We start from the raw sequence: 66,639 nt of genomic DNA, 5'->3' as shown, positions 1-66,639 counted from the left end.
CTGCAATTCCCCCTACACCACTTTGGGTCATTGTCTTCTTGTAATATAAAATTTCTTCTCGAAGTCCACAGGATATTGCGTTATGTTCAAGAATGTTTTTATACCCTTCAAAATTCCTTCAATTCTGACGATGTCATCTACTCCTGGAAAACAGACGCAGCCCCAGATCATGATGGAACCATCACCGCACTTCAACGTAGGCAGTAAACAATATGGCGCCATTTTTCCTTCAGTTGATCATCTTACATAAACTCTACACTTGGATCCAAAAATTTCAAATTAGGATTCATTCGTCCACAGTACGTTTTTCCACTCATCGATTGCCCAATGTTGATGGCCCTTAGCCCATGCCAACAAAGTTTCATAAGGGTTTTTGGACCTCTACACCACCAGGAGGTCCTGCTTGTTTAAGACGAAGTTTTACAGTGGATGTAGACTGGGAAGATTCTCTGTTCCTATTGAGCTCAGCTCGGATTTCAGTTGTATTAAGTCGCCAGTCATGTTATGGTCTTATTTTGTTACACGTGAATTGTCCTTATCGTAGTTTATCCTTTAAGCTGCCAGTATCCTTGAATCTTTGAATGGTAGTTTTTACTTTTTCCCAATACTTCTCATGGAATAGCTTTCTTCGACACTCAGCTCCTTATTTCTTGCCATCTTTATCAAGGAAAGCTCAAGCCTTACACCCAATGCTCTAGAATCATCTACAATCTTCTAAATTCTTCCACTTTTTGCAATATTCTAGAATAGTCTACAACATTCAGGAATCTTCTACAATGTTCTGCCACGTTGAGGAGTCTTCTGGAATATCCAAGGATATTCCAGAAGACTCCTCAATATAATAAAATCTTTGAAAATTAAGAAAAATTAAATGCGAAACAATAGACAATAATTCATTAATATATTTTGTTTTCCAGTCACTTCCTGAAAGAAGAAAGTTATGATATGCAAATAACAAAGATGGCGCCTTGGCCTGTCCCATTGGATCGTCACTTCTTGGGTTGATTGAATGCCTGAGTATGAAGTGAAGAAACGTTTATCATGCTAAACGGTAGGTGGCGTTTAAAAATAAAATTCGTACATTTTAATAAAATAATCCTCATTTAAATTAATAAAACTGAAATGTTGTAATTTTCTTTTTGTCTTTACAGATGACGTCTGTATTATCCACCTTAGCTGTCATCATGGCTATTACAAGGTTTGAGAGCATTCTTTCGAGGGCAGATCCCTGCCCTTTCAACTCCCTGTGTACCTGCATCGCTGCCCAACGTGATATCAGCTGCACTAGCGTTCCCTTCGTGACCTTACCAAGTCTGCCAATGGACGATGTGTATCAGGTGACCATAGTGAGGTCAGGATTGCAAATACTTCAGAACGACTCGCTGGAGGGCACTTTCGTCTCCTCATTACGTCTTATGCACAATAGTCTACTAGAAGTAATGCCCCAAGCATTCAGAGGGACAGAACACCTTTTAGCGTCTATAGACTTTAGTTACAATTCCCTTCGCGAGGTGCCGTTCGCTGCGCTGAAGAGGCTGGAACACCTTCAATGGCTAAATGTACATTCGAACGAGTTGGAAGAGATTTCTTCGAGGCATTGGTCCCGTCTTAGTGCCAAGTCTTCGCTACGAAGCGTATTCCTAGGAGGAAACCACATATCACGCATTCATGATGGTGCCTTCATCCATTTGGACAATTTGACTACACTGGATCTTAATGGAAATATCATTCTCGACTTGGAAGGAAGACCTTTTCCTCCTTCGTTGATCACTCTCAGTCTATCTCACAACCTGCTGGAAAAGGTGCCTTTCTTTGCCCTGTATAACCTAAAAAGGATTAGAAGGATTCAACTCTCTGGGAACCTCATCAAGGAGTTTCCAAAGAGATTTCCTTTTCCAGTGACCCATTTAGAAAAACTTGATCTCAGTCATAACTTAATGTCTACGCTACCTGTGAGTCTCCTAAATTCAACCCTATTTGTGAGAGATCTCCATTTGGAATTCAACTTTTTGAGAACATTGCCAGCAAGAGCTTTCCAGTACATGCAATTAGAGAGGTTGTCACTAGCCAACAACAGACTTTCTTCTATCACATCAGGTGCTTTCATAGGACTTCAGACGTGTCTACTGGCCATGGATCTTAGCTTCAACCTCTTTGAGATGTTCCCATTGGCTCTAAAGGAGCTGATAGCTTTGAGTCAGTTGTATCTTCGAGGGAATTTGATCGTCCAACTTGAACCATATGATCTATACAGTTTCCGGGAGTCTTTAGAGATTCTTGATCTCTCGTTGAATTGGTTTGTGAGCATTCCACATTCGGCCCTTCGACCTCTACGCAAATTATCCAGACTAAGTCTGCAGGATAACCACATCACGCAGGTGTCAAAAGCAGATTTCGAAGGATGGGGATATTCCTTATCCACACTTAGTTTGGCTAACAATAAACTGGCTTGTCTAGGGAGTGACACCTTTGAACACTCTCCAAGGTTACGCGAACTTCGCCTGTCTTTCAATCACATTGCCTTTGTCGACCCTCATGTGTTCTCCCCTGTTAAAAATTCTCTGGAGGTACTGGAAATGAGTTCCTCTTTTTCTGGCAGTCCTCATCCTCCAGATAGCTTTGTGGGCACCCTAAGGAGGATCGAATGGTTGCAGGTTGACCATAATGCAATCATCAACGTCTCTTCACCCTTCCTTCTGGACCTACCAGGGCTGTTGCACTGTGACTTAGAAGGAAACAGGCTGAGAACTATTCTACCAGGAGTATTCAACAACTCTGTTCATTCACGACTCAGGAATCTTTATCTAGCTAACAACGAGCTTGAAGAAGTGGAGACTGGAGCTTTCAGTCAGCTACCCCACGTGACCAATGTAGTACTTACAGGAAACAAACTCAAAGTGATTAGAAGCGAAGGATTTCGTGGATGTCCTTTTCTTCACACGGTGGCTCTCTCGAATAATCATCTCCAGCTAATAGAGCCAATGGCTTTCTACAATCTCAGTCGATTAACGAATGTTTTTCTGCAGGACAATCTTCTTTCTGAATTCTTTTTAGACTCTTTGCTTTTTGCCGGAAATGAAGACAGTCCCCTTTATCTAAATCTCTCAAATAATCAGATAGTTAATCTGTTTATCGCTGGTAACGAAACCATGGACGATATTTCCCTCAAAGTGAGAACCCTTGATCTTAGCCATAACCTAATAAGCGATATTCCTTTTGGCTTCCTGGATTGCATAGGTGATCATCTTCACTACCTGTTTTTATCTCATAACAACATTAGCTACCTCTCTCCTAGCATCCTAACGGAGGCTCCTTATTTGCAAGTGCTACACTTGGATAACAACTATATCTCAGACATCCCTCTCGAGGTCTTCCAGGAGTGTCCCTCTCTGCAAATCGTGGCTCTGGATCACAATAACCTTACGGTTGTTCCTGATGAAGTATTCCGCGGATTGGAAAGACTCAGAATCATGGACTTGAGCCACAACAAAATCACCTCCCTTCCAGATCACGTGTTTGTAGGGACTAAACTTGAAAGAATCAACCTCTCATTCAATAATATAATCCGTCCTCCATTCCCGCAGTTTCTACCTGTCAAAGACACTCTACGATACCTTGATCTCTCATCAAATTCCATCGAAGAGCTGCCCAATAACGAACTGGGTCATTTGGCGAACTTGCAAGCCTTAAATCTGTCTTCCAACCGAATATCTTATCTCAATGATGATACTTTTCATGGACTATTCCAGCTACTCAGCTTGGATATATCCCATAATTCTCTGTGGAGGATAGATGAATCACTCTTTCGGCCGATGATCTCACTCCAGACATTATCCATGGAGAATTCGACTCTTTCTGGACTTCCCACACTACACTTACCCAAACTGCGAAGTTTACGACTATCTAGAAACTCTCTTCATAACATTTCAGAGCAAGCATTCGTCCATTTAAACTACCTGCGCCACCTGGACTTATCAAACAACATTCTCCAAGAAGTACCAAAACATCTATGGTCCTACATGCCCGGATTGCTCAGCTTACACTTATCTCATAATCCCATCGAAGTCTTAGGTCTAACTAGTTTCTCTGGACTGCTGAAATTAAGGGAACTGGATATCAGGGGTTTGGATCTACGTCAGCTCGATTCCCGGACACTGTACAGCCTGAGGTGTGAGGCAAGATAACCCTCCCTGTAAAAGTTATTTGATAAAGCTAAGTGATGTTAAGATGCCAACCGATCGATATTTCTCTCAATATCTTTTGGTATTATTACTTAAACATAACTTTTTACAATGCAGTGTATATAATCCACCGATTATTAAGTACCCTTTACAAAAGTAAAGGGTGGTTCTTTGAAATACTTGAATTCGACGCTATCTCTTCAGATCTTTTTTTGATCAATAGATGTTCCTTTGCAACGGTATGCAAAAGAGGGGGGTGTTGTGGGGGGACGCCCGACAACCTCAGTGCAGCGAGTAAATCAATTTTTACTCGGTGCACTGAACGTGTCTCAAGTTTCACAAGCGCCGTGCCTAATGACTCATTAGACCAATAATTAAAACAGGATCACAGACAGATTAGACGACTTTTTTTAGGGTATGCGTTCAGAGCAAGTTGGCACCCCCCGTAGGGAGCAGATTATTAAGTGCATTACAGGGTCGATTAGTAGTACTTGGGAGGCACTGTTGGAGATCATTCATTTTAATTTACACGGACATTAAGTGTTGTAAATAAAATCCACTTTGTAAGATTATTCCCTCCACTTTAAACACCAAGAAAATTTTGTTCCTCAGAAGAGGAACACGCTCCACACCTTTTTTTTTTTATTTTGGCTGACTGGAAAAAAAATCTCCGACGCTAATGGCCCTTCATTTTGGATAATTTAAATGAGGTGCGCAGGAACCACGTCAAATCGAATTAGCGAAAAGTATAATGGGGGGAGTCTCAAATTAATGTTTACAAGGAACAGGAGATGTAAGTTAATAAAGATATAAGGTCGTTTTGTAGATGGTATTACCCTCTGCATACTTTCTGTAAAATGCTCATTAAAATCGGCCATTTTTAGAAATAAAATTACTAACAGCTGGATGCCCAATTTCACAATGCTCTAAAAATACATCCCCTTATGTTAAGGGGACATTTTTAATAGTGTTGTCACCCTCTAATGAAATATTTCCCTCCTCTGTAGGTTCCTCACCACCTTTAAAACAGGGACGTATTCTGGAGTCCGAGCATTTCGTCTTCACGATCTGTTATCTCGAGCAAGGGCCCTTCGCAAAGTTGTGGTAGACGTAGAGGAGCCCATACTTTCCCATCAGCTGCAGTGGGCCTTCGGAACCAAGCTGCGGGATCTTATGGTCACAGGTAGTAATCTCCGCAAGGTACTCCCGGACGCCTTCCTGGGACTTCACACCCATGAGCTGACCCTTAGGATTACAGATACTTCGGTCGAACAACTTCCTAGAGGACTTCTTCGCTACCTTGCAGATGTCCGTTACTTGACCTTGGATTTGAGGGGAAATAAGTTAACAACCCTCAACCCTGAAGTGTTGGCAGTGGTCAGTGGAGATTATGTGGATGGATACGGGACTCAGCACATCACTGGTATGCAGTATTCTGCGCAATCCGTACACACATGCAAAGCAATGTTTAATAACCCTATTTCTCTTAAGAGAAATTAAGAGACTAGACTAGCTATATATGGTTCTGTTAGATATTATTCGTTTTATTGTTCTTGAAAATGGTAATAGGGGATATCTGGTGTGCTTATTCCAATTACTATACAGTTGGTTTTGCATTAGCAACATCCCCTTGTGTAGGTATGGACAGATCTGCGATGCTGGTGAAGGCTCAAAGTCAGGAGTGGCTGATATAAGATTGCTGACTTGGCGATCAGTTTTTGAGTGCGAAGGAAAAACAGTTCGGCGTCGAGATCATTCCCGATTCGAATGTGCAATGATTGTGGGGAAAAGATTAGGGGAAATGCTGGTGCCATATCTGGACAACAGCCAACATAGCTAACTGCTGAATTCTAAGACATCATTAGTCTAGAAAAAGGTGGGCCCACGAGGTATCAGGTAGATGTTTCTAATGCAAAGCCAAGTCACTATTTTATATAAATATTTAGCTGTTTATTTAAAAAATAATTTATATTTCGAAAAATATTAATATAAATTGGAATTTAAAAAAAATAAAACTGATCAATTTTTAAACTCTGTGGCATAATAAATAATCTGCAGTCTGTGTAATTAAGAAGAAATTAATTAATTTTTTTCTCCTTTAAATAGTTCACACTGGTTTATAAAGAAAAAAATTCCATCTTCCTCCAATAGGTGGAGCAGTGATAATGCAGAAAAATCCATGGAATAAATTCTAAAGACTGGAAAAATTCATAAAACAGAAATTAATACTTTTTTTTTACCATATAGGTGATGTGATATGCTTCAAAAATTAAAATTACATTAACTTAGTTAAGATATCTTTCTCCTGTAGATGGCGTAATGATGGAACTCGCGAAAACAAGTTTAAAAGAAAATATTAGTTCTTATTTTATCCAATAGGTGGAACCTTCTAAAAAATATACTGAATTAATTTTTAAAAAAGGAAAAATTAGATCCATTTTTTCCCTTTTGGAGATATTAAATCTGAAATTAAGTGCTGAAAATTAATTTATTGTCATTTTGTCCTATAGGTGGAGTCATGCTTGACAACAACCCATGGGTCTGTAGCTGTGAAATCCTGTGGTTAGGCCAATGGCTAAGACGCTGGCTGAGAGAAACATTCAGGGTGCATTTGATGAACGTTGACACAGCTTTGCATGTGAAGACCGTAGTTCGAAGGAGTGAATGTATATTTGCTGAAACTGGTAGTCGAGTTCCTCTAATTGACTTAAAAGTGACCCATTTGGGTTGTGACAACAGTCCCAGTAGTGCCCATCAAACGATTAGTCATCCTCACCATTTAGCGAAAGTTCTGTCGGTCATAACAGTGATGATGTCTTTGGTGACGTCATAATTGATACTGTACAGTAGTTATTTGAGAAAAGGTGCCAATCCAGCAATTTAAATGACAGACTCAGTTTCAATAATATCAAAATGATGAAAAATCCCACTCAATGTGAAATATGTCCCATACAAAGTTTATTTTTGCATTTTTGTATACGATTAAAGATTATTTCGACATTAAGCTGTTTCTGTTTCATTTCTTACTTCTGTAAAGATTGATCTATCTGCTAAAGGTGTGCAATCTTAAATATCCTGAATAGTTTTTGATTATTTAAATAATAATCACATATAAAAACATGATATCCTATTAATCTATAGTGCTGCCATCTCTTGACCTTTATTAATCTATAGTGCTGCCATCTCTTGACCTTTTTTGTCAATTGTGATCCATTTGAGTTGTTAGTGGAGCACCTTATATATATATACTATATTTTATTTTATATTAATATCATTAAACTGCACAATTCTTCTTTAATATTTAACCTTTACTAAATATTTAAATTTTTAAGAATATTCTTTAAATAATAAATATCTTTGAAAATTATATAATATTACTTACTCTAGTTGTTCATAGATGGCAGCAGTATAGAATGAAAGCATATGTTTTTATATTTCTTCATATTTCTGCATTAATAATTAAATAATATAATAATTAATAATTTATTCTTTGTAGTTCTGTTTAATAATTAACCTTTAGTGAATAGTTCATTTTTTAAGAAGATTATTCTTTAAATAATAAATTATATGAAATTGCTTACTCCACTTATTCCTAGATGGCAGCACTATAGAATTACAGCATATTTTTTATATTTCTTAATATTTCCGATTCAATAATTAACCTAATTAATTAAATTAATTAATTTAATAATAATTTATTCTTCATAGTTCTGCTTTAATAATTAACCTTTACTGAATAGTTCATATTTTTAAGAATATCGTTTTTTATAATAATAAAGAACTGAAAACTTATATCAAATTACTTACTCTAGTTGTTCCTAGATGGTAGCACTATGAGCACTATAGAATGATAGCATAAGTTTTTATATTTCTTCATATTTCCGTTTTAATTATTAAATTAATTAATATAATAATTAATCATTTCTTTTTCATATTGCTGCTTTAATAATTAACCTTTGTTAAATAGTCTTTTTTGAAGAATATCATTCTTTAAATAATAAATATCTTTGAAAATTCTATAAAATTATTTACTGTAGTTGTTTCTAGATGGCAGCACTATAGAACTATAACATATGTTTTTATATTTCTTCATATTTCTCCTTCAAAAATTAACCTAACTAACTAAATTAATTAAATTAATATTTAATAATTTTTTTTCATATTTTTGCATTAAAATTAACCTAATTAATTAACTTAATTAATATAACAAGTAATTGTTTATTCTTCATTGTTTTGCTTTAATAATTAATCCTTACTGAATAATTCATTTTTAAGAATATAATTCTTTAAATAATAAATATCTTTGAAAATTATATAAAATTACTTACTCTAGTTGTTTCTAGATGGCAGCACTACAGAATTATAGTATGTTTTATATTTCTACATACTTTCACTTCAATAATTAATCTAATTAACTTAATAATTTATTAATTTTAAAATTAATGATTTATTCTTCATCGTTCTGCTTTAATAATCAATCTTTATTGAATAGTTCATTTTTGAAGAATATCATTCTTTAAATAATAAATATATTTGAAAATTATATCAAAACTCTCTATGCTTACTGTAGTTGCTTCTAGATGGCGCCACGTTATAAGGAAATGTTGGGATAAACATTGCTATTCCTGTAAGCCAGTGTTTCCCCGAAGTTGTGAAATATTTTGGGGGAAAACCTTGACTTATATAAGAAGAAATATAATATATCAGAGTGAGCAAAGACTTAAGTGATCTACACAACAATTCCTTTTAAAATATCAAAAATTCTCTGTGAAGTTCTATTTTTTTGTGGTTTAATTTTTAAAAACCAAAACAGTCACACCAAATAATGAGACATACTAACGATTAATTAGTTTATTAATTATTTGACACAGAAATATCCAAATTAATTAACAGTGTAACGATAATATATATAAATAAGTAAATAAATTAGTAGAAATGCAGTTTTATTATTTCTATGTTTTAAATCGATATTTAACAAATAATTATTTAAAATATCATAAAATGGCAAAGTTTGTGGTACTGAAAATAGATGGCAACACCAATACCCTTATTGTTATTATTCATAATAAAACAAAGAATCTTAAAATTCGAATGGTGTTTATTTAATTATTTTAGTTTTAATTAATTAATTACTTTAATTGTTTTTGTTAGTTAATTTTTTATAATAATCCTTAGTTTTGAATGTTACAAAATAGAAATTACATCTATACACTTTAAAGGTTTTGAATATGGGTTAATAATAAAGGTTTCAATAAAAATAAATAAAATAAAATAAATATAAATAAATAAAATAAAATAAAATAAAATAAATATAAAAATAAAATAAAATAAATATGAATAAATAATATAAATAAATAAAATAAAATAAAATAAATATAAAAATAAAATAAAATATATATGAATAAATAATATAAATAAATAAAATAAAATAAATATAAATAAATAAAATAAAATAAAATAAATATAAAAAATAAAATAAAATAAATATAAATTGCTTAATTAATTAAATAAATAAATAAAAATAAGTAAAAGGTTTGAAGGTTTTGAATATTTTTGATTGCGGGTTAATACATAGTTTCAACGTATTTCACAGTGATATCAGTTTTAATAAACAACTTTCATAGTTTAAATATCAGAGAAAAATTGGAATTCATCAACATTTAGGAACGTTTTTTGGGAATTCGGTTGTTTTAGTCTGAAACATGGTTTTGATGGTTTGATATTTTTAATTCTTTTAATTTGACACGTATTAATGAACCCATAATGAGAAAAATTCTCAATTATTTATCCGAAGGCTATTCAGTACTAAAAGTTTGAGTTTTTATACAGAAATAAACGAGTGAAGCATATTCGAATATTTAAATACTTTTCGGAATAGTTCCTCCAATTTTAGTTACCATGGAGCTCGCTGAAAATCGATTTTAAAAATTAAAATTAATTGAAAATTATTTAAATCTACTGCATCACAAAATGTTGAATAAATTGCCACTGCTGTTCATTTAACACCAGGAACTCTTAATAGGATCGACAGAGAGAAGTAAGAAGTATTTTTATATTCAATAATACCAAAATTTGAAAACTTGAAAATTGTTGAAAATAATACAAAATTTGAAAACTTGAAAATTGTTGAAAATTTTGAAAATAATACCAAAATTTGAAAACATGAAAATTGTTGAAAATTTTGAAAATAATACCAAATTTTGAAATTGAAAGATTTGAAAATGTCATTGTATTAGACGACAAAGATTGCATAAAATTTTAACCAGTTAAAACGCTTGTTTTTGGATGAAAAACGCTCACAACAGTCACTGGATCCAACTTGAACAACTACAGGTGATCCACTTCGGCGATCTTCGCCAGGTTGGCTGAACGCATGTTCTGAGGGTGCAGTGCACAGTATCGCGTAACATTGCAATGATGTGTATTAATTCTAGCAATGTAACTGAAGGTACGAAATCAGAACTGTATAGGGATACTGTAAAATGTTTCAACTGGTCTAGTCCAGTAAGGGCAATGGTCCCCAAGAGCCTGAATACATTGGAACAATTACAGTCAATCAGATATTATCGTTATAATCCCCCTTAGAAAAAATTTGGATGTAACCTCGACTATTGGGTTGTGTATTCTACCACAAATGTGACTTCCATTGTCGAGCAGTTGGAGTGCTTTCTTCTTATGACATTTCTCAACGCCTGTAGAGTTAGACAATATTTGCAGACATAATGGCTTCATTACATACACAACCATAATATATCTGTGAGTATCTGACTACGAGTACATCGCTCAGTCCATTGAAAGGAAGTGAATCAGACCACTTTGATCTAATTAGTCACATAACATTCTATAATTGTTCAGTCATATTTCTATGTCACATCTGCACTACATTGCAGAAATAAACGGATATCTGCGTGTTTCATCACTTGTCGGTCCACATATCAGCCGACGTGATGAAATGTGTATTTATAACCGGTTATTTTTGCAATATAGTGTAGTTTTAAATTAGAGCACTCGAGACCTTACTTTCCAAATGGTCATGGTATGTTTACAAATTAGTAACTCCAACAAATAAACAAGATCCTAAATTTAAATAAGATTAGGCCACGTTACTTCAGAAGAGTAGATAAAATTTAACTATAGGTAAGCCATTGAGTAATACGTCTATTAATATTCTTCTTCTTCTGAAATTTCTTAAATATGATTCAACTCAAGAGCTGATATATACTCCCAACCTATTTACAGTTTAAGAACAGAAAGAAAAAGATGGTAAATTATGCTTATTAAACGAACCTAATCAATAAATCATCAGGACAAACAGAACAAAACAATCATTCACCTCTGCTTGACATAATCATTCCTGGAATCGCGCACCACCTTGGATTATGCAAAATCATCAGTATTGCTGTTTCATAACACAAATTTGTCATTTTTTTTTTTAAATGAAAATCCCCGAACCGAAAGGTATTAAAACTTATAGAATTTAGAAACCGAGCATGTGATGAAGGTTGAGAAGATGGAAGATACTTGATGACACTTGAATTTCTGTAGATTGTAATTTTCTGGATATACGTATGAAGGAAGTTTGTTGCAGAAAAACGAAGTCGAAAGGGTAAATGAGGAAGAAGAAAAGTTGGCTCTGTGAGTTTTAAGTTGGGCAGTGAGAGGATTCTCATCGGTTGCAGCACGTGCTCGGACAGGTTTGGAACACAGAGGAGGAGGAGGAGGAACTACAGAAGCCAATTCGCAACAATAATGCCTATATCTATAGAAAAGGAATGCAGCAGAAACAGAACATCTATGAAACAGAGAGTGGAGAGACTTTGTTAAAGACGAGTCATTAATTAACCTAACTGTCCTCCTTTGAATGGAATCTAGAAGCCTGAGAGAGGATTTCGGGGTACCACCCCAGATGTGGGAAGAATGTTCCATGATAGGGCGGATTTGCGATTTGTACAGAGTGAAGAGCTGTTTGGATGAAAAGCAACTCCGAGAGCGGAAGAGAAAACCAAGCTTTTAGATGCAGAGGAAGAAATGTTTTGGATGTGCTTTTTCCAAGAGAGGTTAAAAGTCACGATAATCCCTAATAGAGACATGGGATGTTGTCTAGATATCTGAGTTTTGTCGAAGCATAGGAGCAGAAGAAGGATTGAAATTAACCAGGTTATCTTTGCCCCATTGGAGAATTACCAGGAGATCAGCATTTAGGGAATTAGTGCTGGATATTCATGAAGTTGAAGCTGTTTGTGGAGGACAAGGTTTCTAGACGGTGGAATGCAATGTGCTATCATCAGCATAATTATAGGTAGAATTTGCTGTCAGTGGAAGGAGGTAATCAATATACAAGGGAGAAAGAGTGGGAGAAAGAACTAAACCTTGGGGAACACTAGCATTAATGAAAAAATTAGAAGATAAAGATCCATCCACTACAGTCACTCGAACCGTTAAAGAAAAAACTCAATAGCCAATTGCAAAAAAACAGGCACTCCATAAGATGGAAAGCTTATTTAGAAGACCTTTATTCCATACACGATCAAAAGTCTTAAAAATTCCAAGAGCAATTGCTTGAACTTCATCAAACGTTTCCAATAATTTGGAAAGAGTAGAGATAAGTACAAACTGTTTTCTGGACGAAGAAACCCCAGTTTCTGGGGGGGAAACCTAAGTACAATCGGACAATAATTGGAAGGGAAGGATTTCTCCCTTTTAAGGAACTGGCCGGTCATGGGCAAATTGGCCAAAGAGAAGGAAAAATGCCATTGAAATAAAAGCTTGTAACAATGCGACAGAACAGGAGTAAGCACTGGTATCAGAACGCTTAAACCAGTAATCCAAACAAGTAAATGAAACACAGAAATGGCACCGTTCATCCCATTTCGCATTCCTGTAATGCATGGCCATTAGAGAGAAACTCCATTGGAGAAGAAACCAACACCAGTTTGTGCCCTGAAGTGCTTAGCGATCTATTGATATTGTATTCGAAGATTGCTGGCGAGGAAAAGCTCAACATTGTTCAATGTGTGGTTACGATTGTCTGCTATTCTGGCTGTGTGAGGTCATTAGTAATTGAAAACCTCGGCATCTCAGTTAGCAATAATATCACAAAGAAAAACTACCTCATTGTCAGGACAGTTAAACTTGAGAACGTCCAGTTTAAAAGAAAGTTACAATCAAAATAAAAATCCACTTTGACACTCCCAGTAATTCTCGGACTTACAAAATAGAACCGGCGTATACAGTGTCCAGAAGAATACTTCTAAGCAAATCCGTTACATAGCCGATAAAAGTCATAATTTTCTCAATAACAGTTCAGTCAATACAAGTTCAGTAAATTTTTAATCACAACTCGTATAAACTGTGCTGCCACTTTATTAGGTACATCTACCTATAGCGAGTTGAGCCTCCTTTAGCCTTAAAAACAGCCTGAATTCGTCTAGGCATGGATTGAACAAGATGCTGAAAACGTTGGCAGGAATGGAGTACCATGCAGACATGAGTGTGTCACGCAGTTACTTGAGATTCAACGAAGGTGTAGGCCTGCAGCGAACAGCCCTTTCCAGCTCATCCTAAAGATGTTCAATATTATTGAGATCCGTGAACTGAGCGGGCAACTGCAGCAAAGAAAAGTCATTGTTATGTTCCTGGAACCGTTCCACGTTGATTTAGGCTTTGTGCACCGGCGCATTATCTTGCTGGAAGAAACCATCTGACTGAGGATAAACTGTTAACATGAACGGATTCTTCATGCATTAAGAATCTGCAGATGATACAAAGATTGGCAGGGTTGTTAATGCCATTAATGGCAGTGGGCTTCTGCAACAGGATCTGGAAAAGTTCGGCAGATGAGCTGAGAAGTGCCAACTGAAGTTTAAACTTGAAAAATGCAAAGTACTCCATATGGGTAGAAATAACCCCAGAGAAACGTACCAACTGTGTGGTACTACACTTAGGGAAGTGGAAAGTGAAAAATATCTGAGTATAATTGTGCAGTTAGATATGAACTGTGCAGAAAGCTGCCAGAGTAGGTCATGGGACATTGTCAATGATATACAGGAATTTAGAAGGAGGTGATTATCTCTTTGTATAAAGTAATGGTCAGGCCACAGCTTGAGTACTTCAGACAGTTTTTAAATTCTGTATGGGATCAACTGACCATGTTACCAACAATAAATCCTAAGTGGGAAGCATTCAAGGAATTAATCGTGGATGCTACTAAAAGTTTCATACCTATTAAAAAATATTGTTCAAGGTTTAGGCCTAAATGGTTATCAAATGAACTAATGAGACTCGTGACAGAGAAGAAACACGCATGGGATGCATATAATTTATCAAGAGATTCAAAAGCCTATGGCAGATATAAGCTAGTCTGTAATCAGGTCACAAAGGAGGTTAGGCAGGCGAAGGCAGATTACGAGAAATCCTTGGCAAAAGATGCTAAGAAAAACAGCAAGGATTTCTTTACTTATATAAACTCTAAAAGGAAGGGGATGAATCAGCTTGGTCCACTTGACATCGATGGTTCGACTGTTGATGATCCTGCTCCGGTAGCTAACAAACTGAATGAATATATTGCATCGACATTCACACATGAGGAGTTATTCAGCGAGGGGAATGCCAGAGGTGTATTTAACTCTGGCAGTGAGCTGAATGATTTTGTAATAACTGAGAGCAAAGTGGAGAAGAAATTGTTGAAGTTAAACATAAGAAACGCACCTGGGGAGGATGGGTCTATCCAGTTATATTAAAGGAGGCGACAAAGCAACTAAGCAAACCCTTAGCCATAATTATGAGAGCATCCTTGGACTCAGGGGAGGTTCCCACGGACTGGAGATGTGCAAATGTATCCCCAATTCACAAAGGAGGATCAAAGGGTGACACAAGTAATTACAGACCAGTTAGTTTAACTTCTGTTCCGGGTAAAATAATGGAGTCATTTGTTAAAGATGCATTGCAGGATCATCTAGACTGCAGCAATAATTCAGACACAGCATGGGTTTGTTAAGGGAAAGTCTTGTCTGACAAATTTGATAGGATATTATGATGTGGTTACAAAGGAACAGGATGCGAAAAATAATTTTGATATCATATACTTGGATTTCAGGAAAGCTTTTGACACTGTTGCGCATGGAAGACTACTGTACAAATTGGAGCAGAATGGTATTAAGGGTAAGTTGCTACAATGGATAAAGGAATGGTTGTGTGGGAGACGACAGAGGGTGGTAATCAATGGGTGCTGCTCTTCTTGGACTAATGTCATTAGTGGACTCCCACAGGGTTCGGTGTTGGGTCCACTGTTGGTTTGTATATTTATCAAATGATATTGATGAAGGTATATCAGGATTGATGTTGAAGTTTGCAGATGATACAAAGGTTGGCAGGATTGTTAATGACAGTAATGGCAGTGTGCTACTGCAACAGGATCTAGAAAATTTGGGCAGATGGGCTAAGGAAGTGGCAACTGAAATTTAACCTTGACAAATGCAAAGTACTGCATATGGGTAGAAGTAACCCCAGAGAAACGTACCAACTCGGTCGGTACGTTCTACCAAAGGTGGTAGAAAATGAAAAAGACCTGGGAGTAATTGTGCAGTCAGATATGAAGTTTTCTGAGCAATGCAGACAGGCTGCCAGGGCAGGTCATGGGGTTTTGTCAATGATATATAGGAATTTTGCTAGCAGGGAAAAGGAGGTGATTGTCCCTCTGTATAAGGCAATGGTCAGGCCACGCCTTCAGTACTGCGTGCAGGTCTGGAGGCCTCATTTTAGGAAGGATGTAGATTTGCTTGAGCGTGTACAGAGAAGGGCAACAAGATTGGTGAGGGGAATGAAGGGATTAAGCCTCTTACCAAGAGGCTGAAGTTCCAAATTGCAGTGGCTGGAGACTAGGCACCTGAAATGTGATCTGATTGAGGTGTATAATGCTTTGAATGGGTTGAGCATGCTGAATTCTGATGGGATCCTTCCACTTGTTCAGATTACGAACCTAAGGGGGCATAAATTCAAATTGAGGAAAGACAGCTGTAGAATAGATGTGCGGAAATTTGCCTTTAGCCAGCGGGTGGTTAATTGCTGGAACAAACTCCATCTGTCGTTGTGGAAATTGACAGCTTGAATAAATTCAAGAAGGATCTGGACAAAAGTTTCCTTTTGTCCAGATCCAACCATACATAAAAGGCTAGTTAAGTTTCTAACTTAACTAGCCTTTTATGTATGGTTGATAATTTAAATGTTTTTGATTAGTAATGGTATAATTTACAGGATATACACGAATAAATTAGCTTAGTAAGAAAGTATAGTGCTGCCAAAAGATATTTAAGATATTTAAAAGCTCGCTGGAATTTTGTCATCATTAAATGGGTGCAAATCCATCAAACACCGAAATCAACCAATCGGGCCAATTGAAGCAAAGGAAGTTCGTGACATCACTGTAGACGAATCGAGTGATCAGGGCGCGTGACCGTTTCATTGTTAAAACGTACCGAGAGGGCAGCCACGATTGCGCATTGCCATCCATCTCAATTTAAGTCCCGACTGACACACTTGTGACCGGACGGCGAATGTCTACGTGCGTCTGACACCGAGCGTCTAACCCTATCCTGCCTAAATGCGAAGAATATTTTCAACCTCCGACAGGATGTTGTTGGAAAAGTGTGAGATTATCCTGTTCCAGGCCGGAAAACATCATTAAACTCAATAACTGCACTCCAATGAATAGAACTTAGTGAAATAGTTATGGAGATTTATTTATTTGATGAATGAGCATTTTTAATATTCTATTGCGCATGAGCCAGTTTAATACGTTTTTAACGACCCTCGTTTCAAAGAAATCTCTTATTTCCTTTTCAAAAAAAATGAACACTTCGGTGATTTGAATGGGAAATGAATCGAAAGTGAATACGTTAAGCCTAACGTGGCGGACGTTGGAAACAACCGTGAAATTTTTCTGCTATCTTCAAACTTCCTTTTAATCTTTTCTCTTTTTTTATACATTCTATTTTGTTGCGCGATCTAACGAGGAAACCACTACTGGAATCCACCCTGTTTCGCGTCTAATTCGAATAAATTCACCTTTCATTGACCTTCGGTATCTGAATTCGGCCTTCAGATTTCCGCGGATAAACGTTGGACCCTCCTAACTGCTTTCCGGAACATACGAGAGGTAGTGGGGGGAGGGGAAAGGGGTGTGATCAGAGAGGCACTCAGATTCAAAGGAGGATACACGTGCAAAAATACCGGATGTGAAATGATAACGCGGACTTTCAGAGAACAAAACAAAACAGCAAATCCTGAAATCGTTGAAAAGAATAAAAATTCGCGTTTCTACGCCTAAAAACAATTGTACCTGTTACTATGGTTACCACGAGCGTAGCTCGTTCACGCATTTTTTAAACTGAATCATATTAATTAATAGTTGTCGTTAGATGGCAGCAAATGTTCTTAATTAAAAGGAATTTTACATTTGTTGGTTCCCAATGGTTACCATAGGCATAGTTCGACATTAGAAATTGATTCCGTTTTAAATTATATCATTAAATTATTTATTGTCGTTAGATGGCACCAAAAGTCTGAATTACAAAAAATTTTATCTATTGCTATAGTTACCACGAGCATAGCTCGACATTAGAAAATTTACTCGTTTCTAGGAATTGTACATTTGTTGCTATGGTTACCTCGAGCTTGACGTTAGAAACTGACTCGTTTTTAGGAAATGTACATTTGTTGCTATGGTTACCACGCGCATAGCTCGATATTAGAAAACTGACTCGTTTTTAGAAATTCTACATTTGTTGCTATGGTTACTTTGAGCTTTGACATTTTAGAAATTTACTTGTACATTTGTTGCTATGGTTACCACCACTATAGCTCGACATCAGAAATTAACTCGTTTATAGGAAATGTACATGTGTTGCCATGGTTACCAAGCGCATAGCTCGATATTAGAAAATTGACTCGTTTTTAGAAATTCTACACATGTTGCTATGGTTACCAAGAGCACAGCTGGACATTAGAAATTTGCGTGTTTTTTAAATTAAATCATACAAATATTTATTGTCGTTAGATGGCACCACGAGTCATAATTAATGGGAAAGATTTGTTTTTTTTCTCTGTTTACGCGCTCTTTTCAAAGAAATATTTTGACCTATTTTTAAATCGCCAGTTTTGACCTGATTTTATATAAATCTGCGGAAGAGTTCCCGAGTCCAGAGGGGATTTTACGTTTGTGTATTTGACCCACATATAAAGTAGTTATTTTATTGTTTTCGTTTTAATGATGTATACTTACGTGTAATGTCGCCAGAGGTCACTACGTTCGTTGATGAGTTCTGAGGAAGAATCTTTCTCCATTAACGAATTCAAGCCGCTGTTCGATAGATTAATAACACTAATCGTGCGCGTCCTGTTCCCGATTTAAAAACAAAAAAGCCCCCGCAAAGGAAATCTTATTTGGAAGATAACCTCTGTTATGAAACTCGGGGTTTTGTTTTTCGGTCAATATTTGCCGAATAAACAGTGGGGTGATGAAGTAACAACAAAGCCTAATCGCTGTTCTATAACAACAACAGAGCACTTCGTATCTGCGCCCCGTGCGTACACACTACCCGAATATACCGCTATTTGCGGAGCTCTGTTACCATGGATACGAAAGAAGATTGGACGAGATTTGTTTTAATCTTAAAATCCGTAGAGAAAAAGCTGCAAACTGGTTTCAGATAAGGAAGGCAGCTCAAAGAAGGAGAAAGTTGTGGCGCAGAGGGAAGAGTTGAAAAAGGCGAATTCGCTCGGTTTCCATAAAAATGAAATGAAATGAAAACGAATTTATTCGAAATAAAATGGAAAAAAAGGAAGGTGGAATTAAGAGCGTAAAGACAAAAAAAAAAAGAATGAAAATAAATGAACATGAAATAGAGAATAAAAAGTTTTTTTTTTTTTTTTTATGGGAAGCGCAAGAGGAAAAAATGTTTCCCGGCTGGGACAGGGTCAATTAAAATGCGTGCATTATAGCTTTGCAGGGCGTTTGCGATAAACACGCGATCCATAAGCATCATTATTAGCAAAGGGGGGAAATGCGAGGTTATTAACCACCCTAAATGACGAGAGTGTCTGCTATTAGTGGCTGGGAAATGACTCGGATTCGGCCTCACCAGTGCGTTCCTGGCACTCCAAGGAAAGTCGTCCGTAGCCTACTTAAACACACCTTGTAAGAAAGCACGTGACTGGAATGGATTCTTCTCCCCTCCCCCCCGTATCCTCGCGAACTTTAGAGAAAACACTAGCGCATAATCACCCACAACACGCAGTCTGATTTCTTCATTCCCCTTCAGTCTCTCTCCTTTTCACTCTTTCTCTCTCTCTCTCTCTCTCTCTCTCTCTCTCTCTCTCTCTCTCTCTCTCTCTCTCTCTCTCTCTCTTTTGTCTTTTCTAATCTGTATCTCAATTTCCATCATCTCTTTCATTTCTCAATACCTATCTCTCTCTCTTTGTCCCTCTTTTTTTCTCCCTTTCTTCCCTCTTTCTATTAACCCTACTATTTCTCTCTCTGTGTCTTCGCCTGTCTCTTTCTATCTCTGTCGTTTTCTCTTCTTCTTCTTTCTCTCTCTCTCTTTTTGGTTTCTCCTTCCTTCCTCCCTTCTTTCTCTCATTTTCTCTGTCTTTCTGGGTGCGCAGTTTTCCGCTGCGTGTCGCTGGAATAAAGCGTTTGGGTCGATGAGGATGTGAATGAAGAGAGGAGGAAACGAAGGAGCCGAGTAAGGAGCAGGGCGACCTTGTGGTGTCTCCGAAATGCGTCCACCAACCCTCTCGTCACTGCGTCGCTCAATGAAGACCATTCCGTGGATATGACGTCACGATCCCGTGATTGAACGAAAATTAGAAGCACACACGCGAAAGGAGAGTGGCAATGACCCATTTTAATACGAAACACGAACGGCAGGGGGCAAATGAGGTCGTCACCGACAAAAAAGTCGGCATAATGGCACTCACAGTGACGAGAGGAAATGTGGAAATCGCTTTCTTTTCGTCCCAAATTGTCCCACTTCGTCGCCACCAACCTCGTCGCAGAATTCTCCGAAAAGACAATGAAATATCGACTCTCCGTTGTGATTCTCTGCCATTCTTTCCTTCTTTACAGATTCTCTCTCTCTCTCTCTCTCTCTCTCTCTCTCTCTCTCTCTCTCTCTCTCTCTCTCTCTCTCTGTTACACACACATTCTTATCATTTTGTCGATTGTTTACTCTTTCTCCTTACCCACCTTATTATTCCCACTATTCTTCATTCTCTTCTTACGTTCTGTCCATCCGTCCATCTCTCCCATTTTATTTATTTTTTCTTGTTTTTGATTTTCCTTTTCTCCTTCTGTCGGTATGCCTCGGTTGATTTCATCTCATGTTCATTCTCTCACTCTTTGTTTTTCCCTCCTTCTATCCCCTTTACTCTATGCTCTCTGCTTCTCTCTCTCTCTCTCTCTCTCTCTCTCTCTCTCTCTCTCTCTCTCTCTCTCTCTTCATCCTGTCTTTCCTTCCCCATTCATTGTTTCTCTCTTCTTCCTTTTTTTTTCTTTTCTCAATTCCTTCTCTGTTTACTGCACATTTTTCTGTATTTTATTTTATTATTTCTCTCTCTCTCTCTCTCTCTCTCTCTCTCTCTCTCTCTCTCTCTCTCTCTCTCTTACTTTTCTCTATTTATTCTCTCCTTTTCTTACTCTTCTCTCTTTTTTTATCTTTCCCTTTTCTAGTTCTCTCTCTCAATTTTCCCTTTTTTCTTTCTCTATTCCTGTCTTCTGTGTTTTCTTTCTTTCTCAATCTTTTCTCTTTTTTTATCTGTAACATTCTGTCTTTCTCTCTTTCCTTTTTCTGTCCATTGTCTTTCTCTCTCTCTCTCTCTCTCTCTCTCTCTCTCTCTCTCTCTCTTCCCCCCTGTCTTTTCTTTTTTTTCTTTCTCTTCTGTCTTTCATTTTTCTCTTTCTCTCTCTGTCTGTTTTATTTTTTCCTCTCTTCATTTTTCTCTTTGTTTTTTCTGTTTTCTCTCTCTCTCTCTCTCTCTCTCTCTCTTTTCTCTGTTTTTTTGCCATCTTCTCTTATCTCTCTTTCCCTTTTCTTTTTCTCTTTATTGTGTTTCCCCCCTCTCTCTATCTCTCACTTAATTTTCGCTTCTTAGATCTCTATTTCTATTTATTCTTTCCTCTTTCTCTTTTTCCTTTTTCTGTCCATTGTCTTTTTCTCTCTCTCTTCCCCCCCCGTCTTTTCTTTTTTTCTCTCTCTTCTGTCTTTCACTTTTCTCTTTCTCTCTCTCTGTTTTCTTTTTTCCTCTCTTCTTTTTTCTCTTTGTGTTTTCTGTTTTCTCTCTCTCTTTCTCTTTTCTCTGTTTTTTTGCCATCTTCTCTTATCTCTCTTTCTCTTTTCTTTTTCTCTTTATTGTGTTTCCCCCCCCTCTCTCTATCTCTCACTTAATTTTCGCTTCTTAGATTTCTATTTCTATTTATTCTTTCCTCTTTCTCTCTTCCCTTTTTCTCCCTATTCTGTCTTTCCTTTTTTGTTTTCTTCTTCTGTCTTTTCTCTTTTCTATCTCTGTTTTATCTTTCTCTTTTCTCTCTTCCTTTTTTCCTCTATTCTGCCTTGCCTTTTTCTATTTCTCTCTTTCTCTCATTTTTGCTTTTTTTTTATTTCCATTCTTTTTTTATTTCTACTCTTTTAATCTCTCTCTCTTTCTCTCTCTCTCTCTCTCTCTCTGTTAATATAGAATTTACTCCTATTTTTAAAATGACTCTCCCATGTTACTAGTCATTTTAAACAATAGGAAGGTGTTTAAAATGGCTTTCTGGTCATTTTAAACACCTTTTGGTCAAAGTGCATCGATAACAAACACCCCATGAACTCTTCAATGCTCAAATTAAGTAATTTTTCGCTTAATAATAGACTGAATGCGACCATTTGTTGTGGTAGAAGTGAGCTCCACAACTCCCTGGGAACATCCCCAATTAGTGCGTTGGGTAAATGACCTATTTATGACAGGTGTTTGGCGGCTTTCGTCCCATCCCAGCAACCACAACAAATGCGCAAATAATTGAGCGAGACTGCGCAGCAGCTCAACCGTCTTTCCCATTTCTTTCGTACACAAGAAATCCAATCTGGCGCTTACCACCGCGCTAATTACGAGAAGAAATGCGACACCTCCCCCCACCCCCCGTTTGTATAAACACAAACCGGTTTTATTCGGGTCTTCGGTAACGAACGCAAACTTTCGTTACTCCTTTTTGCGAAAAATGCCAAATCTTCCTACAAGAAACTGCGCAGGCGCGACAATTACGCAATTTGTGACATTTCGTTATCCATAGTTCGGCGCGAGACTCACCATGGTAACTTCACGCGAAATACCACCAGTTTCTCTGGAAACCTATCACATGGGCACGCGATTTCCATGGAAACGACTACCGATGGTATTTCGAATAGAATTTTGGTTAATTGAGGGTTAAATGAAAATTTCACACGAATTGATTTTCTAAAATAAATGCGAAAAATGTTTGAAAATAGCTCGTGATGCATTTAGAACGATTTTAAACTCTTTTTTAGATAATATCTTTGAACATATTGTCTCTTAAATTTGCATAATCCAATTCGATTAAAATATTGCATAATAAGCGATATTTTAACAGTTTTAAATTTTATTTTTGGTTTTAAATGAACGTTAATTTTTTAACATTAATTAAAAATATGACATAAAATAATAAGCAATTAACAATAGTAACTTTTAATATTTCTAAATGTTAAAATTGTAATTTTTAATTTTAAAAATATGTAAAAATTAGAATTTAACTGTTGACACGAACCAACATTGATTTAGTGACTTATAGGTCAAAATGGGTTATTATGGGTTAAATTTTATAGATAATTCACGTCATTATTATTATTTTTACCTAAATGGGTGCAGTAATATTCGCCTAAGGCCATCATGGCTACATAAACTACAGCGAGAAAACCAGTATTGTCTTGTCTGGATTTATACCAATTGCACTCTGGCCTTGGGCACTTCTTAACCACAATAAAAAACAATGTAATATGGGTGCAAGCCAGCCCCTTTTTCACACATGACCCGTCACGTCCTTCTTGGGCAACTATTTGCATACAAACTTGGCATTGACATACATAAAAATTCAAAAATATTATCCAAAATAAATAAAGATTTTTTTTAACCATAAGAACTCTCCCCCCACTCCTCTTCTCTCTCTCTCTCTCTTTTAATACCGTATTTATATCGCTCTCTCAGGTGTTTCTGTTGACCTTTGATCTCTATGTGACCTAATATCGAGCATACTACAATAACTTTCCTTTCATAACACCTTAAGGCGTTCTTTCTTCGGATTTATTATTGTCATAGTTTCTCTCAAGGTTTACTTGTTTTCTTTCTTTCTTTCTTTTCTGATAAGTCTCTTGCAGGACTTAGAAGAGGCAACTTCAAATATGGCTGAACGTGTTTTGTCAGACATGATAATTACACGTTGATACCTGGTTTGCAATTGTGGTCGAAGAAGACCAATAGATGAATCCAATTAGCTCATGTCCACTTTATTATTCTAATAAGAGACTCCAGTTATTGATATATCGGTTCATCAATGAAAAAATTAGTTTTTTAAATTTATCAACGATTTTTTATTTTAAAATTCAAATACTTTCATGAGGAAGATGCAGACAGCCAATGACCTGTCTGTGTCTGATCTCCCTTTTTGCTCCTAGACTCGTTTCGCCCTGGTATGCAAAACGTATTGCCAATACAAAATCAAAATGGAGTAACTCTAACCAAAATATAAAACCAGATCAGAAGTGCTTTCGGATTAAACTAGTCTGTGAAATTATGCATCCAGGAAAAATTAAAGACTCCTTTTACTACAATAGGAGACAAATTATGAACACACATCACGTTTTTGAAGGAAGTTAAGGTGGCATTGATCTACGTGAATGAATCAGTGCGCGTCTAATAGTTCCCAATAAAGTGAACACTCTTAGGACGTATATTATCCAGTAGACCAATGACAAATGGAAAAAATAAAACTAAGTAACTCCAAATAAAACAATACAAGGACATTATAAAATAGATATTAATATTCATAGAGTAATAAACCATGTAAAAAAAACTTGTATGGTTGCCAAGATACAGTTTGTAGTCATGGCAACGACTGACTTTCGTTGGCTTTTTGAAAGTGGCTGAGTTATTGAGGGTTTTTAAGAATTTTTATCCAGGAAACTCGAGCTTTTCATCCCGAAAACGCACAAGCTGACTGTTAATGGGTTGATTATTTAAAATAAGTAATTAGAGAAAGATATTGAGCAACCCAGGCCGTGAGGCACTACACTGAATCTGTACTGATTGAATTGAATTGATTTGAATAGATGTATAGATCGAATCTGAATTGAATTGAAAACCGAGTAAATTGGATTTTTTACCGATGAAACTCGAGCTTTTTATCCCGAAAACATATAAACTGACTGTTGGTGGTTTTATTATTTAAAATAAGTACTTAGGGAAATATTGTGAGTAATTCAGGCCGTGAGGTACTACACTGAATCTTTAAATTGCGTTTGTTAGGCTTTTTTTTTTCAGGGTTCAGTGGTTAATGGTCATAATATATTAAGCTGCATTTTCGCTGAAAGATTCTTAGAGCGTGTCTGTCAGTCATTGACCAAGGGTATCGACAAAAATCATCAGGAACTTGGAAGTGCAAGTCTGTTTAAAGAAGAAATCAATATCTGACTTGATTGAGGTAAAATTAATGAGGTCAACGAAAGGGATATTTGTCAAAGATATAGTTAAAGACAGCTGGACTATTTTTATCTTTCTAAACAACAAGTTTTCCTTTCTCAATCTCTCACACACCCACACACCACGCTATCGGGTGCTCTGTGAATTTTCCTGGAGCCAAAGAGATTATGCAAAATATGATTTCCTTCAGTTAACCCTCTTAGAATGTTTTCAGTGATCCTTCAGTGATGTGTGGCTACAGGGGGAAACATTGTCCAAAAATCCCATTTGGTTATTGTCAGTCAGAAGGAAATCTTTGCCCAATGACGAGAGTAAACCCAAAAAAAAATCTTTCAGAGTAAAATCATAAAGTGGTTGGACTTTATTTCTGTTCGGTAACTCATTCGTGGACTGTCATGGGTTTGGTCCATGCCCAAATTATTTATTTTTGTTTTTCGGTCAAATAGAAAAATGAGGAAACAAGTGGGGTCTTCATGTTCTGCTTCAGGTAATGTAAACAGTAGAAAATTGTTTTCCAACATGGATGACAAGTTGTTGACAATCTATCAATCTTCTTTGTCGTGGTAAAAACAAAGTGAAGTAAGTCTGCTTCCTTCATCCGCAAGGAAGACGTCCAACGAAAGTTGCCAGGTGAGGATGTAAACTTGAGAAAAATAAGTTCAGTACACAAAGGATGTTTGAGAAGAGAACTCGGTTCTCATTTGGGGAAGAGCAAAGTTGTGAGGTGGAAGTACCGTACTATGGTGCTGTATTTCAAGTAAGTTACTTTTAAGTTAGTAACAATTTTGTACAATTTTTCGTCGCTTAGCAACACTACCGAAGGACGGTAGCCAATCGTTGCGCATTTCTCGTAACTTAGCAACTCTCTTAAAAGGAAGCTGGCCAATAGAAAATGGCTGTTTTTCCACGCGCTCGATTGTCACTTTATAACAACAAAGAGGTCACCGCGAGGTGACCGATTTCTACCCATTTTTGCGCGTGGACCGCACCAGCGCGTGCAAAATGATCGCGACATTAATGAAAGAGGGCGGTTGTGTAAAGAGGTTGCAACAGGACTTGAAAAAGTGGCCTTCTTTTTCACTACCGAAACGTACCTTGTTAAAAGATTCAGTTAGCCTTGAATTAGGGCTTTTTATTATCCTGTGAGATACATCTGCAACTGGTTCCTCTTCTGCGAAGAATTGCCAGGTTTAAAGAGGGATGAAACGAAGAAAGAAATCATATTAATCACGCGCTGAATGCTTCCAAAGCGTCTCTCTCTGAGCGAGCCGGTGTTTGGAGCCAGATAGATCCATTAGTTTTGATCCGTTCATTTAATTGACCTTGACTTTAGCAACTATCACGAGACTGACGTGTGACAGGGTAAAGAGTGACGCGTTTCACTTTGAAAGTCCTTCGCCGGTGATGGAACACGAAACAGTTAATGAATAATGGCAGATGGAGCGCGAATCCCAAATCTTTCCCTCTACTTCCTAGTCCTGTTTGGCCCATTCCTGCCCAAGGTCCACACAAATGCCAAGTCTTTATCTCATTATCTCTCGCTCTCAACTCTCTTTTTTCTCCTTTCTCTTCTCCTCTCTCTCTCTCTCTCTCTCTCTCTCTCTCTCTCTCTCTCTCTCTCTCTCTCTCTCTCCTCTTTTCTTTCTTTTTTTTACTCCTTTTTTTTTTACTTAATTTCTCTTCTCTCTCTTTCCCCCTTTCTTTCCCTTTTTCTTTCTTTATTTTTCTGTTTCATTTCCTTTTTTCTTTCCCCTTTTCTATTTCTATCTCTCTCTTTTATCTCTATTTCTCTCTCTCTCTCTCTAGTCCTTCCTTTTTCCTCTTTCCCATTTTCTCTCTCTTTTTCTTCTCTTTTTCTCTTCTCGCTCCTTTCTCTCTTGTCTATCTCTCTTTTTTCTCATTCCAGTTTTCATTTCCAGTGTTCCTTATTTCCTTTTTTCTTTCCCCTTTTCTCTTTTATCTCTATTTCTCTCTCTCTCTCTAGTCCTTTCTTTTTCCTCTTTCCCATTTTCTCTGTCTTTTTCGTCTTCACCTTTTTCTCTTCTCGCTCCTTTCTCTCTTTTTTCTCTTTCCAGTTTTCATTTATTTTTCGTCTTCACTTTTCTTCTTTTGCTCTTCTATCTCTCCCTATTTCTTTCTCTCTTTTTCTTCTTCACCTTTCTCTCTCTCTCTCTCTGTCTTTTCTTTTCTCTCTTTCTTTTCTATCTCTTTTTTTTTTCTGTTTTCTCCCATCTCCTTTCTCTCATTCACCTTTCTTCTTCTCTCTCTCTCTCTCTCTCTCTCTCTCTCTCTCTCTCTTTTTACCTTTACCTCTTTCTCTCTCTCTTATTTTTTCCTTTACTTTTCTTCTTCTCTTTCTTATCTTTTTCTCTCTTTTCTCCCATGTTTCTTTTCTGTCCTTCACTATTCTCCTATTTCTCTCTTTTCTGCTTATCTCTCTCTTTTTCTCTTCTCTCTCTCTCTTTTTTTCCTCCTGCATTTTTCTTCTTTTGTTCTTCGTTCTCTGTTTTCTATCTTTCTCTTTCTCTCTTTTGTACTCTCTCTCTCTCTCTCTCTTTTCTCCCAACATTTCTTCTTTTCTCTCATTCACCTTTCTCCTCTTTTTCTCTTCTTTCTCTCTCTCTCTCTCTCTCTCTCTCTCTCTCTCTCTCTCTAGTCCTTCCTTTTTTCTCTTTCCCATTTTCTCTGTCTTTTTCTTCTTCACCTTTTTTTCTTCTCGCTCCTTTCTCTCTTGTCTATCTCTCTTTTTTCTCTTTCCAGTTTTCATTTATTTTTCGTCTTCGCTTTTCTTCTTTTGCTCTTCTATCTGTCCCTATTTCTTTCTCTCTTTTTCTTCTTCACCTTTCTCTCTCTCTCTCTCTCTCTCTCTCTCTCTGTTTCCTGTTCGTATTTGACATTACTTTCAATATTTGCCTTAGTTTCGATTGAAATTGAGGTCACTCGAATAATTATCTTTCGAGTGTTGTGTCGTTTTGAGGATTTCCATATCGAAAGAAAGGTTGCCCAATCTCAGCTTACACCAACTTGTTTACCATCCAATCCTCAACCTTGGCTCGAGATGCATTTCTACACCTCGCAGTCGGTTTCTTCAAAGACAACAAACGCTTTCACCCTGTCGTACACGAACAAAGCCCGAGGGTGCGGTAGACCCACGCTCGATGACTGTACGATTTCAGACGAATTCACGATGCGCATTTAGAGTGGGTGGACGGGTGGGCCAGGGACAATCGGTGGAAGAGACCCTCGTTACTTGTAATGGATATATCTCGGACGATAGAGGTCAAGGAGCCAGTAAAAATAAATTAAAAAAAAGACGCTATCTGACCTCCAAAACTAAATTTAGAAACAGTTGAATAAAGCAAACATCTCCTCTCTTCTCTCCATAAACAATCGATTAATTTTCCTTCTTTATCTCCAAGAAACTAATAAATCCGACTGCAGATAAATATTAAGGCTAGAAATTTATTTGAAGATCGTAGGTGTCACCCAGTGTTAGGCTCGCTGCTGAGGGAAGGTATTGCAACAACGAAACCGGTTTGTGTAGCTTCAAGGGGAAAATTACTTTGCGGTTAAAAAAGGGGAAAAAAAAGGCTAAAAAGCGACCAAGGACCAATTTCCCTCTGATTTAGTCGCTGAATTATCTAAAAAAAAAACCACTTTAAAAACAAATATATACTGCTCTATTAAAAATATTAGAAAACAGATGACACATGAATCGAAGGAACAAACTCAGTCTTTAATATTTTGGCAGGGCAGTGTATACTACAACGATTATATGAATATAAACAAAAACCGATGTTATTCGCTCGATAATCACTTATTTCAAATCACAGCTGACAACACCATTACACAGTCCTGATTGTTCCTTAACTTTTTCAGCACCAGTGTATATATATAAGAAAATCGGTATTCCCAAACGAAAATTTCGTTTCTTGTTTCGGTCATAAACTTTAAGTTTTTGTAGCTTACGCCCCCTGGTGAGTATTTTCAATTTCCTTCACAAATCCCATGTTTATACAACAGCTCACAAAACCGGTTCGCTGAATATATCTGAACCCAGTTTAAAAAAAAAAAAACTTCTCTCTTTCTATCTCTCTCGGGTGGAAAGAAAGAAAGAAGAATTTGTCAAGGTTCAATGATTTTCCAATACCTCATACAAAATCACTTCCGGAATCAACAGTTCCTTGTTGTTGTTGTTTTTTTTTTTTTTTTTTTTGAATCAGAAAAAATTAAAAAAAAAAAAAAAACAGACGATTGCAGTCGCCATTTTGGACATCATCTGTTGGTTTGAGTCAGATTAAGATCTTGTCAGACGAATAGACAGATAGATTGAGTAGTCTAGCCGTCAATAATTATAAGTTGTCTTAAATAATATTTAATTGTTATAGGCTGTTGTCATGGTAACGGCGCATGCGCGCGTGTCTCTCGCCTTAAATATCTCTCGATGGAAATGGAGCCGGAATTAAACGCGCTAGGTGTACGCGATCTGGCCAATGAGAATGCGCACGAAACTCCAGGGTGGCGCCACCTGTTAGAGGCTAGAAGTACGAATGCGTGGCTGGAAGTTAAGCAGTGCGTGCGTATGTGTTCGCGAGATGCAGCGTTTTGGACGGTGAGCAGGTCGGATAACTTGGTTTCCGCACAGACGCATCAATTGCAACCCTTTCTCGGGTTCGGATCAGGTCCAATCTGTCCAAAAAGTGCAACAGCGCAAGTTAATCGTCTGCTTCTTTGCCAAGTGATGAGAACAGGTAAGTGGAGTTAGAGGTGGGGGACAAGAGAGGGCTGGAAGGAGAGTTTTGGGGGTGAGGAATTGTGTCAGCTCAATGCGGAGAACCTTTTATGTATGCAGCGAAGAACGCGAGTGCGTTTATGACCCTCGCGTTTCTGCTTAAACTTTTTTTTACGATCCTCTCTCTCTACGTAATCTGACACAGGCGGCGCTCAAAAAGCCTCCCGGGGCATGACCCAGTCTGATCGTTGCGGTGGAAGGTATAATTTAATCTTTGGTAACACGTGCTGTTACCAACCTCCCCTTTGACATAATGCTGGTGTCCCTCTTATAAATAATCCAATGTCCAAAAATCCTGTACACTGTTTCGTTTGATGTATTGGGCTCATCGTGGAGATTTAATATCAAATGGAAATGGTTTTGTAGCGGGTTTTTTCTCCCAAAAATGCAACAATCCATCATTTATAATGGATCCCATGAGAGAATAACCAATGGACCAAGAGAAAGGTTGTTATGAATCATTGAAATGCTCGGGTAGCTATCAAAAAATGATAAACCTGATGGTTTTGATGGTCGTCATCTACATGATTCATCTAAAATAGCGTTCAGTTCTTCCAAAGAACTTCCAATTATTTCGATGGAATGAAGGAAAAATCCCAACCAAATATGGCCGACACTTAAAGTGACAATGAACTGCATCTTGTCGCTTATTGGCCCAGCCATAATTAAGACAGCACCTTTGGATTTAGGGGAGGTCCCCATGGACTGAAGATCTGCAAATGTATCCCTAATTTACAAAGGGGATCAAAGGCTGACATGAATAATTATAAATCAGTTAGCTTACTTCTGTTCCATGGAAAATAATGGAGTCAGGTTAAAGAAATAATCCAGGACCATCCAGACAAGACTGCAGTTACAGTTTGAATCATTGAAAGGATTGGTACACGGAAGACCACTCTACAAATTGGAGCGGTATATTAAGGGCAAATTGCTACAATGTATAAAGGGATGGTTGAGTGAAAGAAGACAGAGAGTGGTAATCAATGGATACTGCTCTACATGGATTAATGTTATTATTGGTGTCCCTCAGGGTTCAGTCTTGGGTCCATTGCTGTTTTCAATATTTATTAATGATATTGATGAAGGTATATTGGGCTTAATGTCTAAGTTTGCAGATGCTACAAAGGTTGGTATTATCAAGCTAAGCTACTGCAATGAGATCAAAGATTCGGATGGACTGAGAAATGGCAATTGAACTTTAACATTGGCAAATTCAAAGTACTGTGTATGGGTAGCAGTGACTCAGCATTAGTGGAAAATGAAAAAGGCCTCAGGTAATTGTGCATCTGAACCATGAAGTTCTCTGAACCGTGAATCTAATCTTTTCGATGATTCAAACTGTAACTGCAGTCTTGTCTGGATGGTCCTGGATTACTTCTTTAACCTGACTCCATTATTTTCAGGACTTATGCTAGCAGGGATCAGGAAATGATTATCCCATTGTATAAGGCAGTGGTTAGGCAGCATCTTGAGTACCGCATACATGTCTGGAGGCCTCATATTAGAAAGGATATAGAGCTGCTGGGACGAGTATAGAGAGGCGCAACGAGGTTGATGAGGAGAACAAAAGGGTGTGCTTACCAAGAAAGGCTTCAGTTCTGCAAATTGCAGCGTCTGCGGTACGCTCCTCCTGTGAGGTGATTTGATTGAGGTGTTTGATGCTTTTAATGGATTGATCAAGCTCACTGCTGATGGGATTCTTCCTTTTCTTCAGACTACACATACGAGGAGCCAAATTCAAATTGAGAAAGAACGGTTTCAAAATTGATATGAAAATGTTTGCCTTCAACCAACTGATGGTCGATTGTTGTGGAACAAATTTCGATCCGGTGTTGTAGAGGTTGGCAGTTTGAATAAATTCCAGGAAGAATTTAACAAATTATTAGAGTGGATGGAAAGGTAATGTGGGAGGGTTTTTTGGGAGGTGGCTAATGCTTTTTAAGCTTGTTTTCTTATATAATAATAATAAGACTCCCAGAGTACACCTACAAGGAACTCCAGAAAGGCGCAATCCTGAACACCTGTAGGATAGTCAGAGAGTTCCTTGACCAGACATTACAACCACCCTTTGTTCTTGGTAGCAGTATCCGTCAGGTGGTGGAACCCGCAATCAGGGAGAAATAATAATAATAATAATAATAAGAGCATGCGCGAATACTAAGTTCGCGATGCGAAGCATCAGCCTATTGGAGTGAGATTAATCAGAAAAGTGAAGGGGCAAAAGGCGAATAAGAGGGGCGAATAAGAAGAGCGAAAAATATGAACCTGAAAGAGAGAGTAAGAAAAGATAGAGAAAGGCAGAAGAATAAGAAAACAGCATAAAAGGGAGAGGGAAGGAGACACAAAAGAAAGAGAAAGAAAAAGAAAAGAGAGAGAGACAAAAACGAAAAAATAAAGACAAAACAAGTAGACAGAAAACGAAAGAGAGCGAAAAAAAAGGAATGAATGAGGCGAGAGTGAGAAAGAAAGAAATAAAAAAAAAAAACGAGGGGAAAAAAGTCAGTGAGATACAGAAGATTAAGAAAACAAGAGAAGAGAGAGAAAGACAAAGAGTGAAAAAATAAGAGAGAGAAAAAGTAGACAGAAAGTGAATGGGAGCAAAAAAGAAAGATGGAATGAATCAGGAGAGAAAGAGAGAGAGAGAGAGAAACAGATAGAAAGAGAGAGAGAGAGAGAGAGAAACAGATAGAAAGAGAGAGAGAGAGAGAGAAACAGATAGAAAGAGAGAGAGAGAGAATAGAATAGGAAAGGAAAGAAAAAAAAGAAGGAAATGAAAGAGAGATAAAGAAAAAAGACACACGAGAGAGAAAAGAAAACGAGAAAGAAGGAATTTATCAGGAGAGAGAGAGAAAAAAAAATAAGAGAAAAAGGGGAAAAAAAGACAAAAAGTAAATGAGAGCAAAAAAGCAAGATAGGATGAATCAGGAGAGAGAGAGAGAGAGAGAAACAGATAGAAAGAGAGAGAGAGAATAGAATAGGAAAGGAAAGAAAAGAGAGAAGGAAATGAAAGAGAGATAAAGAAAAAAGACACACGAGAGAGAAGAGAAGAGAAAAAAAGAAAGGAAGGAATTTATCAGAAGAGAGAGAGAGAGAGAGAGAGAAAGAAAGAAATGGATAGAAAGAGGAAGAAAAGTAAAAACGGAAGAGAGAGAGAGAAAAAGACAAAAAGTGAATGAGAGCAAAAAAAGGAAGATGGGATGAATCAGGAAAGAGAAAACAAACGGATAGGAAGAGAAATGGAGAAGAGATAAGAAAGGAAAGAAAAGAGAGATAAACAAAAAAGACACACAAGAGAGAAGAGAAGAGAAGAGAAAGAGAAAAGAATGAATGAATCAGAAAGGAAGAAAAAAAATGAGAAACAGAGAGAAAGAAAATAAATCAGTGTAAAAGAGAGATAGAAGAAAACAGAAAGAGCGATAAAGAAAAAAATAAAAGAGTAAAAAGAGAAAGGGTGCGGAAAAAAGGAAAAACTGAATCAAGAGAAAGCGAGATATAAAGAGTGAAGGGAAGAAAAGAAACAGAAAGAGAGCGAAAAAAAGAAAGAAGGAATAAATCAGGAAAAAGTGAGAGAAAGAAAGGAAAAAACAGCGAGAGAAAGAATAATAAGAAACAGAAAAAAGAGAAAAGAAAAAAGAGAGACAGAAGAATAAGAAAGAACAGAGAAAGAAGAAATCGACAATGGGAGACAGCGAGAGAGAGAAATAAATGAGTGACAGAAAGAAAAACAGAAAGAGAAGAGAGAGAGAAGCGAGAAAAAAAAAGAGAGAAAGAAAGAAAGTAAAGAGAAAAGGAAACAGAAGAAGACAAAAGACAAGAAATAGAGCGAAAAGAGAAAAGGCAAAGGAAGAGAAATTATCCAGCAGTAGATCACTTCTAGTTCAAAGTAAATGACTGAAAAGACCAAAAGAATTAGAAGTACTTTACCTGGTTTTAACAAACGATGAAGATGTCTTGACATCTTCATTGTTCGTTGAAACAACAATGAATTTCGAGCATCATTAAAAAAAAAAAAAAAAAAAAACAGAAGAAAGAGAAAAAGACAAGCTGAGACACTCCTTCCGGCCATCTAAAATACATGAGACCTTAAAAAGGGATTTGCCGCACCATTGGCTACTGAGCATGCGTCCCACTCTTCGAATCTAATTTTTTTTAATGTTTTTGTCATTAACCTTCATTATTAGAAAAATAACTTCCACCTGAGGGCGCTGTATGATAAACTTAAAATCCTGCTCAGTGGAGAAAAATAAAGTTGTAATCTGAGCGAGTATTTTTGTGTAACGTTAGCAGTGGTTCCTGGTCGAATTGCCCGGATGTAGATAACTTCTTCGTTTTCAGTGCCATCATCATTGTTTACAGTCCTCGAGGTCAGTATTTGTTCCGCCATTTTTTACGTCTTTTGGCAAAAACGTGCGCTTCCCTCTCGCACTCTCCATTGTTGGAAATCTACGAGCGACACCAGCACGAGCAGTTTTTCTACAATCTCGCGTAAATTTCCAACAATTGTTAGAAATTTTATATTTTCGTCTGCTAGCAAATAACCTACTGAGACTGCGCGAAAATGATTAAAAGATTGACAATTACATCGTCTGTTATTTTGTCACTTTCGGAGGTATCTTGCGAAAGAAAAAAAAATGTCCGAAGAGGGGTAGCGTCGAATTATTAAATTAAAATCTGCGCGTTACAAGGTCAAACACCAACAAGACGCCATGAGTTGATTAAAGAGTTGATTTCGGGTGAGGCAAAAACGGGGCCGGCAACTCGTTATGGCAAATTCATGTCATTCTTGCGCTCACTTTTGATGAGAGGATTACAAAAAACATCTTGCGGTAGGTTACTCATTTTTTTTTCTTTCTATCTTCAAAGGAAGTCGAAATTCCCGGTGACCTTGACACGAATGTAACTGGTTGCATTCTAAATGGCTCCGACAAGCCCTAAATCTCTACGACAGCCCAGATTAGCACCGAGACACCGACAAATGCTCGTGACGAAGAAGTACAGATTGAGCGATGGGGAAAAATAAAACCACAATTCCCTCTATCTGATGTTTATAAATATACACATCCTGCATCATTATATATTCAACCAGCACTTTAAAGATTACTCAAATTTCTTCCCAGGCATGTTCAGATGGTAAAAACAATTTAAATCTTCTGGGATGCTCTTTAGAATATCCCAGAAGATTTAAATTGAGATGATTTACATTGAGTTTGAGAAGATTCAACTTTGAGATGTTGACGAATTATGCAGCACCCAATTTCTAACTACACTCCTGAACAAAATTAACAGAGACGTAGAAAACGTGGTGTAGCACGTGCAGCTTGCAATGAAGCGGACGTGTACAACAACAACAACAATGAAATCAGGAGACAGACCAAAGAGCTCACATTACAGAAGTCGATACAAGATGCTCAAAAATATGGTCACATGACATCAGTACGGCGACCCTTTCCAATGGGTAAACAGGCTTCACAGTGGTGAATCATGCTCAATATAAGAGTGTCTATATGATTCCGTGGCAACAAATCCCATATTTCCACCAGCACAGACCTTGGTTCATCAAGTCATCGATAAGTTGGCTGTTGGCATGCAATTCAATGTCCAAGGGCGTCCCACACATGTTCGATCCAATTTAAGTCTGCTGACCATTGGATGGCTTCAGTCTCAAGATATTCCTCCACCACGTGAGCTCAAAACAAAATTTGGGCCAACCGCACCCCTAAAAAGTCGCATTAGGGTTCGAGGTTCTGTTCTTGGTACCTCTGCACAGCTACAGCACCCCTATCATAAACATGATGAGGGAGTGCAGCCATCGATCATTATTCTACCACACACGAGAACACTGTCTCCACTGGAAGTGTCCCTTTCTGTGATGTTGGAGGGATGGTACCGCATTCCTCGTTGTCTGGAGCTTAAATAATCTGTTTGTAGGCTAAAGCGGGACACATCAGAGAACAGAATTAAAGGATGCTCTTACCAAGAAAGGCTTCAGTTCTGCAAATTGCTGCGTTTAGAAAGTAAACCCCTGAGAACACATCTGGTCGAGGTGTTGGCTTTCATTGGATTGAGTAAGATCAATGCTGATGGAATTCTTCCTCTTGCTCAGACAAAACACATGATGGGACATAAATTTATATTGTTCCTTGCATCATTTGACATACTAATACTAAAAACCTTTTCTAAAGTATGGACCATATGTCACGAGTCCATCATCTTTGTGGCCACTGTAAGTATCTTCCACATCAAGATCTGAGCCAAAAAAAGGTATTGCAAGAAATTTCTGCACCTAGAATGTTGTGATGTATTCAGAATAAGGAGTAAATCGGTGAAATGAAGGTTAGGGATGCGAACAAACAGTTGCTATCATTTCTAAGTGGAGCCAAACTAAGCTCTGGAAGACACCACACATCAGACATTACAGAAACCCAGAGTTGCCAAAAAAAGTCAGAAATCCTAGATTTCTGATGCTTTATAGATGGGGCATTGTGGATTGTTTAAAACGTACGTTCCTGAGAAGGAAGAGTAAGAAGAAATACAATCCAGGGCACAAGAAGTGGAAAGAGATGAAGTCATGATATCTAGTAGAAAGAAGACGAGTAGAAGAAGGCTCTAATAGAACTGGAGGGAATGAAATCCACAAAGACTCACGTGATACCGAAGCACAGACCCAATAGAATACTATGCAGAGTCACGATCACCTCAATCGACAAATAATACCACATCACCTCGACAACAATGGCACAACACTGGAGGCCATCCACACAGGTGTATACTGTGCTGCCATGGCAGCCACAAGGATTAATGGAGGAGAAACGAGAGACCGGCAGCAAAAGAAAGCTTGGGAAAGAAGACTTCAGCAGAAGATAGACGAATTAATAGAGAAGATTGGCCAATTGAGCCAGTGCCAACAGGGCAATAGGAGTAAGAAATTGATTGGAAAAGTGAAGAGCATCCTCAAGGGAGACCGCGTTCACAGCAAACTCAAGACCAAAAATCATAGAAAAGGAGAATACTTGGACACACTGAAGCAAAACCTTTTCGCATTCAGCAATAGATTACGCCGATACAAAGACAGCCCTAGAAGAAAATAAACAACCGAATGTTAAAAGAAGACCAAAGAGCTTCTACAGGAGTCTCAGAGAAAATGGGAAAGACGGAAACGGACCACCTGAGCAGAAGACGATCGAGGAGTTCCGGGAAAACATGTGGAACAATGAAATAAGACATAACAGCCAACCCCCCTGGATAGAATTAGAACGGATGAAAACCAAGGACGTACAAGAGACAAGACAGTTGGATATCGACGTGGGATATAGATAACTTCCACGTCTATTGGTACAAAAAGCTCACTTGCACACACAAGCAGCAAGCACAGCAGTTCACCAGATGATAAGACCCCCAGAGACACTGCCAAAATTTCGCACTCATGGAATCACATATCTGAAGCTAAAGACCAAGGAACAAGAAACAAGAAACCCGGCCAGGATCTTGTACATTGTTGGAAGACAGGCCAGGATCTTATACATTGTTGGAGGACAGGCCAGGATCTTGTACATCATTGGAAGACAGGTCATTGGCCTGTCTTCCAACTATGTACAAGATCCTGGTCAGATGCATAACGAAGAAGATATCATTCCACTTGGAGAACCAAAACATAACGGCCGAACAGCGTAAATTAATCAAGCAGAAAAGCAAAGGATGCAAGGAGCAATTAATCATAGATGCTGTAGTTAGAGAACAAATTTATAAGAAGCGCTGCAACCGATACACGGCCTGCATCGATTACCGCAAGGTCTTCCTCTCCTCATAGTTGGCCATTTGAAACACTGAAGATCTATAAAGTCAATCCGAGAGTTGACTTTATGACCGACTTCCTAGAAGCAACCAGGGCGAAATGGAGGTGGAGAACATCACAACCAGATCCCCATCAGGAGAGGAATCTTTCAGGGAGATTCCCTGAGCCCACTGGTTCTGTTTATCACTCAACCCGCTATTCACCATGCTCAACAATAGTGAGCATGGATGTAATCTCAAAGACGGAAGAAAAAACCTGTACACCATTTCCACCTGATGTACATGGATGACATCAAGCTCTACTCGACGACTGAGAAGCAACTCCAGCAATTACTCCGGATTACCGAAGAATTCGGTGAAGAATCCTGGCCGAAAAATACCATCAGAGGCTCAGAAGCCTGCTGAAAGGAGGAACACGGTCAAAGCCATAAACACATGCAGTCCCAGTGCTAACATCCTCGTTCGGGGTCATGGATTGGACTAACACTGAGCTGGAGGATATGAGAAAGACAAGGACAATGATGACTAAGAGCTGTTAACACTGACCGAAATCAGCCGTGGAGAGACTGACAATAGCTCGGAAAGAGGGAGGGAGGAAGGGGGCTAGACAGACCTCATCGAGCAACAGAAAACAGCAATAGCCAACCTCGAGGGTTACTTCCAGAAAAATACAGCAGCACTTCATCAGGCCATAAGAAAGACAGACAAGCGGCATACCCCACTCAACCTAATTGAGAAATCTCTTCCCACCCAGACTGAACAAACCAAGCTAGAAAGATAGGCAAAGAAGACACTTCATGGCAGAAGCTACAGTGACCTCCATCGAGACCACACAGATAAAATCGCTTCCAATACATGCCTTACGAGCGGGACGCCCTTCCCCAAGACTGAAGGATTCGTGTTCGTCATCCAGGACTAAATAATCAATACCAGAAACTATAGAAAATACATCAGCAGGGATCCCGGAGTGCCACATGACACATGTGGACGATGCCACTCGGCCTCAGAAACGATCCACCACATCATCGCAGGATGCCAGGTGATCACCCAGACTGTGTACACTTGACCAGGTAGCCAGGATAATACCTCAGAAGCTAACAAGGAAATACCAGTTGATCAAGAAAGTGTACCGTATTAGAAGTACGAGCCCAAGGCCATTCTAGAATAACCCCAACCCACAAGCTGTACTCAGACCGCGCCACAATAACAGGCAAAACAATCCCGCACAACAGACCAGACATAACTTTCTTCATGTGGACAAGAAGGAAAAGGCTACCTCTCTGGTTGATATAGCAGTACTCAACACTGGCAATCTCCAGAACACCCATGAGGAAAATATCAGGACGTACACGGACCTAAAACAGGAGATCAAAGAAATGTAGCATATGCAACAAGAAACGACCATCCCGGTCGTGGTGTCAATCACCAGTATGGTTTCAAAGACCCTACATAACAACCTAGGAGCAATATGTTTCCCAAAGACACATACAATGAACTTTAGAAAGTCGCAATCCTGAACATCCATAGGAAAGTCAGAGCGTTCTTCGACCAACAGTAACACCAGACATAACAACCACCCTGTGCACTTGGTACCATACCCATCATGGGGTATGATATGATGGGTATACTATACCCATCAGGAATAGATAACATCCACAACCATTGGTACAAGAAGTTCAGCTGCACACACACACAGGTGCATAGTGGAGTAGGTTACCCAGATGATAAGGCACCTTGAAGCTTTTGCTGCTCGACCAAAATATCATGGCCGAGCAGCAGAAGGGATATAAGAAGTTGAGCAAAGGATACAAGGTGCAATTGACCATTTACGCTACAGTTATGGAGCAAGTCTACAAGAAGCATTGCAACGAGTACACGGCCTATATCCCCTATCGCAAGGCCTTCGACTCAGGGCCCATAGCTGGCTGAGAGAGAGCTATATAAAGTCAACCCGACATTGACACATTTCCGAGAAGCAACCATGTCGAAATTAAGGACCGTCATGAAGGTCGAGAACATCACAACCCAACCGATCCCCATCAGAAAATGAATCTTTCTGGATAATGCCCTGAGCCCACTGCGGTTTTTTCTAAGCACTCAACCTGCAGTACGCCATGCTCAACAATGGCAAATACGGATATATCCTCAAAGACGCGAGGAAAAGCAGGTACAATCCCTGATGTATATGGACGACATCAAGCGCTATGTGACAACTGAGAATTAAGTCCAACATCTACTCCGAATCACCAATGAGTTCATCACTGACATCAGGATGCAATTTGACCAAGACAAACGCAATACCCATGGACTGCATGAGGGAAATCCAGTTAGCCGAAACTACCAGATAAATACCAGTGAAGAGACTGAAGCCATGATAGAAGGAGAGATACACATATATCTAGGAAAGATGATGGCCCGACAGCTAGAACATAAGGAGATCAAGGCCCGCCTGACTAAGAAATACATACCATCAGAGACTAAAAAGACTGCTAAAGTCAAAGTTGAATGGGAACATGGTCAGAGACATAAACACCAACGCACTCACAAGGACATAGAAAATGAAGACCAGGAGCCCATCACCACCCGAAGTCAGCCGTGGAGAGACTGAGCATAGCTTGGAAAGAAGGAGGAAGGATTTGATAGGCCTCATTGAGCAAAAAAGAAAGCGATAGAGAACGTGAAGGATTATTTCAAGAAAAACACAGCCCCACTCCATCAGGGCATAAGGAAGATAGACAAGGGACATATCCCATTCAACTACTGCACAATATCCCTCCCGTCCGGACCCAACAAACGAAGCTAGAAAGACCATGGCAGACACCACAATGACCTCCATCAAGAACACATCGATAAAGTGGACCCTCCATGGCATCTTCCAATGCATGGCTCACGAGTGGAACACTCTTTCCCCAGACCGAAAGATTCATGCTCGCCAACCGAGGTCAGGTAATCAACTCCAGAAACTACATTGCTAAGGACTATGGAGTGACAGATGACACGTGCTGACGATGCCACCAGGCTCCAGAAACAATCCAGAACATCACCGCAGGATGCAGAGAGATCCTGTGGACCTCACAGGCACCACTTTGGCAGGATAATGCATTAGAATCCAGCGCAACAATACCAGTTGCCCAAAACGTCTCCTTAAATTCAAATATTGTCCTGTGAGATAAATGTGAGAGTGCTAGTCGTGTATGGAAAGACCACATCGTGGGCCCCTTCAAGGAAAGGTCACTGCAGACGCCTATTTACGTTTGCTCAACGAAGAAGTTCGCAGTGTCTTCAACGATGATGGAGATTTTCCGACGTGATTCCAGGAAGATGGTGCTCCTGAGCAATACACCATCCGAATATTAGTTCCTTCTTCTACGAAAGCGAGGGCGAGTTCACCCCAACAAGTGACCTTCACAGACGGTCCCTCGCTGTTCGCTCCATCTTCGGCGTATTCCGATCAATGGCGAGTCCGGAGGATTCTCAGAGGCATCCTTCTCCGCCCTTCCCTCACGGGAAAAACAAGTCGAGGTTGCAACGGGGGTTTGCGCAAGCCGTGTGTTCTTGTTCACCTTGTCAAAGTTCCACCGCAACGAACGCCCCGCGAATCAACCCCCGCTCCGTTGCTGCCGCCGCCGCTCACGTTAATTCGAGTGGGCAATATCGCTCGAGCAGTCACGTGCTCCAAGGACGCCTGACCACGACGCACTCCCGTCAGCCGCATCCCATCGCACGCACGCACTTCAACGGTGCACTCGGCGGGTACATCGCACGACAGAGAGAGAGAGACCCGTGTCACACTGTGAGTACCGAAGACGAGAGGGGGGGTGAAGTGCGTCAACTGCGCCAGCAGTTCATCCTCCCACAGTGACACTGACTGCCATCAGAAGGGTAGTCGGAAGTGGGGCAGCAAAACACGAACTTTTCTACCCTCTCTATATTTATTTCTCTTTTCTCTTTCTAATTTTATCTACCTTTATCTGTCTATTCCATCTCTCTATCTACCAATCATTTCTACTTTTCACTCACTTTTTATCTTTTTTCTCCCTCTCTGTGGTGTCTTCTGGTACTTCGTGATTTCCTGATAATTAAATGAAAATAAACCAGAACTTTTTTCCCCCGAGTGTAAATGTTAATCAGATCGTCTGTCTGCCAACCCCTTGAGACGAAGGAGACGTGCAGGTGCTCGTTTAATTTGGCTGAAGAGCAGAAGAGTCGCCTTCACGAGACAATCTCTTTGGCGAAATGAGAGTCCGACCCCCGTGTGTGTAATTAAAGGTGCAGAGCTCATTCTCGGCTCTTCCGTACGAACAACACATTCTGCATGTTCGTCTGACACGTATCCTTGGTGATGGGACGACCAGCCGCGTGCCGGATGTGGGGTAGAGTGTCGCGCGGTGCGGGAAAAACATGAAAATTCTGCGATTCACGGGTCGATATCCGCCTGTATCGAGTGGTATGTCCTGGTAATGCGATACCGCGTGCCTGAACGTCGGACTGGACGCTAATCTCATAGTTCATCAGATAATCAGGAGGGGCCAACCCCCCCAGTGGGACGGCAATTCCAATCGCGGAGTAGCCTCGTTAAAGTTTCGCTATCAAAAATCACACGCACGCACGCGCAATAAGCCTTTTCCCTTCATTTACCGGTGCCGTATTTTTCCGGGTATATGACGCACCGAGGAGAGGCCAAGTTGGGTTTCGATTGTTACAACGATTTCGGAAAACTACGAGCAACCGATTTGAATTTCGAATAAAATGTCAAAGGAGTCTGTTTCAGGGACGGCAACGTCACCCTTGTTTCGATCGTGGAAATCCCTCGATTAGATCGCTCGCAATCATTTGGTGTCCGCAATCCACGCGACAACAGAAGCCATTCTCTCTTTCCGGAGTCCTTGGTTAAGAGCTGCGACGCAATCAGATCTGTTTTCCGCCCAACTGATTTAATCTGTCGCAGCCGTATTCTGCGAGTGGAGAAAGGCGACCTTTTTGAACTCCCCCAAAACTGTTTTTTGTCCTCGTTTCCCTCCCTCCCTCATTAAGAGAGGTGAACCAGTTAACGGGTCATTAGCAAAGTGCTCGTGTAAACCTTCGGGTGGGTTTTAATTACGCCGAACGAGTTAGAGCCGCTCGGCATTAATTAGCGCTATGACCCCGTAGGGTCAGGTGACACAGTATCCCTGAACAGCGAGGATGCAGGGAGGACAGAGATCAAATCCCTTCAGGAGACGACGTGCTTCAGATGCTAATAAAGAGACATTGAGAGCCAGATGGATGTCGAAGGACTTCGCTTATTTGATACGCCCTTGCCCCGAACACGAGCTGATGAAAGCGAAATGTTACAAAATCCCCCCCCCGCCTTTCTTCTTTTTATCTCCACTTTCTTTTGCACACTTTCCTTCCTTTTCTTCCCTTAAGGATTCAGGCTATTATATTAACTCTGTCGCGATCTGCTTCTCTTATTTAAATATACACTCAAACTCTCTCTCTCTCTCTCTCTCTCTCTTTCTCCCTTTATCTCTCTCTCTCTTTTTGTCTCCTTCATTCTTTTTCTCTCTCTCTCTCTCTCTCTCTCTCTCTTTTTCTATTTTCATTTCTCTCTATCTTCATTTCTCCCTCTCTATATTCATCACTCTTTCTTTCTCCTTTTTTCTCTATCTTCATCTCTCTTTCTTTCTCCTTTTTTCTCTATCTTCATCTCTCTTTCTTTCTCCTTTTTTCTCTATCTTCATCTCTCTCTTTCCCCCTTTCATTTCGTTTGTCTTTTTCTCTTTCTCTTTTTTTCTGTCTTTCTCTATCTCCATCCCTCTGTCACACTCCTTTCCGTTCTGTGTCTCTCTCTTCCTCTTTATTCACATTTATCTCCTTCTCACTTTCCTTTTTTCTCTGTCTCTCCACTTTCTCTCTTTCGATCTCATTTCCTCTCTCTTTCTCTCTTTCCCATTTTCTTTTTCTGTCTTCTCCACTCTCTACCTTTAATATCTCTCTCTCTCTCTCTCTCTCTCTCTCTCTCTCTCTCTCTCTCTCTCTCTCTCTCTCTCTCTCTCCTTTTTCTTTCTCTCTCCACTTTCTCTCTTTCCTTTTTCTCTGTCCCTCCACTTTCTTCCTTTCCATCTCATTTTCTCTCTCCCATGTTCTTTTTCTGTCTCCTCCAGTCTCTACCTTCACGTTGTGGGGGGGGGGGATTGAAGCTATTTTTATTTTTTTGAACATCCTATTCTGAAAGGAGGCCTACAATTATATTATATTATGTTATATTTTTTTACATCCCCCTTATTTTAACCCCTCCCACTTTAACACCTGACTTGATTGATTTCAGAAAATTCCCAGACTCACGGGGACCCCAACTATAATAAGGTATTCTTCCACTGGACTGGCTGAGTTTAGAATTGACAGACACACACACACATGAATGTAGAATATAATTTTTTTTTATTGTCATATCATATATAAGAAAATTACAATAACCTTTAACAGAATACAGTATTTAGTTTGACACTTGTTATTATTCTAATTTTTAAATGTGTATATATCTTGTAATTTACAGTCAACCTTGTTATCAAAAGAACTACTCAATCCTAATACTTATATATATCTACATATATATATACATATATCATTGTGTCTCTTCATGTTGCTCTACAAAGATTTCAGTAGGTCCGGCAATTTATTACCCTCACAACGCACAATCTGTCTCTTTGCTCCTTAACAGTCCATGTAAGTCAATAAACCACCATCAGCCAATGAACAGACAAAAATATAGTTTCATAAGTGCTCGTTTCCCAACTTATTAGGAAATACATATATATTCATTCAAGAATCCTTCCTTGCAAACATGTCAACAGTCAACAATATCCAACCAATTTACTTAGTTACCTTTCCGTTCAATTAATCCACTATTTCATAATTAGGGCTAGATGCTCATTTAATTGTTTACCTGTTTAATCATTTTCTACCCCAAATAAGTCATACTCACAGCAATTTAACATTCACAATAATTCAAGGACAAAATTTTTACTTCCTACTACAGATTAACTTACTCTTAAATTGCATTACTCTGATCTCTATACTAAATTAAATTATCACTCCTTAAGTATTACACTCGTTCAAATATATATATATATAGTTAGTACTTTGACATTCTCTCTTAAAACTTATAGCGTCCTCCTAGAGTCCTTTTCATTATTAAATTAGTTCCCCTTTTTTCTTATATTCTCAGTACTTATTCTAGAACTTACGCAATGGTCTGGTATTCCTCCCTGCTCGGTCTCTCTTCCTATCTGCTCGGGGTGAGGACTGGAAAACGAAAGGTTGCTCATCCGGGGAACACAGTAATCTATCCTGGGTTTCTCTACCGGGTACGGCACGGCTGAAGATAATACCGGATCTTATCTCCTTTCTTCTTCCATCTGCGTTGCGTCCGAGGACTGGGATACCTTTCGGGTCAACTAGTCACTCAACTGCTCAAACGAGAAATTTGCTTCTAGGGCGTTTCACCATTCTTCCTCCATAGACTGCATTAACTTCTTCAAGGGAACGATACTTCCGACTCTATACTTTCACAAAATAAATTCTTATAATCAATTCTCCCACTACAGCTTCCATCTCTCCAGGACTGCTTCCACCACAAAAACTCCTCTCCGAATGCTCAGTATCAATTTTTTCTTCCCTTCTCTCCTTTCTCTCAAATTTCCCACCGCTTTCTTCCTGGCCAATCGTTGACTTCCCTATCCTTTCCTTCGTGATCCTATTCGTCTCCCTTCATTTCCGTGGGCGTGCTTTCCTTTTCCTAGTGTGACCGAACTTCCGATAGACTCGAAATTACTGGAAATTTCTAGAATTTAAACGTAAGTTCCGGTCAGCTAAGAGAGTTTCAGGCTTTCTTTGTGACCTCACCCCCATTACTACGTCGCCCACACCTGCTAGAGGTCGAACCGTGAAATTTATTAATAGGGCCACTTCCGCACTCAGCGCCCTTTCTATAGTGTATATGCTCCTGTCTTAAGTGGGATTTGTTTCGGTCCATTATGATTGCTTTTACTGACTCGCTTAAGGAATTTTTCCATACAACCGAGATTTAACTAACTGGGTGTGTTTGGACTAACCTTCGAATTTCAGTGTTTCTTAACAAATGATACTTGTCTGAAACTAACTATATACGCCACAATTAATTCTTCCAATATTTAACAAACTTTATAATTTATTGTAAGGCTGGGTCCTTACAACGTCTCTCCCTGTCTCCCTCTCTCTCTCTCTCTCTCTCTCTCTCTCTTTGTATTCATCTCTTTTTCTTTCTCCTTTTTTCTCTATCTTCATATCTCTCTCTCTTCTCCCTCTCATTTTGTCTGTCTTTTTCTATCTTCACGTCTCTTTTTCACTTCTTTCTGTTCTCTATCTCTCTCTCTCTCTTTATTCACCTTTCTCTCCTCGTTCTCTCTCTCACTCTTTCCCTCTCTCTCTCTACTTTTCTCCATCTGTCTCCTTTCTCTCTCCCCCTTTATCTATCTTGATTGCACTCTCTCTCTCCTTTCTCTTCTATCTCTATCTTCATCTCTTCTTTCTTTTTTATCTTCATCTCTCTCTCTCTCTCATTTGCCTTATTTTTTATTGCTGTCTGGTTCGGTTCAAAGCCTGTTTGCCAAAATAGGTCGACTTCAGTTATCGGTCGGCTGCTTCAACGACAAAAACGATCCAAACTGCAGGTTGTAACATCCGGGCGCCCGTTTGTTGCTTCCCAGAAGAAATAAATTTAAATGGCCGTAATCCACAAACCAGCAACGTTGAATTGCCACTCCAGCGTGACCTTTACGAGCGACCCCCTAACGTTTCAACACGCACCTTATTTCTCCACCAGATGAACTTACTTATCCAACAACCCTGTTTTCCTCGTCTAAATTGAAAATAAACTGGATCACCTGTGGAAAGTCCCTCGTATTAACAAAGGTAAACTGACGCTTCGGGCTATGTCACGTGATTAGGTCACAGGTGCGATTAATCTAGAAAAATTCCGCCAACAGCATTAGCGACTCAATCCCGAAAACGTTTCCTTCCACAAACATCTGTTTGAAAATCAAAGATTACTCAAATCGCCTTCTTTCTCTTTAAGTCCATCCAGAAACCTCTCTTCCCCCCACCCCAAGTAGTTCAATGGTTCCACCTTTACAAAAGACTTGTTATGCACTTCTACCAGCTCCTAGAATAACACTGACGTAAACACAATCTCGACTACATTTTTTATATATATGTATATACAGTGGGTACCAAAAAAAAAAAAAAACCCTTCAGTGCTCTTTCCTCATTTCAGGGGAACTATTGATAATTACAACGCAATAGATTTTCTATAAATTAAGAAAAAGAAAGCTGAAAACGTTTTCTTTCTTTCTCAATTTTTCTCTGATATCTTCAATAAGAAAGTTGTCGACTTCTCTATAATAAACAGTTACTTTTTTTTTGGCACACACTGTAAAATTCAATGAATGCATTATGTTGGTTGAAGACATTAATCATAATAATAACTCTATAGTTAAAAAAGAAAACTATAGAGAACAAAACTAAATGCAGGTGGAAGACATTTTGGTTGATTGTGTCCTCGCTGGTTGCGCAGTGGTTACAATCGCAGTTCTTCTACACAGATTCGAACCCAGATCTTTTGGCAAAGATCTGGGTTCGAATCCATCAAAGGAACAAAGAATCAGACAAATAAAAACGAAACTGCCGATATCAGAATTGCAGTTGAGCAATTCTGGTATTGCCTATATCCAGAATTGCTCAAGAGAATAATCGGATTACGTCATCTCCAGGGAGGGACAGCGATTATCTTGTTTATGCGCAATATTTGCACTTAAAGACTCTTTGGTCGACACTTGTTTAAAATATAAACATCCCAGCGACATCTGGAGTGAAGAAATAAAACACATCATCCCCACTTAAAAGGCGAAATCCATCTGAAAAGAGCCACTACTTACTAGAAACTTGGAGCTGTCAACAGCATCTGGCAATGACCATTAAATGGGCAATTAACCTCAAGAGGTTATCTCCCGGGGGTGATTTATTCTGGGAAAAAAGTTGCGTGAAGTGGGTGTTGTCGGATGTTGAATGGAACGCCGAATCGGACAAATCGTCCACAAATATAGGAGCAGTTTGATCTTCCGAAGTTCCAATTTGGAACACTTGGGAACCGATTACTGAACATCGCGATAAAATCTGAGTCATCCCTGATGACAGGTGGTTGCCAAGGAAATACGAGAAGCTAAAAGAACACTTGGTTTTGGCGTGTCCAGTTCTGTTGCCAACTAGTATATTGCATTTCACGTGGCTGCCATGACAACAGGAATTGAGGTTCTATTTTATTTTTAGTGCGTTCATTTCAAGTAATTCTCGTTGGTTGCCATGGTAGCAAAAATAATAAAAATAATTTTTTTGGAATACGGTATTCCGATTATAAGAAACGCATGTCCATTTCTGTTACCGTGACAACTGTTGCCAACTAGTATATTGCATTTCACGCGGCTGCCATGACAACAGAAATTAACAGTTTTTCTTTTTTAGCGCGGTTCATTTCACGTAATTCTCGTTGGTTGCCATGGTAGCAAAAATAATTTTTTTTGGAATATGGTATTCCGATTATAAGAAAAGCGTGTCCATTTCTGTTACCGTGACAACTGTTGCCAACTAGTATATTGGCATTTCACGCGGCTGCCATGACAACAGAAATTAACATTTTTTTTTTTTTTTAGCGCGGTTCATTTCATGTAATTCTCGTTGGTTGCCATGGTAACAAAAATATAATTTTATTGGAATACTCCGATTATAAGAAAAGCGTGTCCATTTCTGTTACCATAACAACTGTTACCAACTAGTAAGTTGCATTTCACGTGGCTGCTATGACAACAGAAATTAAAAGTTTTTCTTTTTTTTTTAAAGCACGTTCATTTCAAGTAATTCTCGTTGGTTGCCACGGTAACAAAAATAATTTTTTTATTGGAATAGTCCGATTATAAGAAAAGCGTGTCCATTTCTGTTACCATACCAACTAGTATGTTGCATTTCACGTGGCTGCCATGAGAACAGAAATTAAAAGTTTTCCTATTTTTAAAGCACGTTCATTTCAAGTAATTCTCGTTGGTTGCCATGGTAGCAAAAATAACGAAAAATAGTTTTATTGGTACACTCCGATTATAAGAAAAATGTTTTGTTGGGACTAACAACAAAAAAAAATATATTTATTAATTATATAATTAATTTACTGTTACTATTATAATGTTTAATTACTCAAGACGCGTCCGGAAAATGGGTTTTCATCCCACAAAACATACAAACCAACCTTGGAATCACGCAATTTATACACACAAAATTCTATCACCTTATGACCTTGAATGCCTCTTCTCAAACATTATTTGATTTTTTTTTTCTCTAAAATTAGCGCCACTTGATTCAGCGGTTGTTTTTAGAATTATCAGGATTTGTGCAAAACTACTAATTTTCTTTATTAGCGCCCCCTTTAATATTTCCTATTAACCAATACACGATATGTTTGAATAATACACTCCCCCCCCCAAGTGTATTTAAGTAAACATCCTTTTACATCAAAGTTCCGTGACCAAAATGGCAACACTTGAATAAAAACGCGATGTTTCCTTATTGGTGAACCCCTTAACCATAACTGATCACCCGACCCTCCTCCCCCTCCCCCTTTTAAACCCCACTTACCTTCATTAGAGCAATCATTACAACAATTTATCCAAAAATCACAGAGAACAAAATCTGAAAATCTGTCGACGTCACTTGTAACAAACAGGATGTGACGTAATAGATGGGCGTGGCTCCACTAACTAATGTATAAGTCGTTTCCTTCCTGGAAAAAAACTTGATTGTGAGAGAAGAGATACGAACGTTTATAAAATGTAATGCGCAAAAAAAGTAAGATAAAAGCTATTTAATCTTATTAGAGTTTTCAAGATTGTTTTTAAGAACCAGGAAATATCTTAGCTTTAGATAATAAATTGCTTCAATTAACTTTAAAGCTGTTTTAAAATGTCGATAGAACGTAGTCAGATAACAATGAATATATTTCAAAATATTTTCCATCTAGATTGAGCGCCATCTGGTGCATAATGTATAAAATGGGTAAAATATAAATATATTTATAATTTAAGAAAATATTTCGTAATTTTTATTATTAAAATAATAAAAATTATGAAATTAGAAATTTATATTTTTATATAAAGGTAAAATTATTCTGATAATATTTTAAGGAAGTTTGAAGATTTTTTTTATGTTTTGTAGGTGTGCAAAATCTTGAAGATCAATCGCTGTCCAAGTGGATATCACTGGTGTATGATTTTAGGGGAAAACGTCCTCCATAACAAACGTAAATTTTAGGATTTCATGATTTCCGAGGGGTCGCCAGTGAATGGTTATAAAGCCGAGGATACGTTAACAGAAACACCAGGATAAATAAGAAACAGGTGGGATAATCCTATGTTTTTCTAGAAATTAAAAGTGACGTCACTAGTAACCAATGATATTGTCAGAATATGACTACGTTTGTTATATTATCTAAATAAATTGTCCTTTAATAACTCATTATTCATTTATTTCTCCGTTGACGCACATCCTTTGGACAACCATTGGCTTGAAGGGTGTGGGTTAGATTCAAAGGTGAAGTGATCCCATGAGAAAAAGATTACATGGTCCATGGGATTGCTTTGGAGAGGAGGTCTTTTATCAGCATTTCTTTGTATCTTCTCGATGAGAGTGCAACAAGTGTTTACAACAAGTTCTTGTGTTTACAAGGAGGAATATTAAAATTGGAATGTAGGATGGGTGTAGAGATGGTAAATGGGTGATTCGAGATCCTGTTCAGCCATCTCAAGAGCTAGTGTTCAATGCTGAGAAAAATATTGCTCGGTGGGGTAGAGGACCAAGTCAGTGAAACATGCAGTGTAATGCGAGGTAAACATTTCAAGATATACGAACTTTTGACAAAGTCTGGATGTCTAATGACAATTAACTCTCGTTTGGCAGCCCAGAGCACCGTAGATGTTTTTGCTTAACTTGTTGATCTTTAGATCTGACGAAGAATTTCAGGTCATCAGAATATCTTATAAAGTTATCTTTATGGGATTCAAAAAAAGGGTTTGAGATCTGATATTGAGGAGAGGACCCTGTGACATTCCTTGCGAAATGGTGTAATTAGCAATAAAATCGTCATGAGAGATTACGATGCGTCTTTTCTTCAGACTGTTATATTTTGAAGCAGTAAGACAGAACTTGTTCAAGAGCTGTTATCAAAAGATGTGGATATATCAAAGAAGATAATATCGAGCTATTTCTTATTGTTAAGAGCTTTCTGTATCCGGAAAAGGATCTCAAGCAGATTTGTGACAGTTGATCTTCCAGTTAAAACGGAGTGCAGGTGCAAAGGACGATGCCTGAAGCAGTGTTGGGTGAGGTCTAAGGTCTTCTCAAATGTCTTCATGAGAGTGCAGCTTATGGCAATGAGCCTGTAGTCTTGGCATCTTTGGGTGTCTTTATTTTAGGAATGGACCTGACTACGTAACTGGTCCACAAACAAGGAAGAGTACGTTTTTTGAATGATTTCATTGAAAGTGTGATGGAATTCCTCAATAATGTAAGGACTTCAGACTTTTTCCATGAAAAGAGGGAAGTTATCAGGACCAACAGTTGCTTAATTAGAAAGTTCATTTATGGCTTTCATGAGGTTTTCTTTTGGTAATTGCGATGAAAGGCGTCTTTCTTAATAAGTTTGAGATGGATTCTTCTTTTTCTTTATTGTCTGAGCAGTGCGGACAGCTCAGACGTATCCCTGTATATCATTGACAGGTCTTGTCAATGATATACAGGGATTTCGCTAGCAAGAAGAAGGAGGTGATTATCGCATTGCATAAGGCAATTGCCACGTCTCGAGTACTGCATACAGGTCTGGAGGTCTCATTTTAGGAAGGATGTAGAGCTGCTGGAACGAATACAAAGAAGGGCAATGATTGGTGAGGGGATCAAAGAGATCACTTACCAGAAAAGGCTTTGTTTTCTCAAACTGCAACACCTGGAGACTAGACACCTCCGAGGAGATCTGATTGAAGTGTTTAAAGGTTTGAATAGATATAGTAAAGTCAATGCTGATGGAATACAAGAGGACTCTTTTGCTCAGACCACACTACATGAGTGGGCATAAATTCAAATTGAAGAAGGGTGGTTGCAAGATAGTTGTGCAGAAATTCCCCTTCAGCCAGCAGGTGGTTGATCGTTGGAACAAACTCCTATCTGGTGTTGTTGTAGAGGTGGTAATTTGAACAAATTGAAGATGGAAGTAGTGTTAACAGTGGCAAGCGATGCAATTTTGCTACTATTAATACTGATATTACTAATAAAACAATGCGTTTAATCCTATTATGTATTCTTTCCTGTCTAAAATAGAAATGTGAATGAAACAGAGATATAGGGGAAATCCCTCGGTTGCATTCTTCGAATCCAACGCCCACGTATTTCCTTAATGATTTTCGCGGAACAAACAAAGATAAAAATTGCGTGTCTCCAAATATCTCAGACAGCGAGTTGCCATAAATTTAAAAAAATAATAAAATCCTTCTAAATTGTGGACAACCGGTTTTCAGTGACCAGCGAGTGGAGAATAAATTAAAAGCTATCAGAATAGACCGAAGATAACAACAAGGGGAAAAAATTGCTTTAAATATTCAGGAAATACGTCACATAGGATGTTACACGACCAGGTTGTTTTGTTATGCTGAAAAGTAGACCCTTCTTTGTCCCACCGAAATGATAACGTAATGAGGAAGTGCAAAAGATTTCTTAGTATCGTGTGTCTTATGGAATTTCAAAAGGACCCTGAATGATGGAATATTAACCCTAACTACTCCCTTTAAGAATATAAATCGCGCAATTTATTAAAGATGTTACTCAGGATCAGTTTTCTCAATGAAAACTGGACTGAGCGGGTTACATTTGATTTTTTTATTTATTTAATCTTGTGCAGAGGATGTAAGAGCAATTAGGTACTTGATGCGCGCGCCAATTTACTCCAGTGCGCTTTGTCGGGATGTTTTCCTATCTGCGGAGCATTAGTGGGGTTGACAGAGGGCTGACAGCCATCAGTGAGCGGTCTTACCTGGGTCGGCTTCGACTGAATATGAGATCTCTCTCTCTCTCTCTAACCGCTGTCCTTTGACATGCCAACACACTTGACCCCTCATTTCCGATGACGTAGTAACAAGTCTCCTTAGTAACAAGTCCCTCTTCTATAAGGGGAGTCTATTAAGGGGAGGGTTAGAAGAACGTCTTATAAGGAGTCTGATAAGAGCCCTGTTCGTAATCTGGTTGTTGGTGTGTGTGCGGACACAGGTGGTAGTGACATGGATGGAAGCTGGACCCAATCCACGAGAAAGTTCCATAGACGCCGGTAAGGGCCTTTGAAATTCTGCTATTAATTTTAAGTTAAGTTAATTACGTTTTAAGAATTTTTTGTTTATCTTTTATTTCTTGCCTTTTGAAATTTTTTGAATTTCCCTTTTGATCTCGTTTTCATCTCGTTTTGAAAATTTCTGTTTCCTTTTTTTTATTTTTTTTCCAAGTTGCTTATTGTGTAATATTTATAAATTATTCATCTTTGTAGGGAAGGAGTATTTTTCCCCTTATCTGCTACTCCACATGCGCAATCACTTTGTTGCGTAGTCAGAACAGAGAAAAGTATTGATATAGTAAAAAAAAAAATACTCTGCAAGTCTGAAACAAGGCTTCAATGTCTTCCGGACAATGTACCCGATCCTCTCTTCTTCTCTCTTTCATTTAAGTAGCACAAAACTCTTTCTTCTTTTGCTCCAAAGTAAAAAGAATAAACACTGAAGGCATTCTTTTACTTTCTAAGCGCCATCTTGTTGACTTATGCTGACGAGGTCATTTAACAAGGGGGGTAGAGATCTGATTGCACCTGCTCTCCTCTGTTAAATGATAATACTTCGCTTGTTGCCAAGGGACGGCTATTTTGATGAGGAAACAAGATCCTCTGCAGAAATATGCACGCCAGCCTCAGAAGGGATTTCGAGAAAGAAACACAATTGAAGAATTCTAGAACGAATATGGCTTCCTTTTAATAGCAGCACCAAGAAAGAAAGAAGCGAAAACTAAATATATCACCAACTAAAAGAGTCCATCTCTTATTTAAAAAAAAAAAAAAAAAAGGCGGCTTAAATAATACGCCCACTGGAAGTGGTACGATAAAACCTGGTTGCTATGCAAACCAAAAACAAGTTAAACTTTCAATGAAATCCCCTTCCTGTTTGCTATGGTAACCGCATGTCCATTTCAATTTCAAACAATGAGATCCCCCTTTCTCGTTACTATGGTCACCGTATGCTAATTTCGATGCCAAACAATGAAATTCCCTTTCTTGCTGCTATGGCAACCATATGATAATTTAAATTCCAAACAATGAAATTCCATTTTCTTGTTGCTGTGGAAACCATGCGGTAGTCCAACTTTCAAACAATGAAATCCCTTTTCTCGTTACTATGGTAACCGTAAGTTAATTTCAGCGTCGAGCAATGAAATCCCCTTTCTTGTTACTCTGGTAACCGTATGCTAATTTCAATTTCGAACAATCAAATCTCCTTTCTTGTTGCTATGGTAACCGTATGCTAATTTCAATATCGAACAATGAAATCTCCTTTCTTGTTGCTATGGTAACAGTATGCTAATTTCAGTACTAAACAATGAAATTCCCTTTCTTGCTGCTATAGCAATCAGATGATTATTTAACTTTCAAACAATGAAGTTCCCTTTTCTTGTTGCTGTGCAGGCCATACGCTACTCTAACTTTGAAACAATGAGACCCCACTTTCTTGTTGCCATGGTAACCGAAATCTAATTTCAGTTTCAAACGATGAAATTCTCTTTTATTTTTTGTCATGGTAAAATCCTACCAATCTAGCTTTTATTAGTTTCTAAAAAAATAATAAAATAAATTGAAGTTTATACACAGCCCGAAGTCAAAACAGTTCACACATTCGTTGTGACTGCAATGGCTGCGTTTAAACCGTTTCGGCACCACAGTTCATAATGAGACGTGCATTTTTCTTGGGAGAATAGGGATTCGAACCCATAAAATCCTTACCTCGTAGCCGTTCACGCCAACCAGTGAACCCAACCGGCCCGAATTTTGTTAAATTTTTATCAGTGCGTATTAACTGATGACATTTATCAATAGTGATGATCGAAAGCAAATTTATGGCAGCCATCGTGGGGGTCCATTCTCGGGAAAGGAGACGAAACGAGCAGAGAATAACTCTTTGGTGCCAATGGAATGATGTTGCCGTCTCCGTGAGATCTTCAGCGTTTTGCAGAACGCCATCCGATTGTCACAATACGTGCCAACAACTTGGTGACGTCATCAGCAAAGGCCACTGAACCTGCGATTGTTAGTAAACGCTGGGAACAATCGGCGTACAGCTGTAAAAAAGGTACACCGAAAGGGCAAGAAGCGAATCTCTGCCATTTCCGTTTGCTTTAATGCGCCATATTGTCGATCCTCTCGAAAGAAAGGATTAATCGGAGATTGAACCCTAAAGAAAGGGGTTTCTGATTATCGTGTTCAGTGGCCACTTTCTACGAATATCCTCTTCGACACAAAGGATTTTTTTAGAAATAACTCCGAACTCGAATCGTTAATGGAAGGTCCAAGCTGGGAAAAATACGAATAAAACGAAAAAAATGATTTATGATTTTGACCCCGCATATATCTGTAAGATTCTGATCCTTAAGTTTCAACTTGACTATTTCAGACTCATTGACGCTCGGCAATAAACAAGATGAAGTGTTGGACTATTTGCAAGTGCTAGAACCGCTCGCCGATGATTACAAATGAATCTTAAAGTAGGAGTAAAACGGGTTTTGCCCGTCCCTGAATACAGTCAAGTAGCTTTCGCTTCTAAATTTGCATAATGTCAATTTTTCGCTCTCTGGAAACGTAAATGGATCTATCAGCTTGTATTATTCATCCCGGACTTTGATCAGAGATTCCACTTGATCCGTTATGCGGTAAGTTTTGTTTGTTTTCGTCTCCTCAGACGGCAGGGAGATTAGGGGTGTCGTTATCTGCTGTCTGCCAAGCTAGTCTCGCCCGAGGACACCTTTCTTAGAAAACCCGGCCAGTTGTAAATCGCCTACAAAACTCTTCACAGAACCTCGCGCTATTTGCTGCGTTGAATTGACTGGTGGTGGTTTAGAAATTAGTTTCCTTTTCGTTCTCTTGACAGGCGTCTGTTTGCTTTCTGTTTTCCGTTTCAGTATTGTAATATCTTAAAAGAGGTCAACCGCTGTTCGTGTAAGAACTGGTCTCGTGATTTTTGATTACAAATGCAATCGTAGAAGGCCTTATCTCCCTACTTTCTTATCCAGTAGCTAAATGTAGCCATTGAACCCATCTTATTTTCGGAAAGCCCCAAAATTGTTTGCTAGTGACAAACACAGATGTGAACAGACATGTTTGTTTATTATAAGAACGTGCTACCCACCATAAACGACTCGCATACCACAATGGGACAAGAGTGACAAATATTAAAATCTATTTGCAAAAGCTGTGTTCAAACGAATCAGAGAACAAATTTTGTTGGGGATGGACTACTTTTATCTACACAGAAGAAGCCCTTTATTATTCAAATTAACTTTCAGATGCAAACGTACCCATCTTCTGAAAGAAATTCAACAAAAAATGCTGAAATTTCAGTCCATCTTGACTTTTAATCTGCTTTTAGGGCATACATATCCCTGGAAAACATCGAGGAAATGTAGTGGTCTTCCTGAAATCTCTGTTCTCAAAGTGCATAATTCACTCCTAGAGTGAATATCGGCATCCCTCACAGAGGTGTGTTATCAGATCTGCTCTTCACAATTGTATTCCTGAAATCTCTTTCTCAACATGACAGTTTTTTTTTTTTAAATCTACAAATATTTATCAAATATCTTCAAAATTGATTCTTCTTAAAGAGTCATGGTCACCTACTCTCTCAAAAGAAACTCAAACTCAGCATCTATATAACCAGTTTCTAAGAATGTTATTGCTACTACAGAGTACCCCTGTTTGTTAGTCCTTTGTACCAGCTCAGAGAGAAAATCTTCCTTTTTAAAGACATCTTTCTGCAACAAAAATAAATCAAACACATGTGAAACATGTATGACGTAAAGCTCTCTCATGAGGATGCCAGGATGACCTCAGCAATTTTGGAACAGTGGAGTTAAAAGAGAGGTGGAAAATGACATTTATCTACTGATTTCTGGGTCTGTTGGTCCTCAAACAAAAGGTATGAAGCATGACATGGCGCATTGTCAAGCTGAAACTTTGCCCATACTGCTACCACAGTGTAAGAAGAGCAGAATTCTTCTAGCAAGGGCTACTACCAGGGAATCTAAAACGCTGTCAGAACTGATATTCATATCACAGATTGATCACAATTTGGTGATGGTCTTTTCTCTTTCTATCTGTCTGTTTTTCATGGTCCTTCACAGCCTCGTGTCATTACAGGAATTCGAAATTGGATGACCCCCAAGATTTCTGTTCTTCTTTTCCTTGTTTCGATTATTATTTAGAATCTTCCAATCCTAATATCTGCTCAAATTCTGCTAGTGAAAGTACTCAAGTGGAACGAAATCCTTAATTCCACCTCAACACCTTGTCCTTTAACTAAACCTTGACTTTTTCAATAAATATCTTAAGACTATTCAAGATTAGAATGCAGAATACCGCATCTGACTTTAATCCAAATCTCCATCTTCATTTATGCCTATACTAATGCTCCCAAAACTCATAAAATAATTATTAATCAATCCAAACTCAATTCTGAACAATCTAAAAGTAGAAAGCTTCCTCCTTGTCCAAGTGTTCAAGGTTTCTGGTTCTTTGCCAAAGTTGTTGGCCACAAATTTTATTGCATCCTCAGCTAAAGATAAAGCTACCTTCTAATTAGTGTCCTACTTTTTTCCTAACAATGGTGTCAATGATCTTGGAAAATCACCATCTACCATACTGAACATACTCTCACAATGTCTCCCGTAATCTTCAATTAAAAGGATGTCACAACAATTTTTGAACAACCCCGATGCCAAGAAAGCTCCAGGTCTTGATGGTATAATTCTTGTCTGTTTATTTGTTATTAAGAAATGTTGAAAATCTAGTTCTAACCAAAGCAGAACAAATTTCCTTTTGATGATGAGCTTTTTGTAGTGTCATTGACTATTCCTGCAGCCACAATTCTTGGTAATGTTGCAATAACTGTCAAAGGAAGCGCAACAACTATAATCATGCGTCATTGTGGATAATAACACAGTTGTAATAAGCAGTTCTAAAAGTGGACCGTATTCTTCAGTCATTGCCTTTAACCTGGTGCCTACTCGGTTGGAAATTCCTTCACGTGAAGATCTTTATCGTTTAACGTCATAAATAACAATTAATAAGACGGTTGTAGCTTGGAACGAGAGGCCAAAAGTACCTTATCGTGATACAGGAGAAAATTTATTGATTTCCAGCTGTAAACAAAGTTAATATCTAGGTTAGCTTTAATCCCAAAAATAATCAGCTCTTTTATCTTCATTATACCATGATTTTTTCTTTATTTTTTAGATTTTTCTGGTGACACTCTAGAGAAAGAACGTCTTCGATGTAGTTGTATTTCGAAGTAAACTGCAGGATTTGTGGCTGCTCACAAAGATGAAATACTTGGAGCAAGATAACAGCGCCATCTGGCAGCTTTTACCCAGCAACAGCATCCAGGCCAATGGAGAAACTGAAGGGGACTCAAGTCCAACTCCAACTCCCACCGAAAACCAACAATCCATTACGAAAAACAGCACCTTCTCCAGAAATCTCTATCTCAACGGATACACTAAGTGCCTGGAAACCCATTATGGCTCAGGGTCAAAGTTTCGCCAGGCTAAAATCATCCCGGGCAAAGTTAGGAAACGGGTCGTATTGAAAAATGGAACTGTTAATCTATCCAAAGAAAATGTATCGAAAAGAGGGCAGCGCTACCTGCAGGACATTTTTACAACTATGGTGGATATACAGTGGAGATGGAATCTGTTAGTTTTTGCAATGGGATTCATCTTGAGTTGGCTGATATTTGCCGTAATTTGGTGGTTGATCGCCTTTGCCCATGGCGATCTGGACCATATTGATGAAGAGGATTGGATCCCTTGTGTCATGAACCTCAAGAGTTTTTCAACCGCATTCCTCTTCTCGGTGGAAAGCCAGCACACCATTGGTTATGGGTTTCGCTATACCACGGAGGAATGTCCCGAAGGTATTTTCATGATGTGTGTGCAATCAGTGACTGGTGTGATGATCCAATGTCTTATGGCCGGGATCGTATTTGCCAAGATAGCTAGGCCTAAGAAGCGGTCGCAGACGTTAATGTTCAGTCGCTATGCAACAGTTTGTCTGCGGGATAGAAGGCTATGTCTAATGTTCAGAGTTGGAGACATGAGGAAATCTCATATCATTGGAGCCAAAATAAGTGCTCAACTCATTCGTAGGAAAATCACTTTAGAAGGCGAGATCATCCCTTACTATCACACTCAGCTGGATGTTCGATTCGATGAAGGAGATGACAGTGTGTTTCTCATCTGGCCGGCTACGATCGTACATGAAATTACTGAATCGAGCCCGTTTTACAACATGACAGCTGAGGACATCTTTCGGGAGAATTATGAACTAGTGGTGATTCTGGAAGGAACTATTGAATCCACTGGGCAATCCATTCAAGCCAGATCGTCCTACATTCCTACCGAGATTCTGTGGGGTCATCGATTTGAGCAGATGGTTGGCTTCCAAAAGGAAACTGGCGAGTTCCGGTTGGATTACAGGAAATTCAACGCCACCTACGAAGTGGAAACTCCCTTATGCAGTGCAAGAGATTTTTATGACTACCGAAGAATGCTATCAATGTCGTCTAGAGCCGCAAGCTACAGTGGGGCAACCACAGAAGGCATGAGTTTGGCATCTTTTCGTAGAAGTGAATCAACTCCAGATGCAGAATGTGGATCATCTTCCAGAATTAACACAATTGATGATCCCAAGGGGTGTGTCGAATGTTGAAGGGTATGTACACCAAAAGATCCCTTTCGACTGTTATGTTGATTTATGTTTTGTTTGAATGCATTTGGTAAACTTATAAAGTTTCATTTTTATTTATTTGTTTTAGATTCTTTGGATCAATGGGGTGGCTAAAAGACAGAGACAGTTGAAACAGTTTTGTAATTAATCTATAGTATAAAAACAACATGATCAAGACATGTTCATGAAAAAAAGACAAGTGTCTTGTCTTTTAATGACATTGCAGTTACCCGCTTACCATTGCTTGCATCTCATTATCGAAGGCCTTATGTTATATCTCCAAGGGGGGCAGAACGACATCAGCTTGTACACCTTTGGAATTATCTGATTTAAGAAGAGAAACGTCATGAAAGACGTAGAACAGTGAAGTCATTTAAATGGAATGACGCCACAAATCTGCGTCTGTATTATCTCTGTCCAAAATATATCTAAACAGCACAAAAGCCAATATTGAGTTAGAAGAGCCGAATAGGGAAGCAACTGGATTGTGTAAAGCCCTTGTTCCAAAATGGCGCAAACCCTTTTTCAGGTCCAAGTCCAGCTCTTTTCTGAAAATCTACAAAGGCATCGCATTGAATTGAATGTTTGAATCTTTGTAAGCGTTTTGAATGATTCCCCCATAGAACTCACAATAGCATCATGGAGCTCTATTTATACACTCAGTGATCATCAATTCATAATAGACTATACCACATAGCTAGCACTATAAAAAACCAAACAGCTTTGTACGCTAGAGCAATGCTAATTTGCATCTGGTCATGTAATAAAGAGAGCATCCTCGAGTTGGAGATATGTAAAAAGGTGTCCTATACATCTGAGGTCACAGGAAGAAGTAACGCAGACTTTTTCTGGAAAGAACAGACCTTTTATTCATGGTCTTCAGACCTGAATGGAATATTCCAAATGCGGTCTAATCATCGTCTTGTACAGAAGGATAATGACATCCTTCTCCCTACTGGAAAAGGTCCAACATGGGCAGGACATCATAGGCCTTCATGCCAGATCAAATCGTGAAAATTAAGCAGTTTCCTTCTAAACTCCAGCTCCTTTCCCTTGTTTATACGTAGCTCCATGATTTCTGACGGATGGTATCAAAAAGATTTTGATAACCTAGATATATAATATCAAAATTGTTAGCTGAATCAAGTCCAAGGGCTCTCCCATCTTCGCCTGGAGTCTTGCCCTATTTTAACCTCAGCATTTCTTTTTAATAAATACTTATCGGAGGTCATTACATCGCTTAATTTACATCAATCTGACTCCTTAACATTTCAGAAAATTCGAGCTTCTTGTCGACTGTATTTATCAATAAGAAGTATCTGTTCAACTCGTATGCCATTTTGCTGGTCTTTCTTTGGACTTTCCATTGCAATCAAATAAGGGACCTGTGGATTTACTCTCTCCTTTCTCGTATTCGCATATGAGATCTCCTCATCCTTCATAAATTGCAATCACATGATTGTCTGCAACTGTCCAATAAGTTCCTTGCAGATTTCCGTCACCATACCCAGTCTACCCAGTTAATAGAGTCAAAACAATATCTCATCTCAATAGTCCACTCTCTTGAAATTTAATCTCTCGACTTTGACCACTTACAAGTGGTCAAAGTCAAAAGATTCACCGAAATTAAATTCTTCATCTCCTATCTTTGGGTGACGCGATGTCTTAGTAAGCCAAGCTACATCAGCATCAGTTCATCTGACTAACAACTCAAATTCATTAAATATTTTTGCAATACTCCATTATTCATGTTTTAGTGTGGTCCTAGATTGCTGGAATATATTACACTCACTGTCCAAAAAATTCGAAACCTTTTTTGCAACTGGCCTCAATAGATGTATGGTAGACCAGTCACATGGCATGGTCACAAGCTCTTTGTTGGTATGAGATAAATAGTGTTCACTTTCTTCAGGCTCTTTAGTCGATCCAGTCGTAGGGAAGACAGAATCTTTCCAATTTTTATAAAGGTGTTATTCTTGGAACACGTTTAGCCAATACTGAGAAAACATGAAGGAAATCACTGAGTGGAAAAGATCATGTGGTCTGACGAGTCTCGATTTACACTTTTCTGCACCAATGGCCGGTGGCTTCGTGGTATTCGAGTATGTTTTATTGGTACAGACTGGAATCGCTCATACTGTTTGAAGGTCGCAATACTTCCAATGAATAACTTACTGTAGTATTGGACCAACTTCACCCCAGAGTGGTTCATTTTTACCCAGACTGCAATGGATTCTTTGAAGATACAACTATCCACCAGGACAAAATTGTATCTAAACGGTTCTAGAATCGTTTCCAAGATTTCTAACATCCACCCTGGCCGCCAGAATCTCCAATCCATCCCACCACGTGTACGGGCAAGAGGTGGCCCGTACACAATGGCCATCAATGAATGTGCTTCTGTTACCCTTTTCGTTCAGTGTTTAGAATAACTAAGGTGGAATGCAAGCGATTTCAGGGCTTATTTATTAACCATGTCGATGTTGACTTATCAAGTTTGATTCAACGTGATCTACATAAATTATTTTGGTTGGATGAGAAAGAACAGCTCAGAAAATCCTAGAGTCCTTGACTCTGGGGATGCGTTATGTATCACCATAGCCCAGAAGTCAAGTGAAAATCTAGAGCCTATCGATACTTTATGCATTTAAGATTCAGATTAATCCCGGTAATGAATTCCAAATTACTCTAAGGTCTTCCTTAACTGGGATGGTTCAACTGGTCTCAAATGGAAGTTTAGGTTTTTTCCTGCAGAAACCTCGTGTTTAATTTTCTGGTAAAAACAAAAAAACCAACCTTAAAACACAATTTACAAGACTCAATTCTAATAAAAAGCGATGCAGAATGATTTCTAGTGTCTATCAGTTATGGCAGTATGTCTGGCGTCTTGCGATGGTGACCTCTAAGAAAGCCTCCGGCAAGTTTTCATGACACAATTTCCATATCCTGGAAATGTCTCTATAACCTGCTTACAACACTAATCGACATTTCAACCATCTCTGGCGTGCCTCTATGTAAGGTAGGCCGACTCACTTTCTCCCCAATGCCTTCCACTTCAAAGAATCATCAAAATCGCGTCTCCTTGACATCTTTATAAATATTAATGAGGTAAAGTTCACGGTTTGCAGTCCAAAAATGAAATTGACGCGATCGATTTAAGGGCCTGAGAGAATTCTGCGCACCCCTGTAGCGTGACCTGGGGCCTGTGACATTTATGCTAGGGTCATAAAATGGTAATTAATAATATTGCCAAAGTTTTCCCCAAAAGAAGTCCTTTTAATACGTTTTATGTTTTTCAAGGATCCATTAGTCAAAGACTGATTAATCCGTGTAAGGAACTTGCCTTAATTCATCTTAGGATGGAATGGAAATCTTCTTCTACTTCTCCCCATTTTTCGTCAACAGAACTGCCCAACCCCTCTACTATTTCTTTTTTCACGCCTACAATTGCAAATACCCAACGTTGGTAAAACCCATCTTTGTTCGTTAACTGCAACTTCCTTTGCGCAAGACCGGAAGCAGAAGGTATATTTATGCATAGTGACAGAGCAATGTACCTCGCTGATGACTAACAGTGGTTACGATTGCAGGGTGGGTTCAAAACCCATCTGGATGGGAAGGAAATTTGAAATTTTATAGACATTTTCATGTGGTAGTTGGAGTTTCTGTTATGATGTGTGTGGAAGACAGAAAGAGAGAGAGAGAAGTGGATTTTGTTTTATAAATAAATGCCTGGAGGTACGCTGGTGACAGAAGAGAATTAGTAAAAAGGTATTGAATATAAATGCCCAATCCACACACGCAAAATAAGAAAAATAGGCCTCACTTCTAATTCGCTGTTATGTTTCAAAATTGTTCTTCCTAGATGAAATCACTCCGAGATTCGCGTGTCCCAAACAATCCCCATTTTTCTTTGCATGAGCGATTCTGTTGTCACTGTTTGAGTGTATTCAAGGTCATCAAAAACCAGCTGGGACAACACTATCCTGTTGCTAGGCGGTAACTCACCGAGTACGCTACTTTCAGTAGATTGGGGGTTGGGGGAAGGGGGAAAATAAGGTAGTTCATCAGGAAAGATGTAAATATACGAGTTGGGAATAATTTTCATTGTAAACAGATAATTAGCGATGATGTAATTGGCCTCTGTTACATTCAGGTGGGATGGGGTTATGACAGAATACATGGTTGTAAAATACGATTGTAATTTTGAAGATTAATTTAAAAGAATAAGAACTAGAAGATGGCGTTGGAATATTCGTAATAGATGCTGAATTTTTTTTGGGGGGTGGGGGGGGGGCATTTATTAAAAATAAAATAGAAGTGAACGTGAGGATTATAGCCTCTAATTTTAAATCAAATTATGAGATTTCCTTTTTTGTTACATATTTTCAAAAGCATCCATCTCAAAGGTTTTTAATGCTGAAAATCAAGAGGTCCTTCCACATATCAAAGGCGTAAATGTGGCACAAAAACAATACTTCAAGAGCAAAGCCACATTAAATATTCAGAAAAATATGACGTCCAGTGTGTAGCAAATAACATCTGAATTCAACCATGCCCAGGAATGCTCTGTTTCAATCCATACCATACGCAGGGATTTGAATAAATTGACTAATTGGGTGTCGATGGACCATGCTTGTCTTTGTTAAGACAACCCAAGCACCTGGGTCCATTGATACTAGTAGAAGGTGAATGTAATCCAAGGGGAGAACCTGAATTTTGTATCAGATCTACTGCACCTTTGTCCCAATGATGATGGCCACTTTATGGATGATGGAGTAGTGCATCGTGCTATAACCGTGCAAGAATGGTTCGAAGAACACGGATTTTCACCATATTCCATTGCACCAACATTCATCTAATCTCAGTCCCATCGAGAATGTGTTTGTGGGATATGCTGGAGAGTGCAATTCTTCAACCAAGTCCCCTTCCTTCAATTTTGTCCCAACTATGCGATATTTTGCTAGAAGATTAATTACATTTAGACCAGAAATCACCAAAATAACAGAATGGTACCCAAGAGGAGCTAGAAGAAAACCTGGAAGAGAACGATGAAGATGGACAGATGAAATTCACGAGTTTGTGGGTTCCGGTTGGAACCCACAAACTCGTGAACCATCCAGTGGTTCATGAAAAATGGCCATCCAGTTGGAACTCACTGGATGGCCATTGCACAAAACAGAAGGAAGTGGAAAGTTGCTGGAGAGGCCTTCATCCTGCAGTGGATTGAAAATGGCTGCTGATGGTCAACAAATTAACTCTTTCATTTTCAAGAAAAGTAAAGAGAAAGGAAGGGAAGGGTTTATGAGTTATCATTATTAATTAAACTCTTTATTACCCATAATGTAAGTTGAGAAGGTGAAAAATGCGATTAGTATTTAAAATCTAACCCCTTGGGACATTATAAAAATGTACAAATGATCCCCTTCATGTTTGTCTTTAAGGGGTCTAAATCTCCCCCCGAACCCAGATTATTAATTATTTATTAAATTTATTAATTAATATTTACATTATTTTATTTACATTTATATTTTTTTGTTTTCAGGTTGCTTATTTTTGAGGAAATAATAAATCTCTGGAATTTTGACGCTGTTCATCTGTGATAAATAATCCGAGTTGAAGCTAGATTCGCAAAACAGTCACAAGATGGAGCCTCTGCATAATAACCAAAGACCTGCTTTTGGAACCGGATATGAGTTTTTTTAATGAAAAATAAGAGCTGGACATGATTTAAACAGGTGCTTTTTTTTTATTTTTCATAGTGCAGGTACTAAGAAAAACCTAAGAAGAAAATAAGAATATTTAGCTTATATTTTTGAATCTATATACACAAAGTTGGCCCCTTTTTTTGTAACAGTTATTCGTGAAATTATTTTTGATAATTTCTCTCAGCTACGTGCGACATCTGGTGGTACAGATGTTATCATACATTGAAGAAAATTAACGAGAATTTTTTTCTTTTTTTTAAATCTATTTCTAATATAGAAAAAAATAGCGTGTTTTATAAAATACCATCTTTTTGATATTCTAATATCATATGATGAATATTTAACTTAGGAAACAGCTAAGAAATTTAGAAAATTATGCATTCTACTCGAGGTTACTAATTATTCTATTAAATGCATATATAAGTGTCCTTTTATAGTACAAGTGGAGTTCCTAGAAAATAGAACGTTTTACGTTTAGACAAAACTCACTTTAATAAACACACACATAAAAAAAAAAATAATTTTTCTTAGGAGGTAAAAGATTAATTTATATCCCTAAGAGATTTCAGTTCATGTGTGTGTGTACGACGTATATAACAATTTGGTTGATTATAATTATACCAAATTAATATATATATATTATTATCTGCCCATGATCTGCTAAAATTGCGTTAGATGGCTCTGTATTTTTATAGTGCATCTTTATTTACGGTAGCTAAAAAGCATTATAGAAAAATAAATTAAAAAAAAAGGCAAAAAATGCTATATGAATATATATACTGTATATTGTAGTCATTTACTAGAAGAGTTTAAAAATATATAAATCTGTGATGAAGTATAATATTTTGCCTATCTGTGTATCTTTGAAGAGTAGGTAGTTTATAATATACTGTATATCGAGCGAAGAGATATTTTTTATGGTTGACATGTTAATTGTAGTCAGGAGAGCTGTGATCAAATATATTTTTCTCCTAAATTTTTCAAAATACTTTATAAAGTATTAAGTGCATTTTCTAGTACGAAAATTTGAGTGAAAAATTAAGAATCTGAATATTTGTTTTTTTTTAATGAGTAGGACTCATTGAGAAAGAATTTTCTAACGGAACTTGCTCTTTAGATTAAAAATTATTAGTAGTATTAATTAACCATAATTCAGAAATATTTTTATAATCTACTGAAGAATTTTTTTCGAATTTTTTAAATAATTACTGGCGTGTTTTGTTTTAATAACCATGATTATTTTTTAACCTACTAGATGGCGCTCGTGTGCGTAATGTCAGTCCATAATGA

The 66,639-nt window shown here is 38.4% G+C and overlaps 2 protein-coding genes across 4 annotated transcripts; both read left to right on the top strand.

Moving 5' to 3' along the window:
- The first annotated feature begins 970 nt into the window (after window positions 1-970).
- On the top strand, window positions 971-7,123 carry LOC150076750 (uncharacterized). Its single transcript, XM_090386916.1, has 4 exons — window positions 971-1,051; window positions 1,152-4,168; window positions 5,189-5,604; window positions 6,692-7,123. The coding sequence occupies exons 2-4, from the start codon at window positions 1,152-1,154 to the stop codon at window positions 7,012-7,014; spliced, it is 3,756 nt and encodes a 1,251-aa protein (XP_090243042.1). The 5' UTR covers window positions 971-1,051; the 3' UTR covers window positions 7,015-7,123.
- Window positions 7,124-29,490: 22,367 nt separating this feature from the next.
- On the top strand, window positions 29,491-65,859 carry LOC150076749 (G protein-activated inward rectifier potassium channel 3-like). 3 transcript variants are annotated; one of them, XM_090386440.1, is made up of 4 exons: window positions 29,491-29,677; window positions 49,786-49,967; window positions 58,151-59,626; window positions 65,187-65,859. In XM_090386440.1, exon 3 carries the CDS (start codon window positions 58,238-58,240, stop codon window positions 59,621-59,623), a length of 1,386 nt encoding a protein of 461 aa, XP_090242566.1. In that variant the 5' UTR covers window positions 29,491-29,677; window positions 49,786-49,967; window positions 58,151-58,237; the 3' UTR covers window positions 59,624-59,626; window positions 65,187-65,859. The 3 variants fall into 3 exon arrangements, with proteins under 3 accessions (XP_090242566.1, XP_090242567.1, XP_090242568.1); XM_090386441.1 differs by lacking the exon at window positions 29,491-29,677 and adding an exon at window positions 49,378-49,419; XM_090386442.1 differs by lacking the exons at window positions 29,491-29,677; window positions 49,786-49,967 and adding an exon at window positions 52,688-52,939.
- The last annotated feature ends 780 nt before the right edge of the window (window positions 65,860-66,639 follow it).

The sequence above is a fragment of the Mastigoproctus giganteus genome, chromosome 12 (assembly GCF_048544385.1).
Source record: "Mastigoproctus giganteus isolate SK-2022 chromosome 12, ASM4854438v1, whole genome shotgun sequence".
NCBI lineage: Eukaryota > Metazoa > Arthropoda > Arachnida > Uropygi > Thelyphonidae > Mastigoproctus > Mastigoproctus giganteus.
This window is presented reverse-complemented; position numbering and strand designations above follow the sequence as displayed.

Coding starts and splice junctions, on each gene's coding strand:
- LOC150076750 (XM_090386916.1), top strand. CDS start 1,152: ATGACGTCTGTATTATCCACCTTAGCTGTCATCATGGCTATTACAAGG. Junction 4,169..5,188: donor CGGACACTGTACAGCCTGAG/GTGTGAGGCAAG, acceptor CCTCCTCTGTAG/GTTCCTCACCACCTTTAAAA. Junction 5,605..6,691: donor CGGGACTCAGCACATCACTG/GTATGCAGTATT, acceptor TTTGTCCTATAG/GTGGAGTCATGCTTGACAAC.
- LOC150076749 (XM_090386440.1), top strand. CDS start 58,238: ATGAAATACTTGGAGCAAGATAACAGCGCCATCTGGCAGCTTTTACCC.